This window comes from Tachysurus fulvidraco, chromosome 7, assembly GCF_022655615.1.
Source record: "Tachysurus fulvidraco isolate hzauxx_2018 chromosome 7, HZAU_PFXX_2.0, whole genome shotgun sequence".
Lineage (NCBI taxonomy): Eukaryota > Metazoa > Chordata > Actinopteri > Siluriformes > Bagridae > Tachysurus > Tachysurus fulvidraco.
In genome coordinates this window covers 16,218,509-16,290,597 of record NC_062524.1, presented here as the reverse complement: position 1 = coordinate 16,290,597, position 72,089 = coordinate 16,218,509, and the positions used below count along the sequence as shown (strand labels likewise).

Here is a 72,089-nt window from a genome sequence, read left to right as displayed (position 1 = left end):
GTATCCATCAGAGGTGACACACACACACACACACACACACACACACACACACACAGTGGCCTTTGATGGTGATTCCAGTGGGGCTTGACAATCTCCAGTTTTTGAAGGGAATGTGATTTTCCATATTCTTTTTAATCTCCTCCACACTGTGTTGGTTTGTGTGAGTTTCTTCTTCTGGAGACCTTGACAGTTCCATGACTACCTGACCACACACACACACACACACACACACACACACACACACACACACACACACACACACACACTTGAGATATTTTGGTCTGGAATCTTTCCACAGTATTCCTGGTAAGATCATATATTATCAGAGATAACCTTCCCATCCAACACCGGTGTCCAATTAACTTTAATCATATTTACTCTACTAGTGTTGAATGAAGTCACATCAAACCTGGAGGCAGGATAAGGCAGATTTCCTCGGCATAGTGTGAGCAATAAAGTTTGATAATTATATTACATGATAATTCCATGCGCATGTCTGCATTAAGGTCAAAGTGATTGTATTGGCTCAGTAGATACGTGTGTAGTAACTAAAGAGAGAGATGTGGAATAAGAAGATCTAAACCAGGGGTGTCAAACTCTGGCCCGCAGGCCAAATTTGGCCCGCAGTGTAATTATATTTGGCCCGCAAGATCATATCAAATGTGATAGCCGCATGTGCTACCTGCATGCTCCGCTAATACTACAAATCCCAGAATGCCTCGTCACTGTATTGACGCGTAGTCACGAACAGCATGCGCCCCTCATTCTCTGTTAACAACCATGCTACAGTCATATCGGGCAAGTTAATTCCACCCTCCATAAAAATAGCCAAATGAAAGATGGACAATAGGAGCTTTCAAGACAGGTGGGAGGCAGATTATCTGTTCACGAATATAAAGGACATCCTGTTTGTCTTGTGTGCTAACGGAGCTAAAGTGTCTGTAACGAAAGAATATAACATAAGAAGACACTATGAAACGAAACATTATGAGAAGTATAAGGACCTGGACGTTAAGCAGAAGCTCCAGGAGGCGGAGGAGATGCATAAAAGTCTGGTTTCCCGGCAGACTATGTTCATGAAAGCAAAATCAAAAAGTGAAGCTGCTGTAAAGGCTGTAAAGCTTTATTGTGGCAGCAGAGATTGCAAAATCTGCCTGGCCCTTTAATGAGGGAGAGTTTATCAAAAAGTGTATGGTCAAAGTTTGCGAAATGAACACCGCTGATGTGTCTTTTATTTCAAATTTAATTTCTTATTTGTTTGTAATACCAAGGTCTGGTTGTTCCAAATCCTGTATTTAAGCAAAACAAATGTTTGTTTCCATATATATAAGGTTGAACATTACATATTGTAATGTGTCTCTCTGTGTTTTGCCCTGTTTCTGTCTGCGGTCTTGCCCTGCTGTTAATTGTTTGCTCCGCCCACTCGTTTGTTATCATGGACACTCATTGAACTCATTCATTCCCTCTCGTTTGTTGTCATAGTTACACATTGTCTCTGCTTTGTCATTGGTTCCTGTCTGATATATATTCTCTGTTTGTTCACTTCCCTGTTGCTAGTTGTTGTATGTGTTTCTGTTTCCTGTTAGCCTGGTGTTCTGCCTAGTCTTGCCTGCCTGTCTGTTTTCCTGTTTCTTGTTTTTGTTTAATAAATGTTTCACTGCATTTGGATCCTCACTCGCCTTTGCCTCACTGTGACATATCAGTTGCAGTTAATTTTTCAATAAATATTCAGTTTGGCCTGTGACTTTGTCAGTTTTATATTTTGGCCCACTGTGAATTTGAGTTTGACACCCCTGATCTAAACGGTGCAGCAGAGAGTCTAAAGAGCACTAGAAATAACTAATAACTAATATGTTGTAGGAGGAGTTTTTAAACGTAAAATGGTGAGGAAACAATTCTCAACATTTCTAAAAAAAATTTGTACCAAAATTAGAAATTCATAAATCATTTGCAGAGTGTTCCACTGGGGTTATAGATCTGAATTTTTCTATTTCTGGAATTAGTCTTCTGTTAACAACTTTCAGGAGTCTTGCCCTTCTGAAGATAACTTCAGAACATTCTGACCATGGAGCTTAATGCAAAATTAAATAAACCATTCATTCATTCATTCATTCATTTTCTACAGCTTATCCGAACTTCTCGGGTCACGGGGAGCCTGTGCCTACCTCAGGCGTCATCGGGCATCAAGGCAGGATACACCCTGGATGGAGTGCCAACCCATCGCAGGGCACACACACACTTTCATTCACTCACACACTCGCACACTACGGAAAATTTTCCAGAAATGCCAATCAACCTACCATGATTGTCTTTGGACCGGGGGAGGAAACTGGAGTTCCCGGAGGAAACCCCCGAGGCACGGGGAGAACATGCAAACTCCACACACACAAGGTGGAGGCGGGAATCGAACCCCCAACCCTGGAGGGGTGAGGCAAACATGCTAACCACTAAACCACTGTGCCCCCCATAAATAAATCAATAAATCAATAAATAAATAAAAGGAAAGAAAAGAAAAAAAATCCACAGTTTTCTACTTGTCAAAATTACGTTTCGGAACGTTTCTAAATATGTTTTGACAGGTTTCTCAAAACTTCATGTTGTTATTTGTAAATTGTCAAATATACCTTTGAGAACATTTCCAGAGTTTTAGGACAATTTTATGATTCTGGAAAAAAATGTAACGCCAAATGTTTCCAAACTATTCTTCAGAGCTGCAGAACATTCCAACACAGCAGGACCTCCAGAAGTTCCAAGTCATAAACTATACATTATGGCAGAAATGTTCTACCAGTGGTTTTCTATAACTTTTCCAGGTACAGAAATTTCAAGATCCTGTAAGAATTATCCCCCCAAAAAATCTGATTTTCAAAAACACAATATTGCATATGGATTTTTTCCAGTGCTCAACCTTCCAGACAGAGTTCTAGATCCGATCTATTTTGGTAATCTCTTCTTTTGATTTTGTGCAGTGAGACAGGACGACCGCTGAAAGGACAAGGTTTGATATTACGGACGTGACAGTGATCGTGTAGTGAGTGCTATGCTACATTCACAGACGTATGTCACGTCTCAGGCAGTGTGTGTCTTCAACGCAGAGCTGTCAACTCCAATCCCAGCTGAATTCCTGCCATGCAACCTGACAAGGTGTGTGAGGTGTGTGTGTGTGAAAGCAGACGGTAATTTGTCTCTGCTTTGTCCAAGACTCCTGAAGTAATGACAACTGATTTTTTAAAGCACAAACTTGGGATTATATAATCATGTTTAGTGGGTTTATTATGTCCGTCCAAATTTTATAATAAATACGAGAAATATTTAAAGAAATATTCTATATTTAAAATAAAGAACTAGAGTTAGAGTGTAGAGTTGTGTTATATATTCTCTCTATAAAACTCTATTCTGCTCCAAGTCAAAGCATTTAAGCATTTGTCCCCTTGGTTTTCACACCAGCTCATAAGGTACAGTACTTAAGTCTGACTAATGACTGTATCTTGGGGACTTCATTGTATTCACTGTTGTCTCCATTAAATAACAGATTGCTGATGCTGATGAAGATTGCGGATGTCTACATGGATTCTGGGTCATGATCTGTGAACTAAATTAACTTAAGAAATTATTTTATTCATTTTCTCTCTCTTATCATGGTTTCAAATAAGATCAGGTTCAAAAAGACAAGTATGGATTTATTCTCTCTCTCTCTCTCTCTCTCTCTCTCTCTCTCTCTCTCTCCCTCACTCTCCCTCAACCCCCCCCCCCTCCCGGTCTACAGTCACTCATTCTAATCTTCAGACTTCTTAAGCCCAGTCAGTGAATAGGGAACAAAAAAAGGAGAGAGAGAGAGAGTGAAAGAGAGAGATAATCAATCCATATTTGTCTTTTTGAACCTGCTCTTATTTGAAACCATGATCACTCAACCAACAGATGACATAAATCAATCCTTCCGATATTAGCTGTGTTCTGATTTCTGGTTTATTGTCCAACCAGCACTTTAAGGCCATCATTCTGGAGCAGAGATTTGTTGAGATTTGAAATGAAGTTCAAGTGAAACTTGAGAGAAACTCCATCATTTTCTAGTTGTACTTGTTGCGATCGTAATTATTATTATACAAACACATTTACTGCTTCATTACTTGCAGTTATTTCTGTTAACTCTAATTCTTTTAATGCTGGAGCTCCACTTATCAGGTCGCCGTCGCGAGAACGAGCCACCACCGCTAGGAGGCGAGAGTGCATCAACTTCATTGTAACTTCATTGTAACTTTTAAGCATTAAATCCTCTAAATACATGGTTAAATTATATACTGTTTGAAAGCTTAGACTCTCAGGATTTTATTAAGCACACACAAAGCATAATATGATTTATAGCAGTCATAGTAATTGAACCATTTGATAGCCAACCGAAAGTAGGTGGCGCTAGTTCAATCTGTTTACTCACCTTTAAATGCTGGTCTTTAAATTTCCCTTTCTTCACATTGTCACTAATGTTAATGTATTTTCCAAAACAAATGCTTGTAAAAATCCCCAAGAGTCCAAGGAACTGGAATATGTAAGCCTTTTAATCCAACACGCTTTGCTCGCCTCACAAGAATTAAGTCTTTGACCGGAAGCTGTAAGCAGCGATTCACTTCCGTCCTTTGTTCAACTCCTACTTCTCATTGGAGGCTTACAAAACTTACAAAACGCGTCAGATTTGTAGTCGAGGGTCTAATGAATCAAACAAGCCCTCTCATTAGCCAACCAGTGCCTGTGGTGCAGAGATAGGCAGCTAAGAAGCCAATGAGGTCTCTCCATGCTATGTGGGTCACCCTCCCTTTGACTGACAATTGCTCCCTCCAGTAGCAATTTGATGTTTCGCGAGCATCTTAGCTCTTTAGCCAATAAGGAGACGATTCCAACGAGATGCAACATGATACATCTGGTGAGTTCGGGCTGTGCAATGAGCATGCGCATATTAATTTTTTTCAACTTTACAGCGCAATTCTCGAACTTTTCACACTCTCACGCCTCAGAGTGTCAGTTTACAGGCCTTTTTTCACAGCAGACTTCTAGGCAGAGGGGTTCTCTTTGTTATAGGACTTTTGAAGCATGCAGTCTTTTTATACAAAGTTATACAGTAAACAAATAAACAAGGAAAACCTGAACGGACGGACATGTCCGTAGAAAAATATTCATATAAAATCCATTTTTGAGTCTTTTGACTTCATTTTTTTTTTTGGTGAAAGCCAAGACATATGGCTATGACCCTCAGTTGTTGTTTACCTACCATCATTAAATACAGCAATGTATGTAATCAGTTTATCAGGTAAACAACTCAGACGGAAATAAAAATCCTCCATTCTAGCCTCTGTAACTCTGTGTCAGTAAGGCTTAGAATCACCCTGACACTTGTGGCAGAAACTAGAGACTCTCTTCTTTCCAATGAGACCAAGCTCTGTGTGTCAAAGTATATGGGAGCTGTACCACTTTTTAGGTGGGTATGTCATCTAGGCAAAAATCATGAAAATGGGGGGGCGACAGGTAAGGATTCGCTGAGAGCGAATCAACTTCAACTAGGAGGCGGAGCCGGTATCTGGGCCAGAAATTCTTAAAAGACTAAATGCTAAATTCTTAAATCATTAGCATGGCTTTATTGGTAAATGTTTATTATCAGTACATATCTATAATCATGCAAAACCCTTCCATCCTTTAAATAAATAATTTATTATTTTTTATTTCCCGACCAGAAAAATTGAAATTTGAAAACAAGCCATATTTATTGTATGGAAGTTAAAAACTACACGGATATTACACTGCTGTAAATCTACACGGATATTACATGGCTGTAAACACTCTAAGCTGGAGGGTGGAGTAGATTTCCAGGCTGAGAAATTGGAAATTATCCAGATAGATTATATAATGTTAAAGTTTACAGATTTTTAAGTGTATTTGATTTGTTCTAGTCAATAGACATTTTTAAACATTACATACCGCACCTTTAATGCATATTGTACAATATTTGTTTGAAAACACTGCACCATTTCTAGCCATAGTAGTGAGTTTTGTTGGGTTGGTTTAATTGGCATATATGACTATATATGACTATACACATATACACAGCGTGGAAACTGTACACATATATGTTCGCCTCAACCCTTGCCTGGCATCAGCGTGGTGAAAATGCCACCCATTTGTTACACACTGGACTTTTTCCACATGTTAACATACATCATCCCTAAGGGTTACATATAATGAGGAAGCAGCTTCCATGACCCTGTGAAATCTTGCTGGTAATTTCAGTGTCATGAATGCGCTAGTCACACCTAGCACATCTTCGCTAACCCGAGGGGATTCTTAAACTTGAGGTGATCTGTTCACACGTTACCACAGCAACCAGGTACAATCTGCTAGAGCACGCTACCTTTGTAGATCCTAGCTCACGCCTGCAAAGCTAATTGGAATCGGTGTTCCCTACTTAGCAACATCGTCAGAGACTTTTTCTACCTGAGGTAAAGCAGTGGCAGCTAAAACTCATTAAAAGCACCTAGATTTTTTTAAAAGTATTTGTCACATCCTACAAAGCTGTAGAACTGCATTCCTGCTAAACTGTCCCTGAGGAAATCCAAGTTTCTGAGAAGTCTGCCAGCAAAGTTGTGCACGTGTGTGTGCGTGTGTGTGGCTCTAAAAAATAAAAAGCCAATCCAGTTTGATTGACAGTTGGAAAACCTAAGCATAGCGTAGCATAGCTTGTAGCTGCCCAGGCCAAAGGAGTTTTTGTTTTCAAGGTTAGGGATGTTTCCTTTCTCTTCCTCTCACTTCCTTCCTTTTGTTTGAAGAAATACTTTCATGAACCTGTACATGTGAGGATTCACCATGGAGACGACCCTTGAGACCTCGGCTGTCAGCAACGATCGGGTCGGTGAGCTGTGAAAAAAGAAGCCCAGTGGAGAACCTCAGAGGATTCCAAACAAAGTTTCCTGATTAATGCTCTTTAGCTTGAAAACATTTGACGGTTTGACAGGAAACAAATCAGGTCAGAATGAGACAGGAAGATATTTTTAATTACTGGGTTTGATAAAGATACTGTATGCATGTCACAAATTCATGCATTTTTGAGCCTTTTTTTCAGTCATGAGCTTTTGTTTTCTTTTTGTTTAGATTGCCCTCTGTATTTGTTTTGGTCCCTGTCCTTGGTCCTGATCCTTTTACTGATTGTTTTCACCTGTTTCGTGCTCCACTCTAATTAGCTTGTCTGTTTCATCTCTCCTGCTCCTTCATCTTGTCGAAAATGATCGAGGATTCCACGTACGCACTTCTTGGTTTACCCCTTTTGCGTTCTCCTGCGCTCTGAACATGAAAATTGGTGAAAATAACACCATGATGACCATGATAAATATTACATTGATTTATCCACGCTTACATCCTACCTCGTATAAATGAATATGTAATCATTCATATAAAAATATGGTTATTTATGAAACACTTTACACAACCATGAAGATTTTTGGTGACAGTAACAGCTGCTGCTAATCCCTTGTGCAGGGACACATACCACTGGAGGATTGACTCCAGCGATTCCTAGTTAATACCAGCCAAAGTTATATCTTTGGATTTATGTCTGGAATTTGTGAGTGTCAGGAATGTGTGTGTGTGTGTGTGGGTTGTGCACCCAGGGGTGCTGCTCTGTTGCAGATAACAAATGACACACTGGAGCACTGCTGCAGAATTAGGTTTTAGCTTGTTACAGGAATGCATTGGGTGCATTAAAATGCCTGTGACCATCATGAAGAACGTCTATACGCAGTTTTGAAGACCATCACTCCCCTAACGAGATTCTGTCTAACCATGACCGAGGTGAGGAGAATTCTATGAAGAGTCAACCCACGGAAGGCTGCCGGATCAGACAACATTCCTGGCAGGGTGCTCTTAACACAACCACCATCATCCTCGTGCCAGAGAATTGTACAGTGTCCTGTCTCAATGACTAGCGTCCCGTTGCACTCACACTCATCGCAATGAAGTGCTTCATGAGGCTTATCATGAGGCACATCTAGACCCAGCTACCACCTTCACTGGATCACCTGCAGTTTGTGTATCATAGGAACCGCTCCATGGCCAAATGCTCTTGCTACGACCCTTCATCTGGCCTTCACCAACCCGAACAATAAAGATATATACTTGCAAATGCTCTTCATAGACTTCAGCATTTAACACAATCATCCCTCATAATCATTCCTGTATTATTGCACATATACAGTACTGTAATATACATTATTTACTATGGTCAGCACTGCTTTTGTGTATTGTCTTTTGTGTATTATCTTGTAATGTTTATTATGTCTGTTTGCACTGTGTTTTGTCTCGAACTGTTTGCACCAGGTTGCACAGATGCACTTTACAGTATGTGGCTAGGACTAACTGACTAAGTCTTTAGCTCTGTGTTGTTCTATGTAGCTCTGTCTTTGTTCTATGTAGCCCCATAGTCCTGGAAAAACATTGTCTTATTTCACTACATACTGTGTGAGCTATTAATGATACTTCTTGACTTGACTTGACTTCTTGATTTCTAAGATGCTGCACTTGGAGGCAGGTTTAAGTCCTTTGAAGCATCAAGTGTGTTTTTAAACTTGTGACTTTTAGATGAAGGAACATATAAGGATGTAGTGGTATACTAGATTACTAACATGCCTATTTTCGCTGTCTGTTTCTCCCAGGGAACATCTTTGTGGTGAGTCTGGCTGTCGCAGACCTGGTGGTTGCTCTGTACCCGTACCCACTGGTGCTGGGGGCCATCTTCGGGCAGGGTTGGCATGCGGGGGCGGCGCAGTGCCAGATCAGCGGCTTCCTGATGGGCGTCAGTGTCGTTGGCTCTATTTTCAACATTGCAGGCATCGCTGTAAACCGCTACTGCTACATTTGCCATAGTCTACGCTATGAACGGCTGTTCAGCGAGCGGAACTCAGCATGCTATGTGGCACTGATCTGGGCGCTGAGTGTGCTGGCTGTGGTGCCTAACGTGTTTGTAGGCTCGCTCCGCTACGATGATCGGGTCTACTCGTGCACGTTTGCACAATCGGCCAGCGCCGCATACACTCTCGCTGTCGTCTCCTTCCACTTCCTGTTGCCCATCCTGGTGGTGGCCTACTGCTACCTGCGCATATGGGTGTTAGTGATCCGTGCACGGAGACGCGCTAGGCCAGAGACTCGGCCGGGTGGAGTGACGCCGCAGGACGTCCGCAACTTCGTAACTATGTTCGCCGTATTTGTGCTTTTTGCCGTATGCTGGGCGCCGCTCAATGCCATCGGCCTGGCTGTGGCTGTAGCACCCGAGCGAGCCGTCCCTGAGTGGCTCTTCGTGGCCAGCTACTTCCTGGCGTACTTTAACAGCTGCCTCAATGCCATCGTCTATGGCGCACTCAACCAGAACTTCCGCCGTGAGTACAAGCGCATAATCTTGTCCCTCTGCACGGCGAGCGTGTTCTTTCCGGAAAACTCGAACGATGCGCAGGAGAGACTCCGAAGCAAACCGTCTCCACCACTGACCAACAACAACCAGGTCAAAGTGGACTCAGTGTGACCAGTGTGTGTGTGTGTGTGTGTGTGTGTGTGTGTGTGTGTGTGTGTGTGTGTGTGTGTGTGTGTGTGTGTGTGTGTAAATTCTTAAGCAAGGTGCTCTTACTATGAACCAAGAACAAAACAAGACAAAACACAGATTGATCAAAGAACAAATCTGTGGATTCTCATCCGTTTCTAACCTGCAGGGAAAATCTGCTGTGTTTTTATGATCTCACACTTATGCAGGTGTCCAGCAGATTATTTTATTGTGGGGAAGTTTTAAATGTTTTTTCTTTCAAAAATTAAATGTATGATGTGTAAAAAAATATCTGTATAAATCTACACATATTTATTTCTCCACAAGAGTCTCTGGACAGGAAACAGGTCGATTAAAAATGTCCTTTATGCATCGTATATGATATCATGTCTTAATTTTGTATTTTTAATTATTGCCTTTTTTTGTTTGTTTGTTTTGTATTTTCTTCAGTGCTGCTTTTATAATTCTCATTTCATTCATGGTTCGAGGAAATTGAAGGTATTCTGTAGTTTTGCTGTCGGTTTTTCAACATGTTCGGTACCGTCAATGTTGTTGATTGTGTTAATGACACATTGTTGATGAATATTAATTAAAAATTGTCAGGATGAACGGATCATAAAAAAAAAAACACAATGTTTTTTTTCTAGACTCCCGAAACTCTGCGGATAAAAGTACATTAATACCAGCAGAACTTTCCCCCTTCACCAAACGGATGAACAAAGTTTACTTCAACGTTTAATGTTTTTTATCTCACTGCACTTGTAGCTCTCTGCTCGGTGAGCAAAGCAATACGTCTGAAGCGCTGCTTACCCACAATCACCTGCAAGCGTCTTCTGAACACAAAATCTGTAAGAAACATGATTTCTGATCTTTCTGTTGTTTCGCCACTTACTCTGTCTTTCTTCCTCTGTGTGTGTGTGTCTTTCAACATTCAAACTTTCTCTCTCTCTGTCTCTCAGTCTCTCTGCCTGTCTCTCAGTCTCTCTGTCTGTCTCTCAGTCTGTCTGTCTCTCAGTCTCTCAGTCTCTCACTCTCTGTCTCTGTCTCTCTCTCTCTCTCTCCGTCTCTCTCTCTCCCTGTCTCTCTCTGTCTCTCTCTCTGTGTCTCTCTCTGTGTCTCTCTCTGTATGTGAATTGCAGGATGAAACAGCTTTTTGATCAGAGCCTCTTTCTGGCCCTCGGGAGCTGATGATATTGTCTCTACATTTATAAAAGCAATTAAATCAATAAAAACTCCAGACTTACAAACCGTGTGGAATTTCCACTTTTGTACAAACTTGACAACAAAAATAATAGTTTCACCTTAAAAATATTGTTAAAATCATTTGTCCGTGAGGAATCCCATCTTTGTGAGCACGTGCAGGAGAACGTGTGAGCTCTGCTCTCTATCGCCATCTCGTTATGTCGACCAGCCGCTTTGTTCATCAGCAGATTAAAGTGATAATTGTGGAGCGGTTCTAAGCAATTGGTTTAATCGCTGTTTTACAAAATTAAAATAAACTAAAGCCTATGCTGGGAGGCATGGCTGGATGAACACAGAAGTGCTGGGATAAAACTGCTCTGGCATCAAACTAGCCATCTAGCAAAAATTTTACAAGTGTAAAAAAATAAGTCTGTTTGCAGAGTTGCTGATTTTAAGGTTGAAAGTCAGATCAAGACGTTATTCAGACTTACTGGATCACTGAACGTTTACATTATTCTCTCTTTTAGAGCCTTACTGGTCATGTCCCAAATTGCATAAAAAATAAAGGAGTCCACTTTACCTAAAATGTGGAATGCTGGACACTTCATGATCTTCACACTTGCAGCTGAAGAGGAGCGGAGCTACGAGGCGATGATGATGGGATGTGAAGAAATTTCTTTAAAATGTTGGTTCTTTCTTTTACATCAATTCAGTACGCAGTAGTGAAAGGAAAACTCCCATGACCTGTGTGAAGGGAAAAAAGTTTCATAAGAAAATAAATATCAAGAATAAAGCTGCGTAGTGAACTATAAGTTCATTGAAGCGGGAGATTTTTGTCTGAGAATTTATTCACAAAATTTCTAAATGATATCAATAACGTTTCTCTACTTAGAAATCATTCAGCATGACCACAAAATGAACACTTTTCTCCTCTATACTGTCATTTCCCACAATAGTTTATTATATTCAACATTAAAATTTACACAATTTATTTCTTAAAAATCAGAAAACAAATTTTCCACAAAAAAAACAAAAAAATTTGATCAGAAAACCCTTTGAATGGTTAAAATTTTTAAATTAAAAATGAATAAATGGATGGTTGAAGCACATTGTTTGTCATCAGTGCTTGTTCTAATTAGCAGTAAATTTTTACAGTTAATCAATAAAGTGACTGGTTAGCATAAAGTCTAATTTAAGCACTCACACACACACACACACACACACACACACACACACACACACACACACACACACACACACACACACACACACGACTCGGTTAACCAATCAGTATTCCATCCAGCTTTTTTAAATAACATGCTTCAAATGAAGACCTTTCATTTACGATTGTAAATAATTATTTATTCATTCGTTTCCCAGGTGGGGGACGAGACGCAACTCCAATCTGTTTTCACACACAAACAGAGCGAAGCGATAATCCAATCAAGTGTATTCTTTATACAATTTTAGCTCCTGGTTTCCAAGGAATTCTCAGCTGTTTTCAGGAGACACACATAGCGAAGCCCTGATGTCGTCCATCTACAGTATCAACGTGGAAATTGTGTACGAGGCCATGCCGCCTGGTTCATTAGGAGCTTCTGACAGAGGTGAAGATGCTCGAAAGAGGAATGTGACATGGAGGTATTACCATGTTATCATTTGCTACATTCACACATGCAGCGTGTTGGGTCAAAGCGAAAAAGTGTTTGAGTTGGTGACAAGACAAAGTTGAGAACTTTATGCAAAGATATGCGAATATGGACTGACTTCATTCCGTATGATCTGATGCATACGTATATAAATGCTGGTGATTTTTTTTTATAAAAAAACCTCAAAATCTCCCACCTGAATGCTTCATTTGCAATGCTAGTTGCGTATCCGCCTGAGAAATGTTATTACTATGGCAACAGGAACACGTACTTGCGACTCAGTAATACGGACACTGGAGACTCAATAAAAGCGCTTTATGTGTGAACGCAGCTTTTGACAATCCATCATGAAGGACCCGATCTCGTGAAAAGACGTTTTAAATAAAACCCTTAAACACCCGACTACGCTTCAGATCTTTATTGTATAAAGAGTGACACGGAGGCGTCGTTGCCCGAGCAGCCGACAGTTTGTTCTGAGCTCCAATAACTGTCTGTTCGTCTACGAACGGAGGACGTCGAAAGAAAACTGAGGCTTTTTTTTTATATAGATTTCCTACAATGAGTGGTTTTGAATTATTTCAGGACATGATAAAGAATTAAATGCAGATGTTAAATAATGATTTAACTCTCTCTCTCTCTCTCTCTCTCTCTCTCTCTCTCTCTCTCTCTCTCTCTCTCTCTCTCTCTCTCAGCATCCACACATCTATACCACTGAGCACTTTCTAGTCAGAATGACATATAATTATTAGCATTAGTCGGCTGCAACAATTTGCTGCATGCTGAAAGGTTTTATCTGGACAAAAAATAAACCTGCGTCAAAACACGTTTAAATTGCGCTACAGCGTTTAAATTCAGATCTGCTGCGATCTGAAACGTAATGCAAGCAGAGACGTAAAATAGACGTCTTTTTTTCTTTAAAAATAACGTTCGAGGACTGAGGAATTACACAGCACATGAGCTGCTTTTCTTTAAAGGTGGGGTCTCCGATTTTTGAAATCCAATGTCGACATTTGAAATCACCGAAACAAACACGCCCCTAACCCAAATGGGTCCCACCCCTGTATTTATAGCTCCGCCACACATACATACGTAACCCAGGCAACTAATAGAAAGAAATTTGTCTTTATCATAGCTGAAGGGAAGAACAATAAGATTGCAGATAAACACTCTCTCACTCACTCATTTTCTACCGCTTTATCCGAACTTCTCGGGTCACGGGGAGCCTGTGCCTATCTCAGGCGTCATCGGGCATTGAGGCAGGATACACCCTGGATGGAGTGCCAACCCATCGCAGGGCACACACACACTCTCATTCACACACACACACACACACACTACGGACAATTTTCCAGAGATGCCAATCAACCTACCATGCATGTCTTTGGACCGGGGGAGGAAACCGGAGTACCCGGAGGAAACCCCCGAGGCACGGGGAGAACATGCAAACTCCACACACACAAGGCGGAGGCGGGATTCGAACCCCCAACCCTGGAGGTGTGAGGCAAACATGCTAACCACTAAGCCACCGTGCTCCCCTGCAAATAAACAAACAAGCAAAAATTACACACAAGCATAATCATGCAAAGGACGGCATATATTAGTTCTGTGTAACAAAGCAAACCCAACGTTACTCACCTATCAAGAAGGAAAAAAGCGCCTCGGCGTCTTAAGTAAAGTTGGCCGCATATTCACAGATTGGAGTTTCCCGAGTCAATAACTCCTGAGCTAAACGCTGTTATTACACAAAACACGGTTGTAGCTGCCTCTCTACATTACTACGATAGAAAAGAGGTGTTATTTGTGTAGTAACAGCGTTTAGCTCAGGAGTTATCGACTCGGGAAACTCCAATCTGTGAATATGCAGCCAACTTCCCGCTCCTTCAGTTCTCTTTCGAGGGAACTCGACGCTGCGTCAGTGCTGACGCTATGGGAACGCTTCTGTGAGGAAGTGTCTGAAGCTCTGTGTGCACAAACGCCATTTTAATGGCTCGGGAAGGACACGTGATGGAGTGATTACGTGCCAGCAAGTCCATATAACGGCATCTACGTCACACTACTCCAGCTTCTTTGTCTTCAGGAAGCACTCTGTGTATGTGTGTCAATTGTTTGTCCTGTCTGTATAGTACAGGGAAAAATTATATATATTTTAGGGCTGTAATTCTCAGCTGCAGCTGCGCTTTGTTGTTTGGGTCCTGCGTCCGCCGAGGCGGTGCGGCGGCCTCGATCGCTGGGGTTCGCAGGTTGAGTTAGCGGATGCGGAACAAGAGACAGGTTTTTCCCTTTCTCTTTCCCTCTCCCCTAACTCCGTTTGCTCGATTTCGCTTTCGGGAGCTCGCGCTGCAATTTCTCCCAACCCAGAAGAGAGCATGTTGCTTCCGCGTCGGGCTCTGAGGAACTCGATGTGGGCAGGGAGGGGCTCCCCCCTCTGAACAGCTGGCTGCGTGCATTGTGAGGGATTCCCTCTGCGCTCGCCTGGCTGTATTTTTGCCGGTTGAATTAGCGGATATGGATTAAGATACGGGTATTTCCCTTTCTCTTTCCGTCTTCCCTAACGCCGTTCGCTCGATTTCGCTTTTGGGAGCTCGCACCGCGATTTCTCCCAACCAGGAAGAGAGCATGTTGCTTCCACGTCACTAAAAGATAATAAATAAATAAATACATAAAGAAGGAAAGAAAGAAAAAAAGGGTTGAATTAGCAGATATGGAGCAAGAGACTGGTTTTCCCTTTCTCTTTCCCTCTCCCACAACACCGTTCAATCGATTTCGGTTTCGGGAGCTCACGCTGCGATTTCTCCCAACCCGGAAGTGAGCATGCGGCATTCCGCGTCGGGCTCTGAGGAGCTCGATGTGGGCAGGGAGGGGCTTCCCCCCTCTGAATAGACGACACAATCAGCTGCGTTCGAGGAGCTCCTCGTGACATGTCTAAGCTAAAATTAGATTGGCCCGAAGAGGAAGTAAGTGTTGCCCGTTATAAGCTAGACGACCACTTCTGACTTCAGGCCGCAAGCCACCTTCATGTGGGCGGCTGCCGTATTTCTCAGACCTCCATGCCGAGGTCTTTGCTCCTGCCATGTCGGACTAATCAGCCATTATAGGGCTTGAAGGCCATGGTATGGGGCGATGCCTGGGATTGAGGAGACGCTTACGCTATCTCTCACCTACATCGCCCGCACGGAGGAAACCTGCCTTCAGGTGGTATCTGAGCTCCAATGACTTTGCGTTCCGTGCCACAAAGCAGATGGCCCGCTCCATAGGCCATGCAATGGCTGCAATGGTTGCCACGGAGAGGCGCCTGTGGCTCAGTTTGACTAATACTAAAGATGAGGATATGTCCTCTCTCCTGGACGCCTCGGTGTCATCTCAGGGCTTGTTCGGTGATGCAGTGAGTACTGTCGTTGACAGGCACCAGGAGGTAAAATGCCAGTCGTCGACGTTCAGGCTCCCCTACTGCCTGCCCTGCCTCTTCGCGCCCGGCGTTTCAGGGAGCAGTGGGGTCTGTGCCTGCTTCTCTTCCTTGCATGGTTCTCCCTGGGTTGGCACCTGCCAGTTTCAGGGCACCCGGGAGGTCTGCGCAACGTTGACACCACTATACCTTCTGCCAGGGGTGTCTCAGTGGGTCCTGGATACACCTCCCATCCTCTGCGCTTCCAGGGTGTGCTGCCTACGATTGTTGGCAGACACCAGGGGCATTCCTCCAAGAGGAACTCTCTCACTCCTGAGGAAAGGGCCATAGAGCATGTTCCCCTCCCAGAGCGGGACTCCAGCTTTACAGCCGATATTTCATTGTTCCTAAGAGGGACAGGGACTGTGTCCAATTTCGGACCAGTGGGCTCTGAACTGTACTCTGAAGACTTACAGGTTCAAGATTATCGCTCACGCTCAAGGTTATCGTGTCCCAGATCACCTCCAAAGACTGATTTGTGACTATCGACCTTGAATACGCTTATTTTCACATAGGCATTTTGCCAGAGCACAGGAAGTTCCTCAGGTTCACTTTTGGGGGAGAAGTGTACCGGTATTGTGTTCTTCCTTTTGGCCTAGCCCTTTCACCACACACGTTTACAAAGTGCATAGACACTGCCCTGGCACCTTTGTGTCTCCAGGGCATCTGTGTACTGAATTACCTGGACGACTGGATCATTCTGGCCCAATCAAAGGCTAGGGCAGCCAGTCATTGAGATGCTGTGCTTGCCCATACGAGGTCTCTAGGCGTCAGGTCGGACCCAGAAATGGGTGTGCTTTCTCCTTTTTAGAGAACCACCTTTCTGGGGCTAGTTCGGGGCTCCACCCCAATGTGGGCACATCTGTCTCCCGCTCGGGTGGCTTCCAACTTGTAAGCGGTGAAAGCTATTTGGCTAGGCCGATGCCTCTCTGTCGCCGAGGCACAGAGGGTGCCAGGCTTCGGTTCGCCAGCAGCCAACGTTATCCCTTTGGTTCTGCTCCACATGAGGCCATTCCAGCTCTGGCTCAGGAGTGCGGGCTTTCATCCTCACAGACATCCCCTCAGGGTTATAAGGGTTACGTGCTGTGGGCTTCGTACCGTTCTTTTGTGGAAAAGACCCCAGTTTCTGGCCTTGGGTCCCACTCTAGGGGCGTGTCACTGTCGCGGGACTCTTTCGACGGACACCTCGCTTTAGGGCTGGGGAGCGGCCTAGGATGGCCGTCCCGCCCAGGGTTTATGGGAGGGCCTCTATCTCTCATGGCACATAAACTGCCTAGAGATGAGGGCTGTGTTTCTAACACTTTCTTCCATGCCTCAGTGGCTGCCATGTCTTAGTACAGACAGACAGCACTGCGGTGGTTCCCCATATCAATCATCAGGGCAGTCTGCATTTGTGCCCCCGTTTTAGGTTGGCACAGCAGATTCTGCACTGGGCAGAGACCAGGTTCCTTTCGCTGAGAGCGATTTTCATCCCAGGGCATGTAAATAAGGAGGCAGACTTCCTGTTGAGGCAGGTGCTGAGGCCCGGGGAGTGGCATAGATGCCATAAATGTCTCCACCCCCATGGGGTGGAGTGACATTTGTGTGGACGTGGCCGAGGCTCCGTCGGTGCACCTTCCCCCCGGTAGCTCTGCTCCCGCAAGCCCTAGCCAGAGTGTGCACGACCGGGTGAACCTACTCCTAGTTGCCTTCTTGAGTTGGTTCACGGTCCTCCCTCCTGAACGGCACTCCATGGAGGTCCCCGTCAGGGAACATCTCTTCTCTCGGGTGCAGGGGGCAATCGTACACCCTTGCCCCAAGATATGGAAGCTTCGGGTCTGGCCAGTTCCTAGAGGCGGGCCTCTCATCTGAGGTGACCAAAACTCTACTGAATGCTAGGGCTCCCTCCACTAGGAAGCTATTTGCTCTGAAGTGGAGGCTTTTTCACCTCTGGTGTGATGAACACTGTCAGGATCCAGTTCACTGCCTGGTCAGTACAGTGCTGGAGTTCCTGCAGTCTCTCTTTTCTCGGGGCTTGTCCCCGTCTACTTTAAAGGTGTATGTGGCCGCCATTGCTGCCAACCACGAACCTGTCCTCGGGGCCTCCTTGGGTAGGCACCCTCTGGTCTCTCGCTTCCTGCATGGTGTCAGGTGGCTAATACCTTCCTGCAGACCGTGCCTTTTCTCCTTGGACCACTCTGTTGTCCTGGAGGGGCTGCTGGAAGCCCCCTTTGAGCCCCCATGGAGTCAGCCTCTGAGGAGTTTCTGACCCTGAGGTCAGCTCTGCTTCTTGCCTTTTCCTCTCTCAGGAGAGTTGAGGATTTGCAGGCTTTGTCGATTGCCCCCGCCTGCGTAGAATTTTCCCCCGGCATGTCCAAGGCTATCCTGCACCCCAGGAATATGTCCCTAAGGTGCTCAGGATGGCGTGTTGTCCAATCATCCTGCAGGTCTACTGTCCCCCACCCCATGAGTCGGTGGAACAGGGGAGGCTGCACTTGCTTGCCCGGCAAGGGCCCTGAGGACTTACGTCCACCTCTCTAGTTTGTGGCGTAACTCCTCCGCCCTTTTTGTCTGTTTTGGGGGCCGGAATAGGGGTAATCCGGTTTCCAAAGAGCGCCTGGCGCACTGGGTGGTGGAAGCCATTACTCAGGCCTATGAGGTGCGCGGTCATGCCTCACCTCTCGGCATCAGGGCCCACTCCACTAGGGGTATCGCCTCATACAGTGCCTTGGCCAGGGGTGTCCCCATTGAAGATATTTGTGCTGCGGCAGGATGGTCCTCTCCGCACACCTTTATCAGATTCTGTGACCTGGACTTAGACACCACTCCAGGGTCCCAGGTACTGTGGGGCCTGTGATGTGCTGTTCCCAGTCTGCTTGTGCTCTCTCACGGCCTCTAGCACAGTCATCGGCCGGTGCGTGGCAGCGTCGAGTTCCCTCGAAAGGGAACTACATCAGTTTACGTATGTAACCCGGTTCCCTGAGAAGGGAATGAGACGCTGCGTTGCTAGCCACCCCCCGGGCATCCTCTCGCGCTTCCTTCAGACAAATAGACGCTGGAGTAGTGTGACGTAGATGCCCTTATATGGACTTGCTGGCACGTAATCACTCCGTCACATGTCCTTCCCGAACCATTAAAATGGCGTGTGCACACAGAGCTTCAGACACAACTTCCTCACAGAAGCGTTCCCATAGCGTCAGCACTGACGCAGAGTCTCGTTCCCTTCTCAGGGAACCGGGTTACATACATAACCTGGTGTAGTTCTCTCCAGCGCTGGAAATCTGATCCTATATTAACACGGGTCCTACTTCTTGCCTTATCGTAAGCCTTTCTTCGATTTCTTTCTTTGTTTTTATCCTCCATGTCAATGTCAAAACCGCTTTCTGCTAATGTCACACATTAACTGAACACTGAACACTGAACTGAACACTCTCTCCGTCGCATATTAATAAGACCCGCCTCTTTCTGCTCATTGGCTACACGTTTGCTTTGATTTTTGTTTTGATTTTCGATTATTATTATTCGGCCCGACTCAGTTTTCTGAAGCATTTCTCAAAAATCGGAGGCCCCACCTTTAAGAGCATTTTTCCTGAATTGTTTCTCTTGTGAATTTGAAGATTTTAAATACAAAGCAAACGCAAAGAGAGCAAACACAAATTTGAAGGCAAAGGGCTAGGCTAGGCTAGGCTATAGCAAGGAAAGTTAAACATGAACAGAAAAAGCTATTCATTAACCACAGGAAAACTTTTGGTTTTTTTTCTAGCTGGTTGGGTTTGATATCAATAAATGAAGTAAATGAAAAAATAAATTGTCTGAGAAATGTGTGGAGATGTGTGAACGTCCACAAAAAAACACAAACAAATGTTGCTAAGCAAGTTCAGGTATAAGCTAGCATTTTGACCAAGGCTGGCTAGTAGTCCGTAACTAAGCTAGCGTGAAGCCTTGAAGTGTTTTTTTTTATCACTTTTATCATGTCAGAGTGAGAGTGCAAACATGACAAAAGTGGCAGGAAAATCAACACTTACCTCACATATGTTGATAAATTGTGAGGAAATGAACCTGTATGGTTAAAATGCCATGTTAAGGGTGGTTAGCACTGACCGCTAATATGAGCCACCATAGTGAGAGGATCAGAATCATGGCGCAGTTCATTAACTCCTAACAACTTTAAGATACAAATACCACATTTTTGCACCTGTGTGTGTGTGTGTGTGTGTGTGTGTGTGTGTGTGTGTGTGTGTGTGTGTGTGTGTGTGTGTGTGTGTGAATGTTGGGTTTGGCCTTGTACTAAAAAGCCTGAGTGTACTGAATGGATTACGATGGTCTTATCAGAGCTTTTGAGTGTATCTTGAAAATACACGTACACACATGAAGCTGTGTCACCATCTCTGGCACAACAGAGCAGTGTGTGTGTGTGTGTGTGTGCGTGTGTGTGTGTGTGAGTGTGTGTGTGTGTGTGTGTATTTTGCAGCATGCAGAGAGAAGCATGAATGGATTAGGATGCTATCAGTAAGTCATAAAAAATACCCCATCTCCCATCTGTATAGTTTCAGAGGTTTAATCCATTTCTCGTGGCCTAGTTTCTGCCTGCGCATGTGAGATTTGGGTAAATGGTGACTTAAAAAAAAATGAAAGAATAAAATCTGTGTGTATATTTAGCTCGGTGCCTATCAGCAGAAAATACAACAACAATTCAAAAGACCTTGTTTATTTAGGTGCTGTTGTCAAAGAATGATTTCTTTTAGCTTAAATATAACTATTATTAAAGGCATATTCCTAAAATACATTCCTTATTTTGCAGTGATATAGGGTTTTACTTATCTCACTCATAAATAAAGTGATAATAAAATAAATAAAACTACTGAAGAAAAACAGACCTTGACCTTTGAATCATTTCCAGAATCTAATCCCTTCATATCCTGGTTAAAGCGATAATTCCACATCAATCCAAGAATTCACCCTCTCTTTCTTGAGACACGGTGCTAAACAAATTCATCAGTAATCACGCTTGAGTGTCAGACGTCGCATTTACAACGTGCACTGGTTTGTGTCCTTAGGAATTTATTTCTGATATGAAATTCTGACTTTGTGAAATTCTGATAAAAGCAGTGCGTTTCAGGATATTATCAAATTTTAATGAGACATTTTCACCCACAGTTCCCTACAAAAACATTCTCTGAAATTGGCTGCGATCAGCTGACTGCTATCCTTTAGTCAGTAGGACATCTTGACCCCTGATAATTATACCTCTGATATTTGAAGCACACTTAAAATACAAGTATGGTCATTTGTGCTGAATGGCTTGAAAGATGAGGACCAACATGACCTCTCTCTCAGAATTTCCAAGCAGAATTGACTGATCACTTCCATTACTTAACCCTGAAGAACATTTTCAATATCTCAATGAACACAAAAACAATTTTCCAAAATGGTCGAGTGCATCACTCTCGATCCAGCATCCAGTCTCTAAAAGATTTCATTCTTGAAGAACGGAAAAAGATAGATGTTGCAATATATCGCCAACTTGTTCATTCCATGCCTACAGTAGATAGAAGACTTGGTACTGTCGTTAAAAATCATGGCGGCCATACAAAGTATTAGATCTAGTAGTAAAACTGAAAAATGTGTAATCAGAGTTATATTATTAATCTTTACTTTATAACCTTATGTTAAACAGATGTTATATTAAACATAGTTGACTGTGCAATGGTTCTTGGTGGAAACTGAGCGATTGAGGTTTTTTTATTTAGACTGATGATCTCCTGCAATTTTCCTCTAGATTATGTTCACACCACAGAGCCTCGTTGATGAGAGAAGTTAGAAGGAAGGCTAGAGTGACTCAAATAATCACTCTTTACAAACGTGCTGAGCAGAAAAGCATGAACCACTTATCATACCTTTAGGACACTCTTATTTGCTAAGGGCCAGTGTGAGCACATATTTTCATTCCAAGCAAGCAGAAGACATACCCGAGTCTACTGAAAGCCTAGATCAGGGGCTTTTTCATCCCTCTGCTGCAGCTCCCTGTAGATTTGGAAAATAAATATTTAATTTAAATTTATTTTATTTTAGTTATTTGGTTTTAAAAAAATGTAATTCTAAATTCTAAGATTATGATGCTCTTGTAACCGTGTTTAATTTTTTTGTCGCTCAAATTATGCGTCATAACTGCCGACTTGCGAAATCCGACACATTATTCCGAATTTTTGGTTTGCTGCAGCCGGCAAGTTAAAATTTTGATGTCACGCAGGGCTGTGTAACACATTGAGCGTGACAGTCATGCATTTGGGTCCACACCCTCCCACCACACATCATATGTTCCACGCATAAAAACGTTTTGACTATTTATCATATATTTAATAAGCCGCAGTGCCCAAAATGTATCAATCCGCACCGCTGTCTCTATGGAACCGGGCAGGAATCAAGCGCGTCTCCTGGAGTTCTTAGTCGATGAGGTCATGCTTGCCTGTTTTCAAAACTTGAGAACCCTGGTCATGAATACGAAGAGGACTCAATTAGACATTGAACATTTTATTTGAAAGTAACCTACAACCCAGCATCTTTTTTCTTAATGTTAGTTCAAACTGTTCAAAATATTTTTGTTTGCCTGCAGAAATAATATTTTGTTTACTCGGTAGCAGTTCATTGATTTCATAAATGCAACACACTACAGTTTTTTCTATACTTTCCATAAAGGTAATAAACGATATATACAGTTATCTTCATTTTAGATGTCAAAGGGGTTTTGTGGCTCCCTGTTTTTTTTTTCTGTGGGAAATGGGTCCAAATGGCTCTTTGAGTGTTTAAGATTGCCGACCCCTGGTCTAGATCAATTAATTAAACAGGTGGAATCAGTTATGGCCCCTGCTTGATTGGTATGAAAACCTGCACCCACACCGTCCCTTTGTGGAAAAGATTGGACACCCCTGCATTTGGGGGAAGGGCTACAACAGCAGATCACACTGGGTGAATCTCTTAGGGGCTTTTTACACCTGGACACTTCCTGCGTTTTCCGATTGCTATCCGATGGTAAAAAGACCAGGTCTAAATGCCCTCCGAAATGTTTCCGAGACGGATATAAATCCGATGGTTCAAAGCACTTCAGGAGGTGGTCTGGGAGGCATTTCAGATGAAACTGGACAGGTGTAAATGAATGTGGTTGTTCAAGCCAGCGCTATACGTCAGCGCTATACTCCTCCCAAACGGAAGTACGTCACTCGCAAATGACACACAAGTCATGCATCGCGCCAGAGACGGAAATGAGGAAAAATATATTGCATTTTGGGCGGGAGTAGAAAGATCGGATCGGTATCTGATTCGTGAGACGCATTTATGTGGTCTAATGTAAAAGGAACAGTTTTAACAAATCAGATAGCTATCAGATCAGAGAAAACACATGAAGTGACCAGGTGTAACAAGACCCTTAGTATTAGTATGATGAAGATACAAAAGGCATTCCTATTGAGATTCAGAATCCTGAGCCTAAGAGGCTTTGATGAAGTGGTAACTCAGAGTTTAAGGTGTTGGATTACTAATCAAAAGGTCATGAGTTTGAATCCCAGGTCTGCCAAGGTGCCACTGCTGGGCCCCTGAGCAAGGCCCGTAACCCTCAATTGCTCAGTTGTATAAACTGAAATAAAATGTAAGTCACTCTGAATAAGGGTGTCTGATAAATGCCAGACATGTAAATGATGAAAACAAGGTTTAAAATATCAGGAGTAAACAAGCAGTTTACTGACATGTGTGCTACAAGAAAAATCTTGGATTCTTAACCCCTGGTGCCATCCCTCTAAGGTTTGTTCTGGGATTTGGGACCATGACCAGGGCTTATGTTCTTATAGAATAGAATAGAACAGGCATAGAAGCCTTTATTATCGCCTCATATACATTACAGCAAAGTGGAATTCTTTTCTTCACATACCCCAACTGAGGAGGTTGGGGTCAGAGTGCGGGGGCAGCAATGATACAGTGCCTCTAGAGCAGGGAGGGTTCAGGGCCTTGCTCAAGGGCCCAGCAGTGGCAGCTTGGCTGTGCTGGGCCTTGAACCCCGATCAACAACCCAAAGCCTTAATCAGTTGAGCCACCACTGCCCCCAGAGTTGGTTACCTCAGGTTACCTTTAGTTACCTCACCTTTATCTTTAGTTTCGGTTACCAAGGGAAGTTGTAACTCATTGGTTAAGGTGTTGTGATGATCAGAGGGTTGTGAGTTTGAATCCCAGGTCCACCAAGCTACTGCTGCTGGACATTTAAACAAAGCCCTTAGACCTTGATTGTAAAAAAAATCTATCCAAACAAGGGAGTCTGCCAAATGCTGTAAATGTAGTCTGATTGCATATTAAGAGTCAAGTCAACCATCCTTACTAATGAGTAGTATCGACCATCCTTCAAAGCCAGGAGGATATCCATTCTTGTCCTGTCTATTTGCCCGAGCTTCTGTTACTTTCTCCATACATATGTCTTTGCGTTAGTATTAATAACAAGTGATGTTGAAGGTGTTGATTCATTTTCTATAACAGCAAATTATATTCAATAATTGTATTTCTATAATTATTGAACATTTATAGAAAGCATTTCCACTACAAGTGTTCAGCACAATAGACTCAGGTGTGGTGCCTGCTTGGTTGGGATGAAAACCTGCATCCACTGAACCCTTGCTGCTGAGATCCGACACCTCATTTTTATGCTTTGCCTGAAATTTGAACAGTGGCTTAGTGGTTAGTACACCGAATGTAACAATGATTATGATTGAGGACAGGGGAACTGAAACAGTGTGTGTGTGGCACCATGAGGCATCATTACACCACACACTGTACACTTTCCATGTTTTTCTTTCAGTTTTTTTTTTTAGCTCCGCTGAACATTTAAGTGATTATATGACAAAAGACCCCCAGAACAAGTAAAAAAGACATTTCTTAATAAATATGAAAAGTTCAGTCGATAGTCGAATTTAAATTAAATTAAATTATTTAAATTTTAAATTAATATTAATTTAAATTTTAAATTAAATTAAAATTGCACTTGAATTAGAAAAAAAACACTTTTGCATGTCATCAAGAAAAGGTCATGAAATACAACTGGGCTGTGCCAGGAAAAGTGCGCAGTTCACGTGGCCTGGTGTTTTCTCACGTGTGTGAGATCAGAAGTACAACAGGTTACTATTAATGGATCTGGATCTATGATTTTTTGTTTATAATTATTTAAATCATTCATTCTTATTTAGTATCTCTGGAAAATTGTCCATAGTGTGTGTGTATGTGAGTGAATGAGAGTGTGTGTGTGCCCTGCGATTGGTTGGCACTCCGTCCATGGTGTATCCTGCCTTGATGCCCGATGACGCCTGAGATAGGCACAGGCTCCCCGTGACGCGAGAAGTTCGGATAAGCGGTAGAAAATGAATGAATGAATTCTTATTTAGTGTCTAACATGTTCTATTTGGGGTATTAAGCATACTGTATAAGACATCCTATTTGAGGTATTTAGTGTCTAACATGTCCTACTTGGGGTATGTAGTGTCTAACACATCCTATTTGAGGTATTTAGTGTCTAACATGTCCTACTTGGGGTATGTAGTGTCTAACACATCCTATTTGCGTTATGTAGTGCCTAGCATGCTCTATCTGTAAAACATGTTTTTGTGTACAGAAATGTAGTGATTTTAAATGTTGTAACTGATATAATATGAATGTTATTTCTAAATGATTCTTGTTGTTCTTATTAAAGAAGACATGAACAGTACATTATGTATTTATCATCATCTGGAGAGCAGCTAATAAACACTGCCCTTACTGTCATGGCCTTGACACGTTCTGCAACATGAGCAGGTACACATCGGGGTATTTCATGTTCAGCCTCACGTGAATTCACATATTTTATGGAAGAGAGCCAGGATAAGATTCACACACAGATGCGTTCGTGCTGCAGATGACCAGACGATCTGTTAAAAAATTGTGTAATTTGTCGTGAGAAACATAAAGGAATATCGAAATAAAAAGACCTAAATAAATAAAGAAATAAATAAATGTTACTCTTGTAGGACTGAAGTCAGCTTGCTCTAGGTGGAGAAGAGCATGCTTTTAGATTCGTCTAAAGTTCCCTAAGGATGCTCAGGTCCTTTTGGTTGACTGATCCAGTCGAAAAGAAGAGACAACCCATAGCATGTATACCACTTACTGTACCCACTTTTAAAGCTAGCGTCTTCAGCCTCTGCTGGGAAAAAGTTCAAATTAGAGACATTCCCCGTGAAGATTGGGCACTTTAAAAATAATCTCATTGCATGACCGCTTTCCAAATAAACCAATTTTTGTTGATCAATGTCATTCGGCGTTAGTCACAATATGAAACACTATGTTTTTAAAAAGTATAAAACGTTGTAAAAGTACAAGATGACTCATCAGGAAACTAATGTTTTTCACTGATGTTCAAAAACTGTTCTGGCATGACACGTCCTTTAAAAACAAACAAAAAAAATCAGAAGGCTTTCAAACGACTGGATAAATAAGTGCATTTTTATTTTCTGTGTCGATTTGTTCAAAGTTAATCATGAAACAAAACAAACCAAAACAATACACTGCTTCCAGCTGTCTTATTACTAGCTATGCACGAATCCATTAAAGGTGCATTAAAGGGTAACAGGTGTCAGTCATGTTTGTTGTTCATCTGGAGATACGTATGTGAGGAATTTTAATAATTATATTAAATATCTAATCTTTGTTCCTGTGAATTGTCAAAATTAAGATCCAGGACTAGCTAGCAAGTTACAAATGTGAAATGAGAGCACAAGATTGTCTTTGGGTTAATAAACATAGTATAGTTTTGTATTTTTAACACACGTAATTGCTTCTCCTTGTACAACTGCTCCATGGGGTTCCTCAGGGCTCCAAATTGGGTCCGAAGTTTTTTATATTCACAAGCTCAAGGACACAAATTTGGTGTCATTTTACACTAATTATCCTGCATGATATGTTAATTTACGAGGTTTTTTTTTTTTTTTTAATCTCCAGTGTCAATTTCTTTAGAATTCTTTAGGATTTTAATCTGCAGCTGTGTTTTTTGTTTGTTTTGTTTTTGAAACAAAAAAACAGATGCTGTTGCTTGGTAAAGGACTGTGGTGTTCTGCTACAGTTACTGTTAAAAATGAAAAGTTTTACAGTAGGGTAGCTTCTCTGTAGAGAGCTTCTCTCCTTAACTACTGTGAGCTCATTTCTCTAATTGACCAGAGAGTAAGAGGGGAGAAAGGGGAAAGAGGGAGAGAGAGAGATTGAGAGATGGTGTCACTTTAAGCAGCTCAATAAAGCATTTCATCTCAAGTGAGTTTTTCTCTTAATAGAGCACACCTTTGCAGGTCGTTCTGTCTCTCTGTCCTTAAAGGTACTGTTTTATTTCAGTCAGGACGATTTGAGTCAAAATTAGGACAATTCTTTGACATATTAAAATTTTTTATTTGCAAGCTTATAAAATTTCCATTTGGCGGTATGGCTCTATTCTGAATTCCCCATCCTTTTCATGAGCTCCATGATAGCTCCAGTTTATTACCAGTTAATTATGGGGTCCCTCAAGGATCAGTTCTCGGACCTCTGCTTTTCTCTATATACATGCTTCCATTAAGGAACATTATTAGAAGACATGGGATTAGTTTCCATTGTTATGCTGATGACACACATATATCTCATCAAAACCAGATGAAATAGCCACAGTGTCCAAATTAACTCAGTGCCTTAGAGAGATAAAAGACTGGATGAGCTGCAACTTTCTATTGTTAAACTCCGATAAGACAGAAATACTACTCATAGGTCCAAAAACCAGTGCACAGAAACTCTCACAACTTAACTCCCATTTAGAGGGATGTACTATTACTAGTAGCTCGACAGTGAAAGACCTCGGTGTTATACTAGACAGCAACTTGTCTTTTAAAAATCATATCGCCCATACTACCAAAACAGCCTTCTTCCACCTTAGAAATATTGCCAAGCTAAGAAACATCCTGTCTGTATCTGATGCTGAGAAGCTAGTTCATGCATTCATGACCTCTAGACTGGACTATTGTAATGCGTTACTAGGTGGTTGTCCTGCATCTTTAATAAATAGGTTACAGTTAGTCCAAAACGCAGCTGCCAGAGTCCTCACAGGACAAGAAAGTATGACCATATAACCCCAATTTTATCATCTCTACACTGGCTACCTGTTAAGTTTAGAATTGACTACAAACTGCTGCTACTTACGTACAAGGCTCTTAATGGTTTAGCTCCCATGTATCTAACTAGTCTTCTAACACGTTACAATCCTTCACGCTCTCTGAGATCACAAAACTCAGGACTTTTGGTAGTTCCCAGAATATCTAAGTCTACTAAAGGTGGTAGAGCGTTTTCTTATTTAGCTCCCAAACTTTGGAATAGTCTTCCTGATAGTGTTCGGGGCTCAGACACACTTTCCCAGTTTAAATGTAGATTAAAAACTCATCTCTTTAGTCAGGCGTACGCATAATACATCCTATAGTATCATGCACTAGTACATTAGACCGGCACATTTTTATGAACAGCAGATATGTTAACCCCTTTCCACTGCTTCTCTCTTTGTACCCATCCCGAGGCATCCAGACATTGTACCAGCTCCCAACGTCCTCTGTGGGACGAAGCCTTTGGACGTCCACTGAGCCGAGGCCGACTTTAAGAATCCTGAGACATCTCCAATTAGACTCTGTGACACTAAGGAGATCCGAAGTCCATGATCCTTACACCAATACAACATTTTACTGACTGTATATTACAATCACACCCCCAGTGTCACCCATATGAGGATGGGTTCCCCCTTGAGTTCGGTTCCTCTCAAGGTTTCTTCCTTTACCAATTTAAGGGAGTTTTTCCTTGCCACTGCTGCCTGAGTCACCTCAGACTTGCTCATAGGGGAATAAATACATACACATTGTGAACTATATACATCTAATAATAACCTAGAATTTTTATTCTGTTAATTCTTATTTCATTTATTATTCGTTATTTCCTTTATCATTAATTATGTCTACCTTCTGCTCTATGTTTATGTTCTGTAAAGCTGCTTTGAGACAAATAAACTTGAATTGAATGAATGAATGAATTGAATTGATAGCTAGTCAGGGAACAGCAGCAGCTTCTGGCAAACTCCACCCCAAACAGACCATACCAGGCAATCCTCCCTGGCTGTTCCTGCTAACTGAAGAGCCAGCAGAGGATTAAAGTGAGCATTTCACTAGCCAATCTTATTAGTAAAATACCAACAGAGCAGAGGACATGTTATTATCAGGCACGGAAAGCAGTTCCTTGCCATTTACTAGCAACCACTGACCAGTAAAAAAAAAAAAAAAAAACAACAGAAGGCACAGCATCTGTATACGATTCAAGGGCTGCAGAAGACTCCAGAACATCATGATGAGAGAAAAAAAGAAAAAAAAAAAAAGAAATGCCATCCCAATTTTCCAAGGAGCAACCAGAACCTTTTTTTAACGTTCCACTCCTGGTTCAGCTACCTTTAGGGACAGCAGCAGAGAAGAGCTAGCAGCAGCAGAGGAGAGCTAGCAGCAGCAGAGGAGAGCTAGCAGCAGAGCTACTGTAGCTCAATCACGAACAGAACAGGAGAAACCAAGTGCCTCCTCCCTGAATATCCCCCGAGTAGCCATCCCTCTAGGATCCATCCAACAACCCGAGAAAGGAGACTTCCAAAAGGCCCAACAAGAAATCCATTCTTAACTTCTTTTTCCAACAAAGAATCGACAATTTCAGGTTATTTAACAGCAGAAAGCAAATTATTATAGGCAAACGAATGAGTAGGCAACTAAGACTCCTGCGAAAACCTCGGATAAGTCCAGCTATGAAATAATTGAAGAAGCAGAGGTTAGGATGCTTCTCAGTGCCTTTCCCAGCTTTTTTTTTCTTAAAGAACAGAAACACAATACAAGCACAGCCAGTAGCCATCGATTATCAATCCACCAGGTCACTCTCTTTCTTTCGCTGGACACTGCTGCAGAGCTTCTACAAGGAGGAGAGAAATTTAATCAAGCTTTTCATTTTCATTGCTGGCTAGCATTTAACCATTGTCAAGTTAAGAAGTTAGACCATTTGTCAGTAAATATTTCCTGCATAACGTATCATAACAGCCTAGCGAGTCCTAGCATAACGTTACATGTCAAGTGACATTTTGATGGCAGCAGACGCGGGCCAGTACACAGTGTTGGTTCTACTGGATCTAACCTCAGCATTTGATACAGTTGACCATAAAATTTTGCTAAAGTGTTTGCAAAATGTTATTGGTTTATCTGGGTCTGTACTTCAGTGGTTTTCTTCTTATCTTACTGATAGAACTTTTTCTGTTTTGATAAATCAGATCATGTCTGACACTGTGCCTCTCTCATGTGGAGTACCACAGGGATCAGTATTAGGTCCTTTGCTGTTTTTACTTTATATGACACCTCTTGCTCAGAATATTCAGTGTTTTAAGCATGTGTCCTATCACTTATATGCTGATGATATTCTGAGTTTCACTTGCTGTCTAGCCTGTTGGAGTGTCTGTCTTGTATTAAGGAGTGGTTGGGCAGTAACTACCTTCAACTAAATCCGAAAAAGACAGAAACTTTGATCATTGCCCCAGATAAGAAAATTCCACAGATTAGGCAACATCTTGGTTCTTTGGGGTCTTCTGTTCAGTCAAGCCTCAGGAACCTCTGTGTTATATTTGATCAATCCATGTCTTTGGATCAACATTCAGGACAGATGGTTAAAAGCTGTTTTTATCACTTACGGAATGTTTCTGAAATGCGGAAAATGATGTCCAATGTAGATTTAGAGATGATTATACATGCTTTTATCTCTTTGTGTTTGGACTATTGTAATTCACTTTTTACTTGTCTTAGCAAACGTGTTTTAAATCGTCTTCAGATTGTTCAGAATTCAGCAGCGAGGCTTTTAACTGGAACCAGCAGAAGATCTTACATCACACCAGTTTTATACTCTCTTCACTGGTTACCAATCAAATATAGAATTGATTTTAAAATTTTGGTCCTCACTTATAGAGCCCTTCATGGGAATGCTCCTGGGTACATGGCATGACCCATCATGACGAGCAATGCAAAAGCATAGCATTACCTTATCTTATAACATAGCGTAACATACAATATTACCTAACATATCATAACATACGTAGCATAGCATAGCATAGCGAAGCACAGCCTAACATAGTGTAGCATAACAGACTGTACAACAGCCAGCCCTAAGGTCACTTCCAGCTCAAAAATGCACCATTATACAGTACGTGAACATGTGCGCCGTATCGATTTACCGTAAGTTCAAAGTGTCTTCAAACTTCCTCTTCGGCTCGAGTATACTAATATAGTAGTAATCACGACCTCTTATAATTCCATATCTCGAACACAAAAGTAGATAGCTTGCGGTTTAAACTCTAATAGCCGCCGAGTTTAAATCGCAGCAGCAGCAATGCAGAGGAAACAGCCCCATAACATAACGAGCTGGCATAGCAAGGCATATCGAGGCATAGCTTTACCTAGCATGAAGTAATCTAGCCTAACAAAGCAAGCATGGCATGACCATCGTGACGTGCATAGCAACGCATAGCATAACCTTATCTTATAACATAGCATAACATACAATAATATAACCTAGCATAGCATAACATGCATAGCATAGCGAAGCATAGCCTAACTTAGCGTAGCATAACAGACTGTACAACACGCAAGCCCTAAGGTTGCTTCCAGCTCAACAAACGCACCATTATACACGAACATGCACTCCATATCGATTTACCGTAGGTTCAAAGTGTCTTCAAACTTCCCTTTCGGCTCAAGTATACTAATAGTAATCACGACCTTTTATAGATTCATATCACAAACACAAAAGGAGATAGCTTGCGGTTTAAACTCTAATTAGCCACAGAGTTTAAATCGCAGTTGCAGCAATGCAGAGGAAGCAGCCAAGCAGACAGACTGAAAAATGCATTTAAATAGGGCGCCCTGTTTGAAAGGGATCAATAGTGCGCTTAGGAATCAGATCAGCTGATGGGCGGGGGTTAGAAAATTTGAAATTTCATTTGAATAAAAATTTCATATATTTTTATGAATGGTACTGTATTGATATTTGAAAAGCAAATGTCTTTAAACAGAAATTATATTATATTTTGTTCAGACAATATTACGTGTGCAGAAATACTGGAATGAACACAGTGTTATAGCAGCAGTTACCAGACATATTGTCAATCAACTGAAATGTCAGACAGAATGTGCAAATAGCAAAAAGTGTGCAAAAAACAGCATGTAAACAGATTGATGGATGTACATTGTAAGTGTGTGTATTTAGCATAGGTCTGTGCAGTCCATACAGTTGATGCGTGTGTGTGTGTGTGTGTGTGTGTGTGTGTGTGTGTGTGTGTGTGTGTGTTGTGCTCAGTTCAGTTATTAAGAAGACTGATGGCTTGTGGGAAGAAGATTTGATCAAGATTTGACTTTATTAAGCACATTGACAATCACACTGTGATATGGAATCCCAGTCAACACTGAGAATGGGGCGTCTTTACACAAACCCCACCCCAGGCCCGTCATCCACATCACGGCCAACCCCGCCACCTGACCCATCCCCCACCCAAATAAACATATTTCTTTATACCTTCCAATGAAACTAGATAAAAGAAAGTAAGCTACAAAGATAAAAGCCAAGAACACTGTGAGTCACAAGAGGAATTCATTTCAATGCAATGTGTTAAATGTAAATATTAACGTAATGCTAAGAGCTGAATATAGAGTACAGAGATCAACAACGATTCCACTGTGTCGTGATGGACAGAAAAACTGATGCTGAAGAGGTTTCCACTGTAAAGGAGCCATAGTTTGATTCGGGCTAACACAACGCTAATATGAAGTGTTGTCATCTAGAGAGCAAGACAGGTTTGCTGAGTGATCTGAACGCCCCAGAGGGTTTCTGAGCCCAATGCAGGAAACGTGAGCTCTATTTTTAGCTCCTTGCCTCACGGATGCACTAAGTGCTCTGGGAACGTGGTCTAAAAATAGCTGTGTTCAGGCAGAAGACACTAAATATTTGATGGTAGCCAAAAAAACAAACAAACAAAAAAAAAGTTATGTTAAATAAGCTAGTGCTAAATATAAATGAGTGAAATCTGAGGTAATTATTTTTGAGTTTTTATACATGTTACAGGGCTCTCAAGTTTTGAAGAGTTTTGTGTGTGTGTGTGTGTGTGTGTGTGTGTGTGTGTGTGTGTGTGTGTGTGTGTGTGTGTGTGTGTGTGTGTGTGTGTGTGTTAAATTGTGTGTGAAGATTGTGCTACCTCCCACTCTGGTTTGTGCTACCTCCAAGTCTGGATTCTCTATGGCAGTTTTTTTTTTTATAAAATGCATCCCGTACGCTGTGTTCAACATCACAGTGTAAATACTTTTACTTCTATTCATTCATGATCATGCTAATTTTTGTTTCTAGAGTAAACCCTAATTTACAGGAACTGCTAAGGAAGCTTTAATCTAATCACAGACAAATCGAAGAGTTAAACTTACAATTATCAGGAAATCTTCGTTCCTTTAAGACCAAGCTCTAAAGTGCTTTCATGTTTATCAGATTCTGAAATAGCTTGAAATAGTCATGACATTTACATATGATTTTGGTAAAAGACATCACTGATGTCGCTTTCTTTTGCTCTCACAGCGTTATCATGCCATGAATGGCAGTAGATACAAATGCTTACTTTTTTTTGTGTCCGCCTTTTAGATTGGTGACGTCAATTTGATTGTAATGCTACAAAAAAGAAAAGTCTCCTCCTGAGGCTAAAGAGCACAAGATAGAAGGGTTTAAATAGTACACTGGGATGAACTCGATTAGATATCACTCTTCCTTTTTTGACTCAATCAAACAGCTGTCTTCAAGTCATTCCACAGGCTTTTGATATAACAGGATTGTATGATGCCACCACCACCATGCTTCAGCGTAAATATGATGCTCTTTGAGTGTCTTGTTATAACCCAAATACGTTCTCTCTTGGTCTAACCAGACTGTAAAACATCTTTCTACAAGGTTTTGGGTGATTTAGTCAAGCTTGGATGTTTTTTAAATTGTGAATGGAGTTGCACAGAGCTGCCCTACCCTCATCCCAAAGATATGAAGAATACGAGATTGTTTTGACCTGCAGAGAAAAATTAGATGTTCTTGCAGCTTTGTTGGACAAAGATCTCATGGCAACCTCCTTGGTAAGTTTTTGTCTTGTCTTTTTGTTCATTTTGGACGAACTTCCTGTTAAAGTGTTCTACTGTAAATCTAATGTTCCACTGTAAATCTAATCTAAATCCGGAAGTCCCTTTAATCCTCCCGATTGATATCTTGATATCCTGAAAGCAGGATGAAGAAACTCCCTCAGATCATTATTTGTAGTTAATCAGAATTAGATCACTGATGCCAGCTTGAGGATATTGACCTGAACATGAGAGTGAACAGAATTGGTTCATTCAGAGCCCAGTCACATGACACATTATAAAAGGGTGTGCATACTTATGCAGCCAGGTTATTACACACTTTTAATTTGCCTGTTGGTTCAGTTTCAATTCCTCATCACTTCCTGACCAATCAACTGATAGACCAATGTGTTATAACATTATTTAAGAATGATCCTCCATGAGGGAAATGGTGACATTTGAGGAACGGGATCGAAAGCATCGTTTAGACCGTCACACTACTATGGTTCAAATTCTACCTCCAGGGTCCATAAAGTGCCTCTGACAACAAACCTGTATACATTTATTTACCCTAAATTTATAGAGATATTATCAGGGAGGTTTGTTCTTGATGAACCAAACAGACACACACACAGCTTGTGAGCTTTTTCGTAGTATAATTGATCATTGTTACACTCCATGCACTGATTAAGGACCTTTGTGACCCCTTGACCTTCTCCTAGGTGTAGGTGACAATCCAAAGAAGAAAGAAGACGAGAGAACTTTTTTTTTGGCTTAGTTTTTCTTGTGTTTGACCTCAGAGCTAATGCTAATCAAGTTTATAGACTGAAATCTTGTTTTTACTTATTTGTTTACAGGCGTTTTGGTAAACAGAGTTTAACCAAATTAGATTTCACAAAGCGGATTTCACACTTTTTCACACCCGAGTGTACAGATTAGTTGTGTATCTGAAGGGGGCATGGTCTAAACTGGGAAGTGGGTTTGTTTGTTTGTAGAAATATCAGCATCGTCGTCTGGCTCTGAAAGCTGCCAAACCTCATCTACATCATCAGCGTTTATTATTATAGGGACCTGTGGGGATATTAAATTATCTGAATGTATCTTGGTATCATCAAGTCTTATTGTATCGTATCTGAGGTTTACACCTATAGATTGTATTTCCTGAAATACTAAAAACACCAGAAAAACCTGATCAAATTTTATACAACTGAGCAATTGAGGGTTAAGGGCCTTGCTCAAGGGCCCAGCAGTGACAGCTTGTTGGACCTGAAATTCAAACTCACAAACACACAACCTTACAATCATAATTAACTACTATGCTACCACATCAAACATACTTTATCTGCCTAAAGTAATCACCTAACATTCGAGAGACTTCTCTACAATCTCAGTCCACAGTCTCAAGCAGCTACCCAAAAGAAACAGAAACATTTCATGAAAGCAGATATACCCTGGTGATGAGAGAGATCAGAAGAGAATGCTGGAGATGTTACAGTACCTCAAATTACCACTCTTTACAACCATGGTGAGCAGAAAAGCATCTCCACATGTCAAACCTTGAGTCAGCAGAAATATCACATCTGGTTTTGAGGCTGCAGCGAGGACAGGAATCAGTCGTACAGCTGACTCATGTCTCACTCTTTTCTCTTCCTTTCTATTATAGCTATGTGTCTATTATTTTTAATACGTCCTTTTAATAGTTCTCGTTCTCAGACTCCTATCGGCTATGAAGGGACTTGATTGGATTCGGTTTTACTCTGAAGACTGGAAAAAGCTCTGGAACTGGCTCTTCTATCACGAATATGAGCTGTGAAATTCGATTAGCATGCCTGTCTATATGATGTTTTTATTAAAGATGACTCATTCTGTGTGAAAAACAGACGTCAGGGCTTTTTAGACACGCTTCATGTCTGCCTTTGATACACAGACTTTTGCCCACGATGTCATGTATTTAATATTTTCCTTTGCAGAAGTTCATTTGTTATTATTTTAGGTAATGGCCTGAAGCAGATGGAGGCATTTCCATAGGATCTCGCTCGCTATTAAATCGGACCGGACAAACGGTTTGAGGCTAATGAGAATACAGTCCATCCTGAATCCTGAGTCATCAAGACATCAGTAACGGCAGACAGATTATGTCACCCCACATAGCAGACAGAAATTAAGTGTATGAGTCTCGAGAGTGTTTTGGTGCAGCAGCACAAGATAAATATCCAGTGTGTCCAAAACATTGGTTAGGACTCTGATCAGAAGGCTGGGGTTCAAGCTGCCACTGCTGGGCCCTTGATCAAGGCCATTAACCATGTCTGCTCCAGGAGTATGATGGATTGTGGAGACACCTTGTGAATATGATCATACCCCTTGTGGCGATGATCTAACATCCTTCCACAAGGACAGTCACATTCTATCCACGTTCTGCGTGTCAGATCTTATGAAAACACCACAGGAGATGATCCTAGATTAGTATGATTAGAATATTACATATGGTATGTGTGATGTGGAGTGTGGAGCTATTGGGATTGTTGGTGACTGACAGGAAGAGCTGAGTATCATGTTAAAATCTGCAGTTAGCTGAAGGACAATCCAAACAGGCAGGGGAAGGTCAAAACCAGGAAGTGAGACAAGTAGAAATACATGAAAGTGCACTAGAAAAAGAAAAGACCAGAGATCGTCAACAGCTATGCTGGGAAAAAGAAACAGGTGCAAAAGATGATTGAAGAAGATGAAGATGAAGTCTGTAGATTTTAAAGCAAAAAAAAGGGTTTATGTGGGGTAGGGGCATACTCTCTCTCCCCTGTCAATCACAGAGATACGGACAATGTCAGTAAAGATTATGGCGAATTTTACATTCTGTGAAAAGGTCCGGAAAAATTACCTAAGGATATACTAATCCCGTCCGAATAGACCCGCTGTGAATACGTACGGTAAAATTCCGTCATTTCCTGTTTAAAAGTAGTTTTTGGCGTGTTTTTGCAAGCATGGAGGCGCTTGAAGAAGCATTTCGTTGCGTTGTAGGTGGTGGGCCAACTCTGTGGCAAACCTCCAGTGTTTTCCGCATACCATTTAAAGCAAAAAGGGGATCGAAACACTCATTAGAGGCACAAAACCTTTTAGCTCTAGGTAAGTGTCTATTACCACCACAGTCCAATCAGAATTGTTAGACTGGATTTAACTGTTTTATATAACATATATATATATATATATATGTGTGTGTGTGTGTGTGTGTGTGTGTGTGTGTGTGTGTGTGTGTGTGTATATACTGCTCCAGTTTCGTGCTTTTCTTGTTTGCGCCATGTCTGTTACGCACATGACGACAAGGAGGTTACTGTGGTGCGTAAAGCAAGGTACCCCTCCCACTTCTGCTAGTTTTACTCGTCCCGTGCGAATTGGCCAATTAATATTACAGACGTCCTGAGGTAAAATTGCATTACTCCACGTCCCCACATAAAACTAATCCCGTCCAAATAGGGCTTAAGAGAAACCTTTAGGCAAATTATTATTAGCATGTGAAAAGGAGCAGCTGTGGATCTCAAGATATTTTTTAACACAACATTACTGAGTATTTTTTAAATACATATAATGAAGATTAAATCTGTTTATTACAGCTGACATACAGTAAAGTGTGAGTGGGTTGGAAAGCCAGTCATTTTAATTACTTAGCCAAGCAGCTAGTAATGTTATGTTATGTTATGTTATGTTATGTTATGTTATGTTATGTTATGTTATGTTATGTTATGTTATGTTATGTAGATTAAAATAAATAAACCTCCACAGTTTACTGTAGCTCTTAGCATGCTTGCTAATAAGTAAGGGAAAACTTAAGTCATGTGTCAGTCCTTCGAAACAAAAACAATAATTTATATATCCTAGAATCTATAAAACTCTATAATTCTCCCCTTTTAAAGGACTCCTAATATTTTTTTAATAGGAAAAGTGAAAAAGTAAATAAGTGTGAGAATTCTTATCGAAAAGTTACAGAAGATAATTCCCACATTTATTTTCTTTCCAGACTGATAAGATGAAGTGTTAGCAAAGGAGGAGGTGAACTCACGTTTTAGCACTGATGGCTGCCAGGAGCTCATTTTTGGAAAGATGATGAAGGAAAAAAACATTCACACACAAAAAAGTGATAATTTTTATCTGCTTTTGGATCATTGCATCTCTTATTCCTTACAATCACTCTGACTTCCTGTTTCTTTTCCTGTTTGTCAGACTTTTATTTGCCTGATATACAGCAAAGAACAAAAAGTCAAACTCCTAACCACTTACAGGAAAATGCAAATGTTTGCACAAAGCCCCTATTTTTTATTTATTTTTTTTTTTTTAACAACATAATGTCTAAATATTACAGGAAGTTACATGACTAATTTCTCAAACATTCCACAACATTTTTTAAGAGCATAAAAAATTCCTTTGATGTGAGTTCCCTGTAATCAGCGCTATGTTTGTCCTTGAAAAACAGGAAATGGAAACATTTTGGTCTAAAGATATTAACTCAAAACTAAACCTTAATTAGATGCAAATGCATTCACTTACATTCTGACTGCTGTTCATGAAACCATTTCTAGTGTCCTGTGACAAGATCTCACATTCCATGAGAATTCTCTCTCTCTCTCTCTCTCTCTCTCTCTCTCTCTCTCTCTCTCTCTCTCTCTCTCTCTCTCTCCTTTAGAAACTCACACGGCAGGAAGTTCAGCATTTTTGTGTGACTAGTAAAACAAACCTACCGTTTCTGTCAGGCTTGTGCTCAGTGACAGCGCCTCCGGGCCTGACTCTATCTTTAGAAAGCTTGAAGGATAATTTCAGCATCCACCTTTAATATTTTAGAGGATTGAAAAAACTTTCCTTCCACAGTTGCAGAAATAGCACCGTTCCACACAGAGGGTTGAATAATAAAAGAGGAAATTTTTTAAAAGCATGCATGGCACGCACACCCCTGGGTTAAAAGCAGGTGATCGACAGGTTTCATTTTGTTTTTAGCTTTTAAGGTCAATCTTTTATGCAGTCGAACAAACAGAGCATTATAATCTAGAGGGATTATGACAGTGTATTATCTTAATCCAGACATTTCTTTTCCTTTTCTTTAATTTCTATAATTATAACAAATGCTTCATACATTAGCAAAGCTTGAGGACATTTGTTTTTGAAGGGCACACCTGGGTGCATTTTCCACATGATCTCTCAGCATGTTCTCTTGATCATCACAGATGTGACGTTTTATACAGTTCTACCATCCAGGTCAAGGCTCCTTTGTATTTTCACCCTGATTAGCTTGAGGGAGGAGAATGCCTCTCTTTATAGTGCAGGGTGAGATCGTATCCCCAGGGCCACGGTTTAGCCCTAATCAAAGGTGTTTTAACATGACCTTCAGGGGGTTGAAGAAGATCATGAATAAGAAGCCTTTATTTGTCACATACATGACAGCACAGGGGGGACACGGTGGCTTAGTGGTTAGCACGTTCTCCTCACACCTCCAGGGTTGGGGTTCGATTCCCGCCTCCGCCTTGTGTGTGTGGAGTTTGCATGTTCTCCCAGTGCCTCTGGGGTTTCCTCCGGGTACTCTGGTTTCCTCCCCTGGTCCAAAGACATGCATGGTAGGTTGATTGGCATCCCTGGAAAATTGTCCGTAGTGTGTGTGTGTGTGTGTGTGTGTGTGTGTGTGTGTGTGTGTGTGTGTGTGTGTGTGTGTGTGCGCCCTGCGATGGGTGTGCATGGTTCTGGAGTTTCCTCCTCCAATCCATAAACATGTGCTGATGATTGATTCCCATCTCTAAACTTTTTGTAGTGTGTGAGAGTGTGTGCATTGTGATGCATTGGCAAATCTTCCAGTGTGTCCCCTGTCTCATACTCAAAGACTCCCGAGTCTCACCGGATACCCTTCTGGTTCCCCAAGACCAAGTGTAGGATAAATTCTATGGCTAGATGGATTATTGGATAAATGGATTTGACTATTCGCAGGACATGCTGTGAAAAGATGCATTTCTTTATTCAATGTGAGTAAATTTTGCTACCCCTACTTGATTTTATAAGCAGCCATGGCAGCTGTTGGGATCTAAGAGCCTGGATGAGGGAAAATGGAACCAACAAACACTGGAGTCAATTATTTCCCTTGCAGATAAACAAATAAAGACCGGAGGGTCAGAATGAAACTTGCTAATGATTTGTTTAGCCCTTTGTTTAACCCAGGATTAGCTCTGGATCAACTGCCATCCTGACCAGTGTAAAGCACAGAACAAATGACAATTTTTGGGAATGAACCAAAACAGGTCAACTGACTGCATCCACTGAAAATATCAGTGGATTGAACTGAATTAAAACAAAAATATTCTCTTTATAGCAGATTGTTTTCTTGAGCAGCAGAAGGCCGGGTTAATAATTAAAGCACTGATAAAATCCTGCTGAATCAGTAATTGTCCAGAAAGTAGAAAGGAAGTTTCCAGTTGGTTAAAGTGGAAAGGACATTTCCACTTTGTTTGTCTTGTCCTGCACTGTTTACAACAGGTTGTACAGTTGCATTTTATGTGGCTGAGACTTACTCGGTCTTTGGCTCTGTCTTTGTTTTATGTAGTACCCTGGTCTTGGAGAAACGTTGTCTCATTTCAATGTGTACTGCAACAGCTATATATGGTTGAATTTACAATAAAAGCTTCTTGACTTTAATTGACTTGAAATGTGAGCATGCAAGGATGAGACAGGAAAGTGAAGTGGACGGTTTCCAAGCAGAATGACACCAAGTAGGCGAAGTAAGTCAAGATGATGAAAAGAGCTGAAAAAGAGCATGGAGGAAAACCAACAAAGCGCTCGACTGCAACCGGGAGAAAACCTTGATGAAAGGAAGCTGAAGAACGACATGAGCATGTTTGAAAGAGACACAAAAAGAGAAAAGGAAGCTGAAAAGATGAAACTGTACAACAGAAGGAAAAACAAAATATTCAGAATACAGGTAAAAGTATAAACTGTATTATATAATACTTAGATAATCTTTGTCTGTTAATTAGAGCAAGTATATTCAGGAACATTCCACTGCTAAGTCCAGGTGGTTTATCGAGAATATATTATGAATACATGAACAACTACATGAACAGCTCATTACTGCTGTTACTACTTCAGAAAGTTCATCATTTATCCTGTCATAAAGCTTCAAAATCCTCCTTAAAATTGTCTGAAAAACCCCAAAATCACTGGAAATAAGATCGCTGATGCATATGGGTGATGAGTGTTTTCAGGCCACGCCCACAAACAACCAATACATCAAGAGAGTACAGAGTAATACAAGGTCACAAAGACAGTAAGACAAAGAATGTGTGTGTTTGTGTGTGTGTGTGTGTGTGTGTGTGTGCGTGCCTGTCTGTCTGTGTTGCTGCAAAGTCAGTCACATTTCATTTTCATGCCTCATGCACACACACACACACACACACACACACACACACACACACACACACACACACACACACACACACACACACACACACACACACACGAGAAAAAATAGAGAGTGTGCAGCCATGCAGATGACACGCATGTTTAAGCTCCTGTGCACATTCAGGTTCTGTTTTTTACACACACACACACACACACACACACACACACACACACACACACACACACACACACACACACACGCTCACGTGCACTTTCTTTCATTTCACGTCCCTCAAACACACATACTCAGACGCAGTTTCATTCACATTACACACACACTTTGTCTGTCTGATTCATATATTTTCCATTGTCATTCATATTCTTTCTCTCATACACACACACTAATGTACATGTTCACGTGCACTTTCTTTCATGTCACACTTACACATACTCACGTGCAATTTCATTCACGTTCCACACACACACACACACACACACACACACACACACACACACACACACACACACACACACACACACACACACACGTACTGTACATGCTCATGTACACTTTCTTTCATTTCACATCCCTCACACACACATACTCAGATGCAGTTTTATTCACATCACACACACACACACACACACACACACACACACACACACACACACACACACACACACACACACACACACACACACACTTTGTCTGTCTGATTCATATATTTATATTTTCATTCATATTCTTTCTCACACACACACAAACAAAAAAAACACACAAACACACACAGTGTCTCTGATTCATATATTTTCAATTATTTTCCTTTCTTATCCTTTATACGTACACTTTTTCCTCCGTATGTGTTTTTATCCACCCACTTTATTTTTCCACCTCTCTCTCTCTCTCTCTCTCTCTCTCTCTCTCTCTCTCTCTCTCTCTCTCTCTCTCTCTCTCTCTCAAACACTCCAGGTGTGACACCATTAATTCATGCATTACTCTCAGTATATAAATGTGATGCCCAAAAACTAATCTCTATCTCTGTCTCACTCTCACTCACCCTTATTCGTCTCTCTCTCTCATTTAACTCTCTCTTTCTGTGTCTCATTTTCTTCAGTATATCTGCAACTTTTCTTTCCATGTCTCTCTCAGTGTCTTCCATTCTGCCTCTCTCTCTCTCTCTCTCTCTCTCTCTCTCTCTCTCTCTCACAAAAAAAAATTGTACCCTTTTATTATAATATAAAATAAAATGATATAAATCAACATCAATGACTGTTACTGGATCCTAGAATTTAATATTGCCGCTAAAGGTGAAAATAGTGCTAGCGTTGCTAGCAGAACTGATTACCACAATCATCACAACAGCTAACGATTAGCCTTTAGCTAGTATTATCTGGATAGCTAGCTAGCTACAGTAGCTAACAGATTAGGGATAAAGCTGGTGTTAGTTAGCCTTAGTGTAAAAGTTTAGACTTTTTTAAAAGAAAAGAAAATACCTGAGGATTTCATCACATGAGCAAGTGAACTTTTTAGTAAAAAAAAATTGTCATTTCTGAACAAAGGATGGTTTCACATTAACAGTGATATTTGGATGGTTTATGTTAGACTTCAATCTCACCTCATGTTATATGGATATTATGTGCATCAGGAGTGAATGTGGATTGTGTGTGTGTGTGTGTGTGTGTGTGTGTGTGTGTGTGTGTGTGTGTGTGTGTGTGTGTGTGTGTGTGTGTGTGTGTGTGAGAGAGAGAGAGAGAGAGAGAGAGAGAGAGAGAGAGAGAGAGAGAGAGAGAGAGAGAGAGAGAGAGAGTGAAACATGTCAATGAACCTGAACCTGGAGATATCAGACGAAGAAATCATGCTCAATCTCTGATCACATGACCTTCTGTCTTTCACTCACACTACATCCTCAGATCGTGTGCACTGCTATTGTTCCCTTAATCAGGAGATCAGGAAGGAGAGGACAGACACAAGCGAGGCACAGAGGCGTTCTATTAACTACGACTCTTCAATACTTCAATTAAACAGAGTACCCGAGTTGAACAGAGAGTCTGTTGAGTTTTGGCACAGCTCCTTAGAGTATGGATTAGTTAATCAGAGATATTTTTACATTCCACACAGAGAGGTACAGTAGAGTAATTAGTCTTCAGGTTTGACAGATTTTGCTGAATTTCATAAACACCTAGAGATACAGATTTTACTGCTCTTGATACTGCTGGTTATATGAGTTGTAGCATCTGGCACCGGTCACTTTAGATTTCATGTCCCAGGCACCCTAAATTTCAACATCTACTCCTCAATTAACCGATGACCACTCAGTTTTACGATTTTATTGAGGGCTATACCCACAACTGGCTCCAGAATGTCTGGAACCTACACAAGGACCTTTAAATTGTCACAAACACCACTAATCCGTGGTCAGACTTCCAGCAAGCTTCACTTCCAAGAACGACAACTGCTCTGATCTTCAGGAGAACTTGGAAGAACGTCTGGCCCCACCCTAACTGACTTTTCAGAGATTTCCCTGTTGCATCCGGACTCTTGTTCAGTAAGCCAATGCAAGTAACCGTTTCCTTTACCAACCAATTTAGATGCGTATTTTAAGTAGGAATCTTTCATTGAATCTTAAGGTGAATTTAAGTTTCTGTGACGATTTCTGTGACATGGTCTATTGAGTTAATTTAATTTAAATCACGGTATACAGTAAAAGGAAAGTAAATCTTTCTTGGCCGGGAAGATAACGCCTTCATAGAATTAATAAAGGTACACGGCCTGTTCGCCGGACGAACAGACCAAATAAGCGTAACCTTAATTCCAGTACCGTTAATTTCAACTTAGGTTAAAATATTTAGAAGTCACTATAACACGTTATAGTGACTTATAAATATTTACCTTGCTTTGTGAGCCAAAATCGCTACAAGTTGATAGATCTGATAGAGTGACCTCTATTTCTCTAACCCACAACTAATCACTGTTGTCCCCAACAACCAACCACTAATCACTGCTGTCCCCAACAACCAACCACTAATCACTGCTGTCCCCAACAACCAACCACTAATCACAGTTGTCCCCAACATCCAACCACTATTCACAGCTATCCCCAACAAACAACGATTAATCACTGCTGTCCACATCAACCAATCAGTAATCATTGCTGTCCACAACAACCAAACCACTAATCACTGCTGTCCCCAACAAACAACCACTAATCACAGCTGTCCCCAACAAACAACCACTAATCACAGCTTTCCCCAACAACTAATCAATAATCACTGCTGTCCCCAACAACCAAACCACTAATCACCACTGTACCCATCAACCAATCAGTAATCACTGCTGTCCCCAACAAACAACGACTAATCACAACATTGTTTAATGCATGTGCCAGTCAGTGTTGTATAAAGTACTAGAAAGCTATACTTGAGTAAAAGTACAAGTATTGTACTAGAAAAAGACTTTGGTAGAAGTGAAAGTTGCCTTTTAGAATATTACTCAAGTAAAAGTCTTAAAGTATTGTGACGGCGGCACGGGCACCACCGCAAACACACCGAGGAAAAACCGCTCTTCGCCCACTGCAGCGGCAACCCGGAAGCGAGAGAGAGGAACAGGCGGCGGTTCAGCACCTTGGCAGCGGCGCTAACCGCGAGCTCCAAATCTTCAGCACCATGGCCAGCACCGCGGCAAGTGAGAGCGGGGCGGAGCGGCAGGAAAACACAGACCAATCAGGAGCGCCGCTGGAGCATTCACCCTCCAGGAGGAAAGCACAGCAGGAAGCAAGGCTCAGCGGCTGGAGAAGGAAAAGGGGGTGTGGCCTAACCGAGACTAATGCTTGTTATTTGTTCTAATATCTTTCTACAGAGACATCCAGCTGACTCAGGACTCCCTACCACCGACTGCGCCTGCACAACGTGCCTGGAGAGATCTGCTCCGCCGCTACCCTGCCGCCCTCCTCCTGTTGTCTAGACAGAGAGCCTGGACCCCTGCCCAGCGACCCCTACAGGGAACTATTCTTGCTTTCACTGCCTTCCTACTTTTCCCTTATGCTTTCAGTGTTGGACAATTAAACTCACTCTTCTGCTAAAACCCTGATCCAGTCTCTCTGCCTCTTCTTAAGTGTCCCGTCTCTCTAAGAGCCCTACACTGGTGGGGAATGCAGGCGTCGGACACGGAAGCAGCTACGGAGCCCTCTGTGGGGCAGGTGCTACAACATCTCATGCAGGCCAGCCTCCATCAGCCCGAAGTGACTCAGGAGCTGCGGCCGTTCCCCTGTAACTGCGGCCGGAGATTTCCACAGGTGGCGGTATGATCCAAACAGCAACCCTCACACCCCAATTGGATGAACTGCTGCATATCACCAGACGCTGGTTGCAGAGCGATCGCCTCACGGCCAAAGAGGTCGTGGAAAGAGTGGCCATGGACCGGTTCCTACGGGCGTTACCGGTATGACACAAAGGACCTCCTGAACACCCTGGAACATGCCAAGGCCACCCTCGAAATGGGCCGGGAGGCTCGGAGAGACTTCCAGGCCAGCGCCCGCCACCCCCGGCCCCGGCAACAGACAGTTTAGGAACAGATCTGGGAGAAAAAAACGATGTATAGACGCCCCACCCTGGGACCGGTTGATGAGCCCATGCCCACCGAACCGGACCTCAGAACTCCAAACCAGGCCCACAAACAATGGCTCGCAAGCTGCGGCCTGCACACCCACGCCATCCCAAAGGGGGCCTTTTGGGAAAAAATTGCCCAGTAAGGGGGCCTCTTACTGTGGAGGTAAATGGCCACCCGGTGCCTGCACTCCTGGCTTCGGGGAGTATGGTCACCCTGGCCCGCCCGGCCGTACTCCCCGGCCCCATAAAGTCGGTGGGGACTCTCGCGGTCTTGTGTGTCCATGGCGATGCCCGCTCGGTCCCCACCGCACAGGTCAAGATCCGGAGCCCAGCAGGAGAGTGGCCGCTCCTCATCGGCCTTATCCCAGACCTCCCTGTCCCCCTCTTATTGGGACACGACTGGCCTGGGTTCGCCGCCGCAATGAAGGCCACTGCCAAGAGTGGGTCGGAACGGGGGAAGAAGGGTCGGGACCGCCGGGCGTACATGGCTCGCGAGGATCGAGACACCAGAGACTCCTCCCCAGGTGAGCCCCCGTTGCAGGTTAACCCTCTGTCTTCCCTGTTTCAACAGGCCACCCAAGAGAGAGGTTTTGGAAAAGAGCAGAAAGAGGATGACCGGCTGAAGCACTGCTGGGGCCAGGTCCGGCAGGTGGAGGGAGTAAACACCGACCCTGCCCGGCGGCTTCCCCCGTCGTACTTCCTGGTGAGAAATGGGCTGCTCTACTTCCACACCGATAGGAGAGGAGAACCTTGTGACCTACTGGTGGTGCCACGCCAACGTACCCCCCCCCCCCCCGGTCCACCTAGCACACACTCACCCCTTGGGAGGCCACCTGGGGCCCAAGAACACGTTAGGGAAATTGCGGGCTCGGTTTACGTGGCCGGGCATGAACGCAGAGGTCCTGGGCTTTTGCAGGGCCTGCGCCACATGCCAGCGAACCTCTCCCCTGAAGCCAGCTCCGGCCCCCCTTATTCCCCTTCCTATCATTGGCATCCCCTTTGAGAGGCTCGGCATGGACCTCATTGGGCCACTACCAAAGTCTGCCCGGGGCCATGAGTACATCCTGGTTATGGTGGACTACGCCACCCGCTACCCCGAGGCGGTCCCACTTCGGAAGGCCACCTCTCAGAGCGTGGCCAGAGAACTGCTTCTGCTCTTCAGCCGAGTCGGGATACCCAAAGACATCCTGAGTGACCAAGGTACGCCCTTTATGTCCAAACTAATGATGGATTTATGTCGGCTCTTGCAGGTCAAACACCTTAGGACCTCTGTCTACCATCCCCAGACTGACGGCTTGGTGGTACGCTTCAACCAGACCCTGAAACGTATGCTACGGAAGGTGGTAGACCAGGAAGGACGGAATTGGGATCTCCTCCTTCCCTATGTCCTTTTTGCAATCCGGGAAACGCCCCAGGCGTCCACAGGCTTCACCTCTTTCGAGCTCCTGTTTGGGCGGCGGCCCCGGGGCATCCTGGACGTTGCCTGGGAGGCTTGGGAGGAGCAACCCTCCCCCTTCCGCTCCGTCATAGACTTTGTCCAGGATATGCAGTCCCGCATCGAGCGCGTCGGGCCCATCGTGAAGGAACACCTAAAGGAGGCCCAGCGTGCACAACAAAGAACGTACAATCGACCAGCCCAGGCAAGGGAACTGTGCCCTGGGGACCAAGTAATGCTCCTCGTTCCCAGCGCCGCCTGTAAGTTCCTGGCAAAGTGGCAGGGCCCGTACACGGTCCTCGAAAAGGTGGGTCCAGTGAACTATAAGATACAACAGCCAGGTAAGCGTGCAGACACCAAGCTATATCACATCAACCTTTTAAAAAAGTGGATTCCCCCGCCGGCTGTGGTGTCTGCCTTTGCTTCCCTTCACACAGATCCCCTAGAACGGACCCTAGTACGGAGGGGAGAGGATCTCACACCAGCCCAGCAGCACGACCTCACAGAGCTCCTGGACCAGTTCGCAGATGTCTTCACGGCACTGGTACACCATGAGATCAAGACCCCTCCTGCGGTGGTGGTACGGCAACGACCATATAGGGTCCCGGAAGCCCGACGCGCTACCATCGAAGAGGAGGTAGAACGCATGTTGAAAGAGGGGATTATCGAGGAATCGGCCAGCCCTTGGTCCAGCCCCATTGTGCTGGTGCCTAAACCAGATGGGTCCGTTCGTCTCTGCAACGACTTCCGGAGGTTCAACCAGATTTCAGATTTCGACAGCTATCCCCTCCCCCGAGTAGACGAACTAGTGGAGCGGCTGGGGAAGGCTCGATTTATTTCCACCCTTGACTTGACGAAGGGCTATTGGCAAGTCGCCCTGGCGCCGGAGGCAAAGCCAAAGACCGCCTTCAGCACCGCACATGACCACTGGCAGTACCGAGTCCTTCCGTTCGGCCTACATGGGGCCCCGGCCACCTTCCAACGCCTCATGGACATCGTCCTCCGGCCTCTCCGCGCCTTCGCTGCCGCCTACCTGGACGATGTAGTAATTCATTCCTCCACCTGGTCCGATCACCTGTTCCATCTGGGGGAGGTTCTGGGGGCCCTCCGGACATCCGGTCTTACGGCAAACCCCCACAAGTGCCACCTGGGCTTGTCTGAGGCCCAGTATCTGGGCTACTGCATCGGTCGGGGACTGCTAAAGCCCCAGGAGAAGAAGGTCCAGGCCGTGAGAGAATACCCCGGCCCACGTCAAAGAAACAGGTACGGGCCTTTTTGGGATTGGCGGGTTATTATAGACACTTTGTGCCTAACTTCTCCTCTCTAGCTGCCCCTCTTTCAGACCTCACCAAGAAAGGTCAGCCGGATCGGGTGCACTGGACGGATGGCACAGAACGGGCGTTCCGCCAGCTCAAGGAGGCTCTCACCACCCAGCCAGTACTCCGGAACCCGGATTTTGGTCGTCCCTTTTCGCTGCAAACAGATGCGTCTGAAACAGGGCTGGGAGCTGTCCTTTCACAGGAGTTCGATGGGGAAGAGCACCCTGTCCTCTTTATCTCCCGGAAGCTGACCCCTGCCGAGAGAAACTACGCCGCCGTGGAAAGAGAAGCCCTGGCCATCATGTGGGCTGTGGAGGACCTCCGGTACTACCTGGCAGGGCGGCACTTCACTCTGGTGACGGACCATGCCCCTCTACTCTGGATGGCCAAGGCAAAAGGACACCAACGCCAGGGTAACAAGGTGGTTCTTATCTCTGCAAGATTTCTCGTTCCAGGTTCTGGGCACCACCGCAAACACACCGAGGAAAAACCGCTCTTCGCCCACTGCAGCGGCAACCCGGAAGCGAGAGAGAGGAACAGGCGGCGGTTCAGCACCTTGGCCAGCGGCGCTAACCGCGAGCGCCAAATCTTCAGCACCATGGCCAGCACCGCGGCAAGTGAGAGCGGGGCGGAGCGGCAGGAAAACACGGACCAATCAGGAGCGCCGCTGGAGCATTCACCCTGCAGGAGGAAAGCACAGCCTGCACAACGTGCCTGGAGAGATCTGCTCCGCCGCTACACTGCCGCCCTCCTCCTGTTGTCTAGACAGAGAGCCTGGACCCCTGCCCAGCGACCCCTACAGGGAACTATTTTTGCTTTCACTGCCTTCCTACTTTTCCCTTATGCTTTCAGTGTTGGACAATTAAACTCACTCTTCTGCTAAAACCCTGATCCAGTCTCTTCTTCCGTGTCCCATCTCTCTAAGAGCCCTACAGTATCTGATATATACTGTACTTAAGTATCAAAAGTAATTTTCTGATATTAAATGTTTAATGTTAATGTTTAAGTATTTGAAGTAAAAGTAACATTTCAGTGATTTTCGGTAGGCAGGGGCGAGCAGGGGCGGTTTTAGGATTTCATCTTTAGGGGTTTTAGCCCTCAGTAAGAATTTAAAACAGGAAGAGTTTAATATTATATATTATATGACTACATAGTAAGCCAAAAGTTATGGTATTATTAAATGGCAAAAGTGGACACCAAAATTTTATGCATGATGATGCCAGTCTTGAATCAGTTCATGTATGTGTGCATTCTCTACAAACAGTGAGTCCAATGAATGCAGTCATTAATAAAAAAAAATATTCACAAGACAAAGACCAAATCAATAAATGTTATTTTTATTTAGTAATTAATGGATTGTTTGCATTAATATTTTGTTTGTGCTACAACTCTGGTGATAAGAATAGTGACATTTCACTGCTTTTGATTGCCGTCTTTGCGGCTTTCCCCGATTAACGTTATACAGTAGATAAATGCCTCCAGCTCTGACTGCGTGTGCTTCTCCGTAGTGCGAGCGGACGTGCGTAATGCAATCTAGGAGCAGTGATTCGCCAAAGCTCCCTTATTACAGTCACACACATTTCTTCCGATTTTATTTTGTAGTAACGAGTAAGATGAGTGGAAATATAACGGAGTAAAAGTATACATTTTATCTAGGAAATGTAGTGGAGTAAAAGTGAAAGTTGATATAAATTTAAATAGCGAAGTAAAGTACAGATACGTGACATTTCTACTTACAGTAAGTACAGTAACGAAGTATTTGTACTTCGTTGCATTACAACACTGGTGGCAGTCTGAATTATTGTTTATTAATAAACAGATCATTCATAAGTAATTTTTGCTTTGCATCCTTTTTCCCCACTTCAGAAAGTATTTAAATGAGCCTCAGCGCCCTCCCCTCCCCTTCACCCTAACTACCCTAAAACACCTTTAAAATCCAAAAAAACACTGGAACCATTTTCACAGCAGGACATCTGTTGGTTTGACACGGACCATCTGCTTAGTAACAGAAAATGCTAATTTACAGCCCTATTGTAATGACTCGTGATCATTACAGAGGAACTTGTACGTGTGAGAGATTAGGAATGTGCAGACGTTAAGAGCTAAGAGTTTAGATCTACTCCTGAAATTTACATCTCAAACACTTTCCTTTGGTGTTACAAGATATAATTTTTTGCCTATTTTTTTAAGTCATTCAAGAACCAATCCCTGGACACCACAGTTCACAACAACCAATCCATGTTAAGTATTGTGCCCAACATCCAATCACTGATGACTACTGTTTCCAACAGCCAATCACTGAGCACCATTAACAGCACCAAGAAGTTCCTAAATAAATAAGCAAAACCTTACACACAGTTTCTAAATAAACATTCTGGAGAGTGAAAGTTTCTCGATAGAAATGAGTGCAGAGTCTGGAATTTGATTGATATATTGAATATTTCTTGCGGTGTTTTGTTCGTTCAGTCGAAAGAACAAAACGGAAACAGTTAGTGAAAAGAAACATCAAGATGTATTTTTCCACACCAAAGCACACCTCCCCTTACCTATAACAAGACTAAGTGTGTCTGTGTGTTTGTGTCTGTGTGTGTGTGTGTGTGTGTGTGTGTGTGTGTGTGTGTGTGTGTGTGTGTGTGTGTGTGTGCACCTCATTTCCCAGAACAACAGATCGCTGAAAAGACGGCAATTTTACCCCCTTCAGATCTTCTCGTGAGGAAAGAATGGGGTGCGAGATGAGGAAGGACGGAAAAGTAGGAATACAGAAAAGGGAGCAACAAAACAGCAGTGCTGACCCTTGACTCTCTTGACTCGTGGTCATCATGGTAACCTTGAAGCAAGGAAGGGGAGAAGGAAGAGGATAAAAAAAATGACATACATTACAGGTTTCCTTATGCAAAGGAACAAGAAGGAGGAATTATTATAGATCCAGATGATGAAAATGAATTATTTATATATATCTTGTGCCTCATGTTCTATAAGCAATGTTCTGGAACTTTCAACCAACCAATCACTACCTCAAACGACAAAATTAATAATTAATCTGTGCCGTGAAGCCGAGCTACTGTTACACTCGATTCTTCTTCCACCACAATGCAAATTTCTCATGATTACGATGTTTCATTTTAAAGTTATGTTTAACGACATCAATTGCGTTAAAGAGACTGTAAGCACCCTCTCGTTCCTTCACCACGTTGTTTTACTGTGTTAATTTGAGAGGTTTATAACGATGTTTATTGCAATGTCAAGTCTTGAAGACTTTCACACGGAGGAAACCGTATTGACTGTAACAAAACACTGCTGGAGGCTTCTGTTTTACATAAACGTCAGCAATGTTCGATTTGTCTCCTCCTGTGTAGCCATTGCATTAACAAAAATCTGTGATTTTCTTCTGACCAATCAGAATGGAAAACATGCTGCAGATAACAATGTCAGGAAACAATGACACACACACACACACACAAACACACAAACACACACAAACACAACAGATTATTGAATAGAAGAGAGCTTCTGCCATCAAAATTGTTTTTTCTGAAGTCTTGTTTTAGAAGTCAATGTGATTCTCATTTTTTTCTGGAGTTTATTTAACGATGCTTGATTTCTAGTAGTCACTTTTCCTCTAGAGGCCTGTGATTGCGGTTTGCGATGATAATTTTGCCTTCTTTTTCTTCCCAAATTTGAAGCATGTCCTTGAATCCATGAAACCAAGACAGTGGTGTTCTTATTCAGTGTGTGTGTGTGTGTGTGTGTGTGTGTGTGTGTGTGTGTGTGTGTGTGTGTGTGTGTGTGTGTGTGTGTGTGTGTGTGTGTGATTCAGCGTAGAGTAGCCCCGAGTTAAATCTGAGAGGAATAGTCACATCAGCAGAGCTGGAATGGTGAGAGACACTTGTGCTGATGTAAAACAGGAAAGACTTCAAAAGTTATTTGAGCCTGAGAACTTTTTTTTGTGTAAATCTCCAGTCTGCTATTTCGCAAGCTTTTTTTTCTTTTCTAAAGGGGTTTTTACACCTGGTTACTTCATGTGTTTTCCGTGATCAGATAGGTATCCGATGGTAAAAAGACCAGGTCTAAATGCCCTCTGAAACGTTTTCGAGACAGATATAAATCCGATGGTTCAAACCACTTCAGGAGGTGGTCTGGGACGCATTTCAGATGAAACTGGACAGGTGTAAATGAATGTGGTTGTTCAAGCCAGGCGTGAGGAGAATGTGAGCGAAAAGCAATTTGCATGAGTGAAATTTGCAATTAATAAAAAAGATGAAAGCTCATCTCCATCAATGCTTTGCTCAAACACTCATTAATGACCCGAAGAACAAAGTGTAGGTGTTACTGTTTGTCAGGGGGTTGATACTGGGGGCATTCGTTTATTTATCTCCTCTGTGTCTGCAGTGAGAAATTCCAGGCTTTTGTTTTTTGCAGAATTGCAGTGGATTAATTTAATATTCAGCGACTGAGAGAGTGGATTATATGACAGCTTAGCAGTGTGCTGGTGGTGAGCCATGAGTGTGTGTGTGTGTGTGTGTGTGTGTGTGTGTGTGTGTGTGTGTGTGTGTGTGTGTGTGTGTGTGTGTGTGTGTGTGTGTGTGTGTGTTTGTGTGAAAGAATCAGATTTTTTGGTTCATTCAAGTTTAGATTCTCAGTGCCTCGTTTCAGAATAAAACATGTATTTGAAAGGAAGGTCATCTGTCTTTAAGTACCAGGAGATGCTTTGTGGTATCACTCAACTCCAGAACTCCATTTACCTCCTAGTTTGAGAGAAACTTTGATGTCAAATCAATTTATTTTGCCTGTCAAAAGGGAATATTAACATAACCAGAGTTTTATCTTGGCTGCGTTTTGATTGTCTTGGAAAGAACGGTGTGTTTTTTCAGCTTTAGGGCTTGACTTAGGAAGGGTCTGGTGATTTACCTGATTACAGCGATGTGGTATTTTAAATCAAGAAAAATAAAAGACAAAAAAACAAAAAACAAAAAAAACAATCAATACCAGAGATGCAGAGATTTCTGGAGGTTTGGTTGATGCTGATGATGATAAACATATTTGAAGCTTGGACAGAATGTTCCAGAACTTCATGTGTGTACTGCATTAATTAGTCTATTGTTGATCTGTTCAGGGTGTGTGTATTATCTGTACTTACTTGTGTCAGCTGTGATGTTATGTTCTTCAGTACACTATGATTGCATGCTTGTCTGGACCTCAGCCTCAGGGCAATCAGAAGCTGTCCTTGAACTTCTGTGCTGTGTGTGTGTGTGTGTGTGTGTGTGTGTGTGTGTGTGTGTGTGTGTGTGTGTGTGTGTGTGTGTGTGTGTGTGTGTGTGTAAGACAGGGCAAAATCTTGGCTCTTGGACATAGCCAGACAGACAGCCTCATAATCATCAAGTCCTGCAGGTTTTAGTCACGTCCACTCTCTCATGCTCTTTCTCAGTGTCCCCATCTGTTCTTAATAAAAAAAAGGCTATATATAAAAAATGTCTCGGAAAACTTGGAAAATCCTGTTTAATGCAGAAAAACCCAAGACTGTTCCAAATATAAGCGCAGGGTTGTACTCCATCTAAATGTGCTTCCTTATTAAAGATAAACAGCTAGAAATGATGGAATTATTCTACAGACCTCTAGTTTATTCAGCATGGGAAGAACCTAACCATCTTCTTAATTGGGAGTGATTTTGTTTTTAAAATGTCTGACATTCCATATGTTGCTCAGGAACTCCAGTTTTCTAGCTCCTGGTTGTTTTTTTAATTTTGAATGGCCTTGGTTTTGTCTCAGCTGAAGGTCCAGAGCAGGTATCACCTTTGAGAACAGCCTTCACTTTCTTCCCTCACACACACACACTCACACACGCACACACACAGTCCATCTACCGTGTCAGTCTTATAAAAACCAACAAATAAAATATTTCAGAGAATTCCTACCAAATGGCTTTTAAACCCAATAGAGTTGAGGTTTTCTGGTAACAGAATAAACAGATTTGGACAGATTGGGTGAAGACCTGAGACTGCATGAGCTCTTTTCTCTGAACGGTTAATACATGCTGTATGCTTTGGGTCTTGATTACCAGAACATTTAAACAGTCATAGAGTAAGTGCTATGTGCTTTTAGTAATGGACTAATAGACTAATGGACTTCAAGGTAACCTGAAAACATGAGAACGTACATTAACTTACCATATAATGTCCCATGGGATCTGATTGGCTGAAGATCTAAAGTACAAAGCAATTTGATCAGCTGAAGAGTTCACACATCATGGATAGTGATTGGTTGAAGCTCCAAAGACTCAGTTTGACCTCAAGCGTGTGACTGCAGGAACTAGGACTAGCTGTTGGCTTGTGAGTCATGGGCATTACTAGGTTCAGGAATCACCATGTAATCTGAATGACCAAAAGTCAGCTAACTGAAAGGTGAGATACCATGGACTCAGACTGGGTGAAGGGTGAGATGACATGGGGCTTGGGCTGGTGGAAGGGAGAGATATCATGGACTCAGACTGGCCGAGAGCCAGAGTCTCCATTGCTTCTGACTTCTTAGCAAAATTGCCTTTATATATACTTTGAAGTGTCCTCGATTTCAACATCATTATTACCCATGCTTATTATCTCAATGTATCTCACTACAGATTATAGAACATGCCTGGTCCACCAACGCAGTCCACCCAGATCTCTAAAACAGCTAATTAAAATGCCACTCTCTATCTCTCCCTGTTTGGCAGAGCAAGGATGCCATGGTGAGTCACCCGTACAGACTATTATGGGATGCTACATGCTACAGTAAAAAGAGATTTGGTGGATTTGATAAAGGTCAAAGTTCAGATATCACATAAACAGGTTGAGATGACGATTTGCTTGTAGGCTTTTAGAAAAAAGGTCAGGCAACTTATACAGTGTGTGTGGTGTGTGTGTGTGTGTGTGTGTGTGTGTGTGTGTGTGTGTGTGTGTGTGTGTGTGTGTGTGTGTGTGAGAGAGAGAGAGAGAGATAATAGAGCATGGGTGGGTGAGATGCAGAGGATGACAGTCACATTGCATTTACTGTAGACTATATATATATGAAACAAAAGCCAATGGCTCTGTCTGAACCCTTCATGACCCTTTTCTCCTCCCACAGACCTTGGACGGAGCATTGTGAAGGTTTGTGCATTGTGACGGCAGTGTCATGTTTCCCAACATCCTGAGAGCTGAGCGGTCTGCCCTTTCTTTATATCTCTGCTAATCTGTTGATCAGGCATTTCCTTTGCATGCACACACGCGCACACACACACACACACACACACACACACACACACACACACACACACACACACACACACACACACACACACACAAACACACACACACACAGCCTGACCCTGCAGATCTTCTAAAAAATCCTGCCAGCATTCTTCTCATTCATCCTCTCTAAACAAACACCTCAGTCGTTCAGTCCACTGTGGACGTGTCCCAAACCCAAACATTTAGAATAGAAAGCAATGAGAGGCATGAATGCTTTCAGCTCATTTTCAAGGACATGATCTAGTCTTTGTGTCCTCTATAATCGATCACATTAAAAAAGGTTACTGGACCGTAGGTTCGTCCGACGCATCGGATGACGTACATATGCACGTTTGTCATTTCGAGCACAGCCATGTAACAGCCATGCTGTGTACAGAGGTGTTTTGTAATCCATAATAACCTTAATAATCATAATTAAGATGATGACGTTTCGCAAGCTTTTCACAAAGAGGCGTGTTTATTTCATTTCCCGTGATCAGACACAGATTTGAGCTGCTTTCAGTGTGGAGGTGTAATAACGTTGATATTTTACCGAACTTATTATTCTTGTAATTCATGTGATGACACTAAAACAAACTAAATGAGGTATAATAGCCCACATTGAGAAGGGAGGATGTGGTACTGGGTTATTTTACTGTATGATTAGTCATGATTAGTGTTGAGAATGCTTCCTGAAGCAGGAATACATTCGATCTTCAGATGCAGACTAATAAAAAAAAAATATTTAGGAAGCAGTAGGGACAATAACGCTTAACGACTGTGACTAAGAACTCAATTAAATCTGAAACAAGCCCCAATATTTTCTCATTATGCATAATCATCATTTTAGTCCACTGTGGCCATGTCTCAAACCACACACTGTCTTAACTACAGTATATACAGGTCACGGACAGTAAACGTGATTAGAGGTTTGTTTTGGATGTGTCCCAATCCACACATGAACACCATCACATGCATCTTGTTTCCCCATCATCGTCCCAAACCAACGGCCCTACTGTATACACTACACAATGTATGTGTTTAGGATGAGTTCCAAACTACACATCACCTCCATCACACATGTCTTTTAATTGTCATTCTGGGCATGTTCCAAACCATACACTCTATTTATTACATACATAGGCCACATAATCACCATCAGTCCATCACAGGTTTGTCCATTTCTAAGCTTTTAAACTAGCTAGTCAAATAATGTTAGCTGTTATATAGCATTAGCATATATTTTAAATAGTTTTGGACTTTATTTATTATTTTTTTTGTTTTTGTTTAAAGTATTAACTTTAACATGGTAACAGAACTGAGAACATGTTTAAAAAGCAGTACATTAGACCATGGTTAACTCTCAAATTTAGTTCATTTTTCACATTTTCTGTCCTCACGACCTCCTGTGGCAGGTATCTTCCTCCTTTTTATCTTACTTTGAAAAATTATTTTCAGGACATCTTTTCTCAAAAGTTTCTGTAATCATTTCTCTGCACACCAAATTGGAATTTAAATGAAAACGAGGAAACCTAATTTGAAAAAGCGTACAGTAATTGGCGTGTTCAGAGGTTCACCGATGCGGAGACAGTGAGCGGGCTTCAAGCGAAAACGTTGATTAGGACAAAGTCAATTTCGAGTGTTAAATAAAGTGTGGTGGGATATTTTTTGGCGTAAAATGAATTAGAAATGTGTCTGATTTTTTTTGGCCTTTGAATGACCACAGACATTGTGAATAATGCATACTGAAGTATACACTGTTTGTATGTAGAAACACTGCAGCTAAACCTAAGGGGACATCATACAGTATGTTCCCTCAGGCCATCCACAAACACGCACACGCACACGCACACGCACACGCACACGCACACGCACACGCACACGCACACACACATACACATACATATACATATACATATACATATACATATACATATACATACACATACACATACACATACACATACACATACACACACACACACACACACACACACACACACACACACACACACACACACACACACACACACACACTGTGCTAAAATTATTCATTCATATGTGGTCTGAGAAGGATGTCAGTCTTATGTCAGGGACCTCTCGGGGGACTTTAATGGGACTATACTGACATACTATACAGAACTTTAGTTAATGCAGTAAAAAGGGGGAAAAAATATGTTCCACAAACATTCAATTCGGATGTCTGAATGGGGTAAGGGAAGGAGGAAGATAAGGGAAGGAGTCTCAAGTGTCAGCGAATTGGAATTTTGTCTTTAAACAAAACTTTCCAGCTCCGGAGCCGCAAGTGGCTCTTTCATCCCTCTGCTGCGGCTCACTGTAGATTTGGAAAATAAATATTTAATTTAAATTTATTTGATTTTAGTTAGTTAGTTTTTAAAAAAAAAAAAAACAAAACTCATTCTAAATTCTAAGATTATGATCTCTTGTAGCATTAAAATAAACCGTGTTTTATTTTTTTGTCGCTCAAAATATGCGTCATAACTGCAGACTTTCGAAATCCGACACAGAAGCAGACGCATTTTTGGTTTGCTGCAGTCGGCAAGTTAAAATTTTGGTGTCAAGTGTCACGCATTGAGAGTGACAGTCACGCATTTTGGTCTTTTCTCACACTCTCCCGCCACACATTGTATTTCTCATGCAGAAAAACCTTTTGACTATTTAACATATAATGTATCAGTCCGCATCGCTGTCTCTATGGAACCGGGCAGGAATCAAGCGCTTCTCCTGGAGTTCTTAGTCGAGCCTGACACTTATCAGCTCATCAAAAAAAGAGGCTACACAATAGCCAATCAGAAAATAGCACTATCTTGGTAAGATTTAACGCAACAACCAATGAAAATTGGGGTTGGGGGGTTGGAGATGTCACGCTTGCCTGTCTTCAAAACTTGAGAGCCCTGGTCATGAATACGAAGAGGACTCAATTAGACATTGAACATTTTATTTGAAAGTAACCTTCAACCCAGCGTCTTTTTTGTTAAGGTTAGTTCAAACTGTTCAAAATATTTTTGTTTGCCTGCAGAAATTAAATTTTGTTTACTCGGTAGCAGTTCACTGATTTCATAAATGCAACACACTACAGTTTTTTCTATACTTTCCATAAAGGTAAAAAACGATATATGCAGTTATCTTCATTTTAGATGTCAAAGTGGTTTTGTGGCTCCCTGTGTTTTTTTTTTTTCTGTGGGAAATGGGTCCAAATGGCTCTTTGAGTGTTTAAGGTTGCCGACCCCTGATTTAGAGGATCGACGGTGCTACAAAATGGATGACACTCCAATACTTAGACATGGGGGAAGTGGTAGCTTAGTGGTTAAGGTGTTGGGCTACCGATCAGAAGGTTGTGATTTTGATTCCTATGTCCACCAAGCTGCCACTGCTGGTCCCCTGAGAAAGGCCCTTAACCCTCAGTTGTATAAAAATGAGATAAAAATGTACGTCGGCCTGGATAAGGGCGTCTGCTAAATGCTGTAAATGTAAAACATGGCATTCATCTGTTTTTTTGTCTTTTGTTCTGTTTCTTTTTCTTTTTCCTCTAATGTTTTTGTCTTTTGTTCTGTTTCTTGAGAATAAATGATTTCAGCCTGATTGATTGGAACGTCAAAATTTTCATTTACGCATTTTTAATGTTGTTCATCATGATTCTGAGGTAATTTTTTTTTAATTGTGTGGAAAGTGACTTAAAATTAAATAAGGATAATGCAGAGTGTGTAACTGTCACACACTCCGTGCCTTTGGTGTTTAATGTTGGAGAACAACCTGTGAAGGACGTGCTAATAAATGTCAAGTCTCGTTCTGATATGTAGGATTTCTTATTATTTCCGTCAGAAGAACGTTTGAGGAAGTACGACATATTTGCAGGGAGGGACGTGGGACAAGAGATGACAAGAGAAAAAGAAAAAGGATTTAGGTGAGTTTTCTGTTAGTTTAGCATTCAGATCACACACATTTTGCTTTCACATTTCTGCTTATAGCTGATGTTGGGACAAAGCTGTAGTTTAGGAAAATAAATAAAACTTTAGAAATCTGAGGGGAAAAAAGCTTAAATGATTCTTTATCAATTGTAAGCTAATCATTAGCATTGCTAAGTTATCCTTAAAACTTCTTCCTGTCAGCTACATTATCAGTTTGTTGTTATTGTGGCTATTTGTTGTTATTTTACATATTTGACAGTATGCTAGTGAGTGATAATATTCTTCGTATTAGCTTAGCATTGACCTCATACATCTTCATACCTTCAAAGCTTTTGGAAAACTTTATAATTTTTTAAAGAGGACATATTGTATGCTAGGTTTAGACTAAAACTGTAAGCTTATAGTGTTAGCATTGACATAATTATTCCCAAAAATGCAGCTCTGTTGGCATTGTGTGACTACATTACTAACTAACTCTTCACAGTTAACCCTATTAACTTCATAACTTAGCATCAGCATTGCCTACATTAGCCTACACTGCTCAGCTCACTTTTCTTTGAAACTTCTTTATCCATTTTCATGTTTATATTAACCTTCACGCTAAGCTTTCTTCCCTTTAAAGGAAATAATTCCACAGCCCTTTAAGTTGAGCTCGAGCCACTCAGCAGGAGTCCAAGCTGTGGCGATTTGAAAACCGTGCGCCTGTAATTTGCTCAGAGCTTTTTGCTCATCCAAGCTCCGCAGGAGGCCATTGGGATTGGCCCTGGTCCTGAAACATTACACTCGCTTAAATTCTATACTGCACGCTTTAGACTCCTGGGATTAGACACAGGCAGATTGACATCAAAACAGCAGCTATGCTAACTCTTTACTTCGAACAATTTGGTGGGATTTCCAGACTTTTTAAGTTGTTTTTTCAAAACATTCCAGTTACATTTATCTCACATTTCAAGGCACGCTAGCAAATTACTCTTATTCTAATTGGCACAATGACTCATATTCCTGAAGTGAAATACTTTTTTGGTGAAAAAAAAAAAAACAACAGAAAGAATTTCATCAGATATTTTCAACTAAGGTCTTTTTCTTCTCTGTAAATAAAGAGAAACCTATTTTGGGCATAAAAAACATATGGCATAATTAGCATGTGGCTTGTTTCATTTAACTATAACTATTTTCCTATGGAAAGAAAATAGCAGCTAATTTTCAGCTCTCGTGTCTTTGCTAATTACCATGTGTAGGACAAGGTGAACCGTTTGGCTCCTGTTGCAGGGATAATATAATTTACAAGTAAGGGAAGCTCTTGGTTACAGGTTTGGGAATTTGATGGATAGAAAAAAAGATTAAGATTGACAACACAAAGTGCCAGGAAAAGAAAGAAAAATGAGTTGCTAGATTTAGCAGTTTGAGAGATTAGCACATCATGTTTTGTTTATTTGTTCAAAGACTAGGTGTACATTAAGCTACGTCTGTTGCTTGGAAACATACAGCTAACTTCCAGGAAGAAACACACACACACATGCACACACACGCGCACACACACTAACAAAGCCAGAGGTTTGCTTATTAAAAATTAAACAAAGTTTGGATGTGGATTAAAAAGAATCATTAGTAGAGAAAAACCAAGCAGAAACAGGTGGTCTTTTGAAAGTTCATTTTCATCTACAGTAATTAGTTTAAAAAATTTGTTTTACGTAAGCTACACAGCAAAAGAAGCTTAAATCTATCATATAAACTAAACAAGATTTTGAACCTTTATCTGTTTGTGATGAGACCAACCCTGTGAGGATCCTGAGACCTCTATAGAGATGTACCAGCTCCAGTTGGATTCTGCTTCATGAAGTATTCGGACATTTAAAGAGAAGATGCCAACTACATGTGGTCTTTTGAGGAAAACAAAGTGTGTGTGTGTGTGTGTGTGTGTGTGTGTGTGTGTGTGTGTGTGTGTGTGTGTGTGTGTGTGTAGGTGTTATTAACATATAACATATAACATATTATATACTATGTGTTTATTGTTTCCTTTGTTCTCCTCTCTGGAGTCCTTCTCACCATACTATTATCATAATGACACAATAACACTTGATACGACACACACAAAACATCCAACTGAGGATACTGATGATTAAAAACATATCCATCCTAATTACAGACCACCAATAAGCAGAATAGCAAAACACTAAAGCTAGCTAGGCAGGTAATATAATGTAGCATGGCAAAAAAAAAAAAAAACACCGTTTAAACAAACGCTCAGCTAGCTAGAGTAGCTAGCACAGAGCTGTAAAGTACAATGAAAATAAGATGTCACAGGAACATATGCTAATGCTAATGCTCTCTTTAGATAACACAGATGTGTGTATGTGTGGGAGTGTGTGTGTGTGTGTGTGTGTGTGTGTGTGTGTGTGTGTCAGGTAAACCATTGTGGCCCAGAGCACTTCTATAATTAATAATCTTATTAAATAGACTTTATACAGTGACATCCAGTGACTGACAGGCGAAGGCGTGGCCTTGGGCGAAATAAGGTATCTGATTGGCCGGCTATTAAATGCTGAATATCAAACTCCTCTTTAATGAGGTCACTAATTTCTTGGTCATACAGACATATGCTGAAGTCCTTAACTTTCGTCCTTGAGTGTCTTTCGGTCTCTTGCTATTGTGTGTGTGTGTGTGTGTGTGTGTGTGTGTGTGCCTGTGCGTGTGTGTGCACTTCATCCTCACCTCTATTGATATTTCCTTTATATATTTTCCCTTCTTCTCTATTTATCCATCTCTCATCAGAGTGCTGCACCTAAATGACCTCATCAATAATCATTCTCTCTTTATCCTCCCCTTCTGCTCATTATCTCTATCTCTCCTTCCTCCTCTAAAGTTTTTTCTTACTTTCGTACAGGTCTTTTGCGATGTCATTCCATTGTTATGAATGTCCTCCACTTCACTGAAACCGTTTTGCTCCAGATGGTTTCACAAACTTTGACCATTCTGGGGTTTCACTGCTTTATAAATAAAATGTATTTAAATTAATTCAATTCATTTAATTTAATTAATTAAAAATATATCCTGGCTGATGGATTATATTGAAGCTAAGAGGATTGTTTATTTAATTTTTTTGCTGACTCATTCCACACCATCACACAGTCTGGCCTGAATTTCCTTTAAATCCTTCCTCTTATCCACACAAATAACTTTGTATAAACTTCACGGATAATTGTCTGCATCTTGGTGCTCGTCTCTCATTTTGTTTAGAGAATAAACTCATTCCGATGACTTATTGCTGCTCGTCTTACATCCCGTGTGTGATGAGGTGTGTGTTGACTGATTCATTAATCACACCCCATACACAGAGTCTCCAATTCTAAGAAATCAAAGTAACGCAATCTATTAAAGTTCAAGCCATAACTTAATCGCTTTTTCATTATTAATTTTCACTACACATCCCTACCTCTGGATCGCTGTATGTTTACATTTGCTAGCTAATTAGCTTCCAGTAAAAACAAAAGATTGTTAGCTCTTTTAGTGAATATTGAGCTAATTGACTTAGCAAGCTAATCACTTAGCTACCCAATAGCTTGTGTTCGGTTAGCTAGCTAAGCCTGTGTTACTAACTAGCTAAATTTAACAATAATAAAGAAAAATGTTAGCAATTAAAGTAATACTTAACTAGCACTTGTATACATTTTCTTCATGGTTAGTATTTTTTCATAAAAATGTTGTGAACCTTTTTAATCAGAAGCTACTAATCGACTAACTTTTCCCAAATTTTTTAAATTTTGTTTTATGTTCACTGTGTTATTTTTAACTTTATTCCAATGACTTATCACTACTCTGGCTCAGTCCCATATGTAGTGAAGAGTGTCTTGGCTGAACCATCAATCAGTCCTGATTCTCATCAGTGAGGCTTTATGATAATAGCATATCGTACTAAAAAGAGCGTGGCGACAGCCGGTAAAAGATGTTACTAAAGTCATCCAAAGAAAGTTTCAGCTCATAAATATATTTAAGATCCATGTATGTACAGTCTAATGCAAATGAAGGCCTGGAATAAAAAAATGTAAATTTGTGATATTATCCATAGCAAATTTCTTCAAATGTTCATTAAATACAAGGTAAAATAATGAATATGTTGTTGCTAAGCAACTAGGCAATATGGACACTCAGTACACAGTAGCTAATGCCTTACCTGGCTAGCTAGCATATAGTTTTATTTAAAAAATATTTCCCTCCTAAATACAGAGCACCGATAAACAGAATAGCAAACACTCTGCTAGCTACTAGCATGAGGAAATGTTTTAAAAACCCACTGTTGTTCGAACAAATTATCAGGGTGTTCTTATTAAACGTGTGAATTTCTAACCATCCTATTCCTATCCATGGAATAAAGTCATGAGAATGCTGTTGCTAAGTAACTAGGAAATAGCCTATATAAAATCAGCAAAATGATAGCTCAGCTAACTAGTTAGCACATAGCTGTAAAGAACATTATATAATCCAATAATACACAGTGACTGAGAAAATGTCAGGAATTTTGACTTTTATGTCAACAAAAGACAGCTTCACCTGCTTGTGATAGCAACGCCTCCCTCCCAGACGCGTTGAACGAGTTCTACACTTGGTTCCAGGTACAGAACAACGTTACGCCAAGGAAGACCATCCCTCGTCCCGACGACCAGGTACTCTGTCTATCCACGGCCGATGTGAGGAGAGCTCTATGCAGAGTTAACCCACGGAAGGCAGCTGGACCAGACAACATTCCTGGCAGGGTGCTCAGAGAATGTGCAGAACAGCTAGCAGATGTCTTTACAGACATCTTCAACATTTCCCTGAGCAGCGCCGTTGTTCCTACGTGCCTCAAAACTACCACCATCGTTCCTGTCCCAAAGAAGTCTACAGTGTCCTGCCTCAATGACTATCGTCCCGTTGCACTCACACCCATAGTTATGAAGTGCTTCGAGAAGCTCGTCATGAGGCACATCAAGACCCAGCTACCACCATCACTGGACCCCCTCGTGTATCATCCAAACCGCTCCACAGACGATGCCATTACCACAGCCCTCCACTCAGCCCTCACCCATCTGGACAATAAAGACACTTATGTACGAATGCTGTTCATAGACTTTAATTCAGCATTCAATACAATCATCCCTCAGCACCTGATTGGGAAGCTGAGCCTGCTGGGACTAAACACCTCCCTCTGCAACTGGATCCTGGACTTCCTGACTGGGAGACCTCAGTCAGTCCGGATCGGGAACTGCATCTCCAGCACCACCACACTGAACACTGGAGCTCCTCAAGGCTGCGTGCTCAGTCCACTGCTGTTCACTCTGCTGACTCACGACTGTGCAGCAATGCACAGATCGAATCATATTATTAAGTTCGCAGATGACACAACTGTGGTGGGTCTCATCAACAAGAACGACGAGTCAGCATACAGGGAGGAGGTGCAACAACTAACTGCCTGTTGTAGAGCCAACAACCTTTCTCTGAATGTGGACAAAACTAAAGAGATGGTTGTGGACTTCAGGAGAGCACAGAGCGAACACTCTCCACTGAACATAGACGGATCATCTGTAGAGATTGTCAAGAGCACCAGATTTCTTGGTGTTCATCTAGCGGAGAACCTCACCTGGTCACTATACTTATTGTTTGAACATTCAGTATTTACACTGGTCGGTCGGTGCTGTTTCTGTTTATTGTCTTTTGTGTATTGCATTTTTTTGTACTTTTTGTATTGTCTTGTAACTTTATGTCTGTACTGTTTTTTGTCCTGCACTGTCTTTTGTCCTGCACTGTCTTGTTTGTCTTGTCCTGCACTGTTTGCACCAGGTTGCACAGTTGCACTTTATGTGGCTAAGACTACTTACATGTCCTTAGCCCTGTCTGTTTTATGTAGCACCTTGATCCTGGAGAAACTTTGTCTCATTTCACTATGTACTGCAACAGCTATATATGGTTGAAATGACAATAAAAGCTTCTTGACTTGACTTGAAATGCTAATGCTCAACAAATGCTAATGCTGTTAGATAACATACTGTGTGTGTGTCAGGCTGTGTTTATGGAAGTCTATATATTTGTATGTATGTAGCATATTAAGAAGACGATATTAACATTGAGAATTTTTTTTTTTTTTTACAATTTCTGTGACCTTCTTGTTTGGTATATAACACCAAATTTTCTAAACCTATATTTTTCTTTACTTTATGTTTAAAAAAAAAAAGAAGAAGAAGAAAAGAAGAGGAGAAAGGAGACGGGATTCAGGACCTCAGGACACTGTGAGGTTCCATCACACAAAACACCACAATCTGTTTCCTCTGGGGATAACTACCATCTCATATCACATTCATACATTTATAAATCCCATGTGGGCCGTGTGTGTGTGTGGATAAGGCTGTGCACATGGAGAAAGAGCAACTGCAATATACATCAGATTATGCATGAAGCAATCATTCCTGTGTGTGTGTGTGTGGTGGTGGTGGTGGGGGGGTGCCACGGATATCTTTAACTCTTTGCATGGCTAGAATTATAAATTAAAGCTTAAATTGGGAACAGTTTTCATTTCAATTCCTTTAAAGAAAGCTTAACTTTTGATTTGATTGACAGCTCTCAGGACCAATAAAAATAGAATAAACAAAAAGCTCTATTAATAAGCTATTTAAATATACTCTATTCAAAGTATCCATAAGGAGCCTTTTTTTTAAAAATTGAAACCATTAGGGCCATATACAATATTTTTTAAACAACAAATAAGAAATCACTGTCCAAATTTGCAGAGTTTCTGAGCACGCCTCCTTCCACTGAGCTGAGCTGAACTCTGGGAGCAGGATGTAAAGCCCTGGTCTGGGTCAGAGAAACAATATCAGAAGCCCACAGAAGGTGTTCCGGAAAACAGCTTTTAAACAACCTGAAGGGAAAACTGTTCTGCATTTGATCTGCATGTAAAAAAAACACTCAGACTCAGAGGTGGTGTTAAAAGCACAGAATTAAAAAAGGAATTTTATTTTGCTGCAGCAAAAGGCATCTTCCATACAGTGTAGAGTGTCAAGTCTACACAGTGAAGAGGCAAAGTTTAGTGATTCAGCTTTCCCTTTTGTACCCTAGATGTGTGCTTGTGTGGCCTGGTGTGTGTGTGTGTGTGTGTACGTGCATTTGTGTCTAGGTGACCTCTCAGTCACCTCAGCAAGTTCCCCTAAAGTTCCCATCCTTTTAGCACATGGAACAATAATGGCAGGAACATTTATGGCAGGAACGTTTATGGCAGGGTTAGGGTTAGGGGCCTCCTGTTCTCTCTCCCTAGTCTAACACACATCATTTACTATGAAAGCACATATAAGCACTCAACATATTACGGATGTGGAATGTTGATGCATGCTGTACAGGACTGTTTGCACTTCAAAATGGTGACTTGTTTCCAGCCAGATGTGAAGGAGTGAACTATACGTTTGGTGCTGAAATAATGACCAACACAACTGCTGATCATCTTCCTCATGATAAACTCTGTGTGTGTAAATGCATGTCAGCACTTCCTCCCTGTGGAGGAAGACACACATTACAGCTGTACAGTACGACTTCTCACAAATCTAAGGAAACTTTGTGACCGGAAGTTTAGTTGTTTTTCACTTTTCAACAAAATTGTTCAGATTTGTTGATTAATGACAACTGGGGACGTTTCTTGAGACACACACACGCGCACACCCTATATCTTTTATTTGGTATTATTTTTTATCATTACAACCTTATAAACCAAATTCTGAGCTTGTAAGTAAAGTTAATTTAAAAAGACCTCATTCATTTGCATGAAATTTTCATAGGTTCATTAAAACCTGATCTTGGATACACATTAACAGCGTCTCCTTTGCAGTGTGATCCAGATGCCCTTCTCAGGTCTGAGGATAAGGTCTCCATGTGGCTTTAGCTCGTCCCTCGTCTGACATGAGACAATGTTGAAAGAGCGCAAGATGGAGGCCAGAATCACCTTCTCCTCCATCAGAGCAAAACGCTGACCTACACACACATGCACACAAAACATTGTCCATTCAGTAACTAAGAGAAGCAAAAACATATTTAGAAATATTTGAAAAAATTATTTAGAAATATTTGAACCATGACTTGGTGTGTGTGTGTGTGTGTGTGTGTGTGTGAGAGAGAGAGAGAGAGAGAGAGAGAGAGAGAGAGAGAGAGAGACCGATGCAGTTGCGCAGGCCCGCAGAGAAGGGGATGTAGCAGTAAGGGGTTTGTCCTGCCATGTTCTCAGGCAGGAAGCGCTCAGGACGAAACTCCTCAGGCTCAGGGAAGAATCGTGGGTCACGGTGCAGTGCGTATGTCATTACAATTACATTTACACCCTTAGGCACCTTGTAGCCATCTACACACACAAAAAAACACAACACAAACACGGTTAGCAGTGTCTAATATCCCGATTAGTCAGAATTTCATTAGTAATAAAAATGAACAGGTAATTAGTGACAGTAAACTGACAAGTAAAACAAAACAGAATGGATGAATAGATGGATGGATGGATGGGTGGGTGGGTGGATAGATCAGCAAGAAAAAAAAGTGTCTGTGTGGCTTTATTAAATCTGTTCATTGATGACAAAATCAATGAATAAATGAAATTGTATTAATGAATCAATGCGTATCTTTGTTGAATGACTCAACAAATCCCTTCAGTGTAAGACTTAATGAATCACTTTGATGAATGAATCAATAAATGATCGTGTGCCTCTGAAAGCTGAAACATGCTGAATGTGTGTGTGTAAATGTGTGAGGGAGAGAGAGACTTACTGATTTGCGTGTCTTCGCAGATGGTACGAGCGAAGAAGGGCACGGAGGGGAAGATGCGCAACGCCTCTTTAATCACACACTCCAGGTAACGCAGCTTCTTCAAGTCCTCACTGCTGATAGGCCGGTCAGAGTCACCTGCCATATAAATACATACTGTACTCAGTTAATACGCTTTTGGTATGTACTGTATGTATTAGGTGTGTGTGTGTGGTTTTGTGTGTGTGCGTGTGTGTGTGTGTGTGTGTGGTGTGTGTGAGCTCACCAAACACTTCATACAGCTCCTGCTGAACTCTCCTCTGTATATCAGGATGAGCCCCCAGCAGGTGAACAGCCCAGTTCATACCAGCTGCTGTAGTGTCATGTCCCTGCCAGAAGAGGGCGAGAAAAACAATAAACCAATAACAAAAAAAACATTGCAAAGTGCTTCTTTCAAATAAAGTCATTACATTCTCAAAAATCATTAGAATAATGTAGCTAACAAGAAATACTAGAGGCTTATCCGTACTGGCTTAGCATTAGCTAGTCAGCTAGACTTGTGAAATTGTAAAAATTGTATGTAGAATACCATAAAAATTCAGTCAAAGCTAACTGATGTATTTACAGTTTAAATAAAGTTTGTAACATTTAGTTTGTAATTTAACAAAACATCTGACAGAAATGTGGACATTCCGGCTTTCACGATCACTCTCCCTTCAGACCATCTGCTATGTCGATCGCTTTATTGTTTGTTAGCAAGAATGATGGTTTAGTGCTTGTGTAGTGAGTGTGTCATTTGATCAACTCACCATTTTTACTGAATGCTACTGATTGTGTAGTATAAGGATACCTCGAACATGAACGTGTCCACTTCCTCCTGGATGTCTCGGTGTGTCAACTTGTTCCCGTCTTCGTCCGTCGTCTTCAGAAGCATATCCAGGAAGGCCTGCCTCTTCTTCTTTCCCTGATCAGTTCCTCTGTCGGACTCCATGTGGTGGACTGCATACCTCTCTCTCTCACGAATAACCTGTTTGTCAATCGAGCAAACGGATTGGTGCAATCAAGAAAAAAGACCTCAGACCTGATTGGATGCTATTTATGACATCATAACCATCGATCAAAAATACGTACACTCTCAGTGAAGGAGTGCAGGATCTTCAGACAGCGGTCGTGCTCTTTGCCATCACCGAAGTAATGGAAAGCAACGTCCGGCCAGTACCATGGCATCCGCTGGCGCTTACTGATAAGGTCACTCATCCTGGACCAATCAGATTTCATGCTCAACATTTAGCATTATGTAGTAAACTCTAGCTTGTGATGAACATTAGCTCTGCTCCACTGACCCACAGATCAATATCTGAATCTGTTCTCTGTATAACGCATGTTTTAGAGGTTTTTTAGTTGCTTGGGTGGAAGTCAGGAAAACTTGATAATTAGAAAATTTTGTGAGCATGTAGAAACTTACCGGTAGACACTCCGCACATATTCTGAGTCCTGGTTGCTCTGGGCATAGATCTTTTTCCCCATGGCTGTTTCTGGAATATATATTTTAAAACACATTTGTCTCCCAAAAAGCTTCCCCAACTTTCTGGTTAACAAAATATTATATATATATTATATATGAAAAATATATATATTTAAAATGTCTGTATTATTATTGCTATCATGCTCAAAAACAGAAATGAAACTAAATCCAGCCCCACTGAGCTAGTTTAGAGCCTGGAAATTTATTCTAACTAATTTTCAGACACCACTGAGGAGTTAAACCTGGAGGAAAAAACACTGAAAATCACATTCTGCATCTAAGCACGGCTGCTTATTGAGGGATCCGATGACGGACACAAAATTCTATGCTGCAGAATCGGCAATTTCATTTAATCTAGTCTTGAATACATACAGTACATACTGCTCTCTCAAAACAGAGGTTACCTGGGGCTATATATAGAAACCTGGGGTTCTGTACTTGGCCAATAGAACCTTTTCCCAAAGAAATGGGTTCATGTAGAGCCCTTAATCCACAATGATGATGATAAAGAACCAATAAATTGTTTTAGGAAGAGGTGTCTAACTTTGATTCCAAGAAACCAGCTGGTTCTGTTTTCTATCAATACACAATGCAATCTGTAATTTATAATATAGCATAATAACAATGTGTATAGAACAATATGGAATTGTTAACACACACACACACACACACACACACACACACACACACACACACACACACACACACACACACACACACACACACAAACACACACCACAGATGATGTCCAGAGCACATAGTGTGATGTGGCTGAAGCAGTTGAATGGCTCTTTCCCTGCATGCTTGTCCAGTTTGTCCACAAGGACCACAGCCTGCTCGTTCATCACCTCCAGGAAATCAGTCAAGATGGAGAAGTGGAAGGTGGGAGTGAGGAGCTTTCTCCTGCTCCGCCATTTAGTCCCTGTACTGAGAGGTGGGGTGGTATTGACATTTTATTTCACAGTCACATCTAACATATCAAAGATCATTATTACAGTAAGTTGAAAACACACAAAGTCTGGAAGATTGTCCTTGGTTCATGGTTTGTACCTGGTCAGCAGCCCAGTTCCGAGCCAGGGGTGCAAAAAGGTATAAGAATAAGCTTTATCCATGTGCACAGAGTTATTCAGAACCCGCTGAAAAGAAAGAAGTTACACATTAACTAAGATGGGGAGTGTGGATAACAAATAATGAACTCCCTTAACCTTCTAGAATGAAATTGTTCAATTTTGTTTATTAACTATTTATATTAATTCAAAGAACTGAAATAGCTCATAAGACATATTATTATACATTGTGTATAACAGCAAAAGCTGCTCATTAAAGTAAAAAAAAAAAAAATTAGCAAATTGCATGTTTATGCAAAAATCGTCCTGAACATTGACTCTTACCAAAGGTCAAAAAACTGTACAGGTATGTGAAGTGTGTGAAAGTGTGTGTGAGAGAGGTGTGTGTATATGTGTATGTGTGAGAGAGAGAGGTGTGTGTGTGTGTGTATATGTTTGTATGTATGTGTGTGTGTGTGTGTGTGTGTGTGTGTGTGTGTGTGTGTGTGTGTGTGTGTGTATGTGTACCTCCACGGTCTCTGCATGGTACAGGAACAAAAAGGGCAGGGGTCCAAGCCACGCCTTCAGTAGCGGCGCGTTCCGAAACTCGTCCGCGAATCCGACCATCTGACAAAAAAACTCTGAAACACGCAACACGATTTAATGCGTGAATAAAAAAATCAGTAAAGAATGTAAAGTTTTAAAGGCTCATAATTCATTGTGTTTGTGTCGGTTTGCATTTAATGCATTAAATCACAAGCTTCTGATTATTTATTTACCGACTCATGAATATATTTATTTATATATTTATTTAACCCCTTCTTATGTACTGATTTATTAACATTTATTTATTAAT

General features: G+C 41.8%; 2 protein-coding genes, 1 long non-coding RNA gene and 1 pseudogene across 3 annotated transcripts in view; 2 read left to right on the top strand and 2 right to left on the bottom strand.

Annotated features, from left to right (window-relative positions):
• The window catches only part of mtnr1aa (melatonin receptor 1A a), a 29,348-nt gene extending 18,605 nt beyond the window's left edge, over positions 1-10,743 (top strand). The window contains exon 2 of the mRNA XM_027134852.2: positions 8,688-10,743. Within this exon, the coding sequence (XP_026990653.1) occupies positions 8,688-9,550 (863 nt within the window). The 3' untranslated portion in view covers positions 9,551-10,743. The remainder of the gene's footprint in view (positions 1-8,687) is intronic.
• The window catches only part of LOC125145078, a 23,009-nt gene extending 9,182 nt beyond the window's left edge, over positions 1-13,827 (bottom strand). Inside the window, exons 1-2 of the long non-coding RNA XR_007143394.1 lie at positions 13,767-13,827; positions 11,328-11,491 (exon numbers count right to left, since the gene is read on the bottom strand). This is a non-coding gene — a long non-coding RNA (uncharacterized LOC125145078). The remainder of the gene's footprint in view (positions 1-11,327; positions 11,492-13,766) is intronic.
• Positions 13,828-47,006: 33,179 nt separating this feature from the next.
• Positions 47,007-49,630, top strand: LOC125145250 (annotated as a pseudogene).
• Positions 49,631-66,866: 17,236 nt separating this feature from the next.
• The window catches only part of LOC113635486 (cytochrome P450 4V2), a 5,633-nt gene continuing 410 nt past the window's right edge, over positions 66,867-72,089 (bottom strand). Inside the window, exons 2-11 of the mRNA XM_027134965.2 lie at positions 71,762-71,874; positions 71,238-71,323; positions 70,924-71,114; positions 70,128-70,197; positions 69,794-69,920; positions 69,513-69,689; positions 68,949-69,051; positions 68,687-68,821; positions 68,088-68,267; positions 66,867-67,906 (exon numbers count right to left, since the gene is read on the bottom strand). Coding sequence (XP_026990766.1) covers positions 67,743-67,906; positions 68,088-68,267; positions 68,687-68,821; positions 68,949-69,051; positions 69,513-69,689; positions 69,794-69,920; positions 70,128-70,197; positions 70,924-71,114; positions 71,238-71,323; positions 71,762-71,874 — 1,346 coding nt within the window. The 3' untranslated portion in view covers positions 66,867-67,742. The remainder of the gene's footprint in view (positions 67,907-68,087; positions 68,268-68,686; positions 68,822-68,948; positions 69,052-69,512; positions 69,690-69,793; positions 69,921-70,127; positions 70,198-70,923; positions 71,115-71,237; positions 71,324-71,761; positions 71,875-72,089) is intronic.